This window comes from Rattus norvegicus, chromosome 8 (assembly GCF_036323735.1).
Source record: "Rattus norvegicus strain BN/NHsdMcwi chromosome 8, GRCr8, whole genome shotgun sequence".
Taxonomy (NCBI): domain Eukaryota; kingdom Metazoa; phylum Chordata; class Mammalia; order Rodentia; family Muridae; genus Rattus; species Rattus norvegicus.
The window spans coordinates 129096518-129158598 of NC_086026.1; the positions used below are offsets into that span (position 1 = coordinate 129096518).

The 62081-nt window shown below is 47.9% G+C and overlaps 1 protein-coding gene and 2 pseudogenes across 2 annotated transcripts; 1 reads left to right on the forward strand and 2 right to left on the reverse strand.

The window, feature by feature from the left end:
- Positions 1-4005: 4005 nt before the first annotated feature.
- On the reverse strand, positions 4006-5361 carry LOC134480249 (small ribosomal subunit protein uS19-like; annotated as a pseudogene).
- Positions 5362-20955: 15594 nt separating this feature from the next.
- On the reverse strand, positions 20956-21678 carry Ftl1-ps5 (ferritin light chain 1, pseudogene 5; annotated as a pseudogene).
- A 6344-nt stretch (positions 21679-28022) lies between these two features.
- Entpd3 (ectonucleoside triphosphate diphosphohydrolase 3) lies at positions 28023-59011 on the forward strand. Of its 2 annotated transcripts, none has more exons than XM_006244097.4 (11): positions 28023-28209; positions 28914-28965; positions 32737-32864; positions 44837-44954; positions 46419-46569; positions 48717-48876; positions 49704-49937; positions 52165-52437; positions 52617-52727; positions 53685-53822; positions 57513-59007. In XM_006244097.4, the coding sequence occupies exons 2-11, from the start codon at positions 28926-28928 to the stop codon at positions 57747-57749; spliced, it is 1590 nt and encodes a 529-aa protein (XP_006244159.1). In that variant the 5' UTR covers positions 28023-28209; positions 28914-28925; the 3' UTR covers positions 57750-59007. The 2 variants fall into 2 exon arrangements, with proteins under 2 accessions (XP_006244159.1, NP_835207.1); NM_178106.3 differs by having other exon boundaries at positions 28192-28393; positions 57513-59011.
- Positions 59012-62081: the final 3070 nt, after the last annotated feature.

Genomic DNA, 62081 nt, shown 5'->3' on the forward strand with positions numbered 1-62081 from the left:
CAGACACATGAGACCCTGCTCAAGAAAACACAGCATCCTCGCCGCCCCCTCCCCTACCAGTCTTTTTGCCGCTATCACAGTCAAGAGATGGAGGCACAGGCGATGCTCGTAACTCTTATGTCTTCGTGAGCACAGCGAACTCTTTCTTGTCATCCTCAGAGCCAAATGACCGTGTGAGAAAACCCAGGCCCACAGATGCTCTGAACAACAGACCCACTTCAGGCCTTGCTTAACGACAGTATCTGTTGGTGTATAACTCATTAATCCTCCCAACGATGACAACTTGGAAATCATCCAGCTACGGACCCCTACGCTCTAGCAAACAAACAGCCATCTCACCAGATCTTGACCAGATTCCATGAGAGACAGTGATTACAATTGGATATCAAAGTACTATTGCATTCCGTGGATATGCCAAAATCCTTGGCTTCAGGGTGCATGTGTGTGCATACATGTGCGTGCGTGCATGTGTGTGTGTATGTATGTGTATGTGTGTGTGTGTGTGTGTGTGTGTGTGTGTATGCGGGTGCACAAGTGTGCACCCAATTTCGAGCTCGAGTGTGCATGCAAGCAGGTGCACTCAAAATTCAAAGGTTAGAGAAGGCCGCAGGGGTCTTCCTGTCTCTACTTGCCATAATGCATGTGTCCAAGCAAGACTTTTAGGTGGACTGTATGGATTTGAACTCAGGTCCTCATGGTTGTACAGGTCCACTGAACAACCTGTTAAGTCTTCCCTAGAACCTTGGTGATCTTTTCTGGCCAAATAATAGCAATAAATTCGAGCCATGTTATCAGCAGGACGTAGAGATGGTTAGAAATAGACAGGGGATAAGCCTTGGGCACTGTGTCTGGCCGCTGGAGAGAGCCACATCTACCAGGAAATCATTTCTTCCTAAAACGGGAGCACATCTGATGAAATTAGGACAATTACAGCTGTTAATCAGGGGGACTGAGGCACGGAACCGAGTAACACAGGGCTGAGACATCCCGGCTTGCTCTGTCAGTCATCTCTCCAGACGCTCACGCAGTTGAGCAGTTCTTGAACGGCGCTGGTCCTAATCTGATGGTGCTCTCTCTATTTTAAGATGGCTTTGCTGTGGGGAACTGCAGCTCCCTTGACTCCTTTGATGAGGCTTTGAGGATCCAGCCTCTACTCGGCTCCCACTTTGCTACTGTAGTCTAAATTTCAGGACACTGAGCTCTTGGGATCCTGTCCAATGCCTGCAGTTGGGTTTGGCCGAAGGAAAGCACCAGCAAGGAGAGAGGAGAGCCAGGCTGCAGTATGGCTCCCTCCCTGTCTGTGGACATCACTCTTCTGCAGGCATCTCCTCGTCAGACCGGAGCTGTGAAGACATCTTTGCTGACCTTGCTTACCGATTCTGGCCACTGTGCTTCCTCACTCATTCCTGCCTGTTAGTAGTGACGGTGCTGACAAAGTCCACCCTAGGAATGTCCGCAGAGGCTCCTGAGTTAAAGCCTCGGTTCCCAGCTTGGCACTACTGGGACGTGGCAGGACCTTTAAGAGGTGGAGCCTAATGGAAGTTATTACAGCACTTGGTGTGGCCTCAAGGGAAATAACATGGGTCCTCTCTGTCTCTTTCTCTCTTTCTCTCTCTCTCTCTCTCTCTCTCTCTCTCTCTCTCTCTCCTTCTCTGAATTTCCCACCTTGTCAGAGCTAACTGACCATGGACTGAACCCTCTAAAATGTAAGCCAGAATAAACCTGTCCTCTTCCTCTTTTAAGCTAATTTACTGGTGCTATAGTGTAACCTCCTCTCATCAGCCTTTTGGATTTTTCTGTACCTTTGCTCACATCTTTGTAAAAAGAGTCTTATTACCAAATTATCCAATCTGAGAGTTACCGTACCAATTCTCCAATATTTTTAAAGGTTTATTTTATGTATATGAGTACATCGTACAATGTAGCTGTCCTCAGACACACCAGAAGAGGGCATCAGATCCCATTACAGATGGTTGTGAGCCACCATGTGGTTGCTGGGAATTGAATTCAGAACCTCTGGAAGAGCAATCAGTGCTCTTAACCACTGAGCCATCTCTCCAGCCCCCAATTCTCCAAATATTAAAGCATTAATAAAACATAAAAGTTGTTTGTCAGGAGAAGCACATTCCCTGGAAGGATGGCTCAGCTGTTAGCTCTGGCTGCTCTTCCACAGGATAAGGAAATCAATGTTCAATCCCAGCACCCACACAGCAGTTCACGACTGTCTGTAACTCCAGCTCTGGGTCTGACGCCCTGTTTTGGTTTTCCCAGGTACCCCATGCACACACGCAGGCAAAAACTTGTACAGAAGACAATACCTATATATTTTATTTATCAGGCATGTGAATCTACAACAATTACTTTGAAAATCTTGAGGAACCACATCACTTGTGAGGGCAACATGGAAACAAGACACAACCGGAGTCAGAAGGACACTCTAAGGTTTGTGGAGGCACTTGGAGCTAAATGATCAGATAGACCCGGAGACTATTATGTTGTCCTGTGGACTAGAATCAGTGGGCACCCTCCTGCTCCTTTATGAGCCTGCATGACAGATACCCAACGTGATCAATGAGACTGGGGAGAGTGATTGATGGACTCTACTTAGGAATGTGGATGACCCCTAGACCCCGATAAATTTAATCTAGTGGTGGATTAAAAGAATAGTAATACATTATGGGTTTATTCCACAAACAGAAAGATGAAGTACAAAGATATCCGTTACTTAATTCAGCGCATTAAGACATTAAAGAAAAGAGAAATACATTCTTATCTCCCTAGATGCTGGGGAAACATGGGCTGAACTCAGCACCCTTTCCTTCGTGAAGCTAACAGTACTGCTCCTCTCCTAGCAAAAGAGAGATTAGGGGAACTTCCCTAGTCCTCATGATAAATGACTTCTAGAGCCAACAAAAAGAGGGGCCAGATGTGGTGGTTCACGCCTCTAGTCCCAGGAGCCCAGAGGCAGAAGCAGGCCATCCCTGACTTCAAGAGCAGCTGCTCACTCCACTGGATGAGAAGAAAACCACTACCACAATTTTGAGCCAAATCTGAAGCAGGCTTTAGTTAAATGCTGGCCAGGATGATGGAGGGTGATCAGGGCCATTCTGAGGTGACAAGGCATGTTTTCCAGAGGCTTTAAAAGGCAAAGGCATAAAGTTTGTATTTCCACCAGGTGCAATCAGGGGCAAGCGTGTATCTTGCCACACCTCCCACCTATGGGTGATCAAGTACCCCCCCCCCCCGTGCAGTTGAGTCTAAAACACGTGGCTTGTTAACTTACATAAACAAAATCCTCTAGAAAAATATCTGTCCTTGGGCGAGGGGTTCATGGGCTATAGGCATTTATGTTTTGTGGATCTCTTAGGCACAGTAATTAAAGCTTGGTCTATAAAGGTTAAAATTAAGCCTGGTCTACAAAGTCTCAAGGAAAAGGAGTGAGGCCTGGTGTGGATCACGGAGAAGCATAGCCTTATCATTTTGAACTGTTAGCTGAAATTTTAGTGGATAGTATTCCATGACCGAAACCTTTTACAGTGCTAGAGAAATGGCTCAGTGGTTAAATGTGTGTACTGCTCTTGCAGAAAACCCAGGTTCAATTCCCAGCACCCATGTTGGGGTGCTCACAACCATCTGTGACTCCAGCTCTAGGGGATCTGATGTCCTTTTCTGACTTGCTGGTGCCTGCACATGTGGCAGATATACAAGTGTGCGCATGCACACACACAAACACGCACAGATAAAAATAAATCTTTTTAAAAGGTGTGGTAGTGCACACCTTTACCACACCTTTAATCTCAGAGGGAAAGGTAAGCAGATCTCTGCAAGTTCAAGACCACCCTGGTCTACATAACTAGTTCTAGGCCATTCAGGGCTACACCATGAGACTCTTGAAACAAAAACGGAGAGAGAGAGAGAGAGAGAGAGAGAGAGAGAGAGAGAGAGAGAGAGAGAGAGAGAGAGTTTTTAAATCTGAAAGAATATCAGCAAAAATCGTTTCTCCTAGTCCCTCGTGCACCCACAAGCTGCTCTCCCAGGAGACAAACAGCAGTATTAGATCAAGCAGGTGACATTTTCTGAGCTAGTTCATGCACTCCCACGTTTATCGACATGAGGGTTGTTTTCTCCTGTGGTGGTAGTCTGTACTGGTTCCCCTCCTAGGCAAACACTGCTCTGTAGAGAATCCCGCAGGATACTGCGAGGTTATAATGCCAGGAGGCTGAGGCAGGAGAAGCCCAAGGCCAGTCTGGGCTACAAAAAGACATGGGCGGAGGGTTGATTCTCTTTCTTTTCTTCCTGGCCTGAAGCCAGTGCGTTAGACTGTAGCTCAGTGTGTTCAGGAATGCCAAGAGACATTCTTTCAAAACTTTACCTGTAACATTATCGCTGTTAGTAACATTTAAATACACTATTTAGTGTTCATGGGACTTGTTGTTTGTTTGTTTGTTTATTTGTTTTTTAAAATAACCAGTTTTTATTGGCCTCCGCTACTTGAGGGATGAATCCGTAGGAGAGTGTGGCGCCAATACCCGGCCGGCGGTGCTTCACGAGCTTGTGGGTGATGGAGAACTCGCCCAAGTAGTGGCAGATCATCTCTGGTTTGATCTCCACGTGGTTGAAGGTCTTGCCGTTGTACACATCCACCATGCTGCACACCATCTCAGGCAGAATGATCACGTCCCTCACGTGGGTCTTCACCACCTCGGGCTTCTCCATGGGTGGCACGTCCTTGGCCTTAATTTGAGCATTGAGTGCTGCTTCCACTGCAGACCACGGTTCAGGCGCCGCCTCTGGAGGGCGCTGTTCAACTGCATCAGCTGCTCACAGGACATGGCCAGCAATTGGTCGAGGTCCACGTAGGTGAACTTGAGGGAAGCTTCGCTTCCTCTTCTGCTCCACTTCGGCCATCTTGGCGGCTGGTCAGAAAAGGAAGTGTTGTCAACGTCTCTCATGGGACTGTTTACGTGGATCGGGTATTCAAAAATTTGAATGGTAAGGCCATACTATTACTTGGGAGGCTAAGGCAGGAGGGCGACAAATTCAAGGCTTGGGTGGGCTGCAGAGTTAGGGTAGGGATGGAGCCATTTCTCAAAGTAAAAAGTAAAAAGAGGGCTGGGGTGTGGCTTGGTGCCACAACTTTTGCTGGCATGAAGAAGGCCAATTCTCAGTACTGAAAAAAACAAGCAAGCAAAAAACAAAAACAAAACAAAACAGAAAAAAACAAAAAACCCTATGGCTTTGCTCAAAGAGAGGACAGAGGGTTTGCCCACAGCTTCTGGAAGGTAATCAACCTATTTCACATGTCACAGAGGGGCCTCCGTTTGAGGTGGAAGCATTCTAGATGCTATGACAAGGCCACCCATCCCCAACAGGCTGAAGTTGGGATGTTCACGCCAGCAAAACAGACAAAGTGAGCAGAGGGGCATAAGCCAGTCCCACTGACCTGTGGGCCTTCAGGGCTTCTCCCATCTCACCGTAGGAGAAAGGAGATGACAGATGTGTGACAGCACATCTGTCTTTCTGTGGCTTCTGGGAAATCAGAGCTCAAGTTCTGAACAAGAAAGATTAATTACAAATGTGTGTCCAGCTCCAGGATTTATGACTTAGTCAAATTATTAGGTTAGCTGACATCACGAAAATTAAATATCATCTTGCCAAGTGGGGTGTGGTGGTGCTTGCCTGCGATCCCAAGCAGTGGGGAGGTTGAGGCAAGAGGAGTCAGCTCATGGCCATCCTGGGCTTGAGATGCCTTTGCGAGGAGGCCAGTGCTGACACGTGGTGTTAGAGGTTCGATGAGCATAGGGCACTGAACTGCTTCTCTCTGTGTGTATCAAATTGCATGACCTTCATAGAGGTTGAAGGTCGAGGCTCCCTTTGACCCACGTGCAGTGAATCAGGGCAGCTTTGAGGGGCTGACTTCTAGCCCTGGATTCTTCCCCTCTGCAGTCTTTTCAGCCCTTCCACTCTCGGAGTGGATCCCGAGTCCTGGGGAGAGTTAGCTGCACTGGATCAAACTGACCGTGCCTAATGACAGATCAGGCCGCCCCCACGCTGCACCTTGTCTTCTGCGTTATCTGTAATTAGCCTTTGGGTAAATAGCAGAGTTTCTATGAGCTTCGTGTGTGACAAGAGTCTGTGGTCAAGTTTAAGGTCACATCAGGCTCGACTGTATCTTGCCCCTCTTAAAAAACAAGCAAACCAATATCTGGATTCTGAAACAGAAGTTACAAAAACCGAAGTCTCTTGATTGGTAACATATTGACCTGACTCTCCTTTTTCAGACACAGCTGCGGGAGACAACCTATGGTGTCAGGAAGTGGGAATCTACGAACTTCCCACAACTTACCTTACGGTGCTTAATCTCCTAATTTCTTAGGCCAGGCAGACCTGTCCACCCGCAGCTGTTCCTTCTGCCTCAGCTCCTCCCACACTAATGTTTAGCTTGCTAAGAACAATTCAAACAATTTGTCTTTGGGAGAGCACACACAAGGAAGATGACTGTATACGCTGCCCTCAGAGACAGGAGCCAAGAGGGAGGCAGTGGGAAACAGAACACGACTCTGATTAAAAATTGGAATAATAGGTTAGTACAGGGAGGTGATTTTAAAACCAACTGTAGGGACTGGAGAGGTGGCTCAGTGGTTAAGAGCACTGGCTGCTCTTCCAAAGGAGCTGGCTTGGATTCCCAGCTCCCACATGGCAGCTCACAAGCTGTAACTCCTGTTTCAGGGGATCCAGTGCCCTCACATAGACACACACGCAGGCAAGACACCAGTGTCCATAAAATAAAAGTTAATTTTGAAAAATATAAAAAATTGTGGGTAGGCAGTGGTGGTATACAGCTTTGATCTCAGCGCATGGGAGGCAGAAGCAGGTAGATCTCTGGTGGATGGCTTTTTCTAATTAACAGAAACAAAAAACAAAATGAAACAAAAAACCAATTGTATTTACAGGTTTTGGACCTGCCCACCCCTCCCCGCTCGTTTCCAGAAGGTTCTACCTTGGATCTTCTCGGCTGTTTCTTTAGTTTGGCCTCTCATTTCTCCATGGAGTGTCCTTAGTGCTGTCTGTTTATGGATCTTAGAGACTGTTAATTCCCAGTGGCCCTAGCAGAGAGTTCCAGCCTTTCACACCTGGCGACCCATCACCCTCCCTGTCTTCACCTTGGCAACACATTTTACTTTCTTGATTCCGAGGCCGTGGCGGGTGCTGCTCACTGGTGCCCGGTGTTTTCTGTGGCTTCCTTATTTCCTTGTGCCGCTTTCCTGTTTTATTTGCTTAAATTCTCAAGGTCCTTTTCAAATGACTCAATACATCGGCTTCATTTTTGATCGTTCCAGGCATACAAACGCATCAAGTGTCCTTGGGTTTTGTCCCACTCTGCTTTCCTAGGCTAATTGCTTGAATCTCCCCAAAGTGATTCACCCCTGCCTCAAAGCCCTGTTTGTTTGTTTTGGGGGTTTTTGTTTTTGTTTTTGTTTTTTTGGCATTCAACTTTTTTCAATATCATACACGATACATGTTTGTTAAATGTACCCAGTTCTTTCCTATTAGGATGTAAACTGAGACAGGATTTACCAACCCCACTCCCACCCCTGGCTTTTTCCTCTTTGTTTTTTGTTTTGAGCAGTCTCATGTAGCCCAGGTTTGCCTCAAACTCACTATGTAGCCAAGGATGACTGTGAATTCCTCATTCTCTTGCCTCGACATCTGAAGCGCTAGATTACAGGTGTGTTGCACCGTGGCTAACCCCTGCCGTTTCTTCTTGGGAGAGCGATCTCAGAGGAATCGAATGAACAGATGGAAATTGCTTGCTCCAGTATTAGGGCAGAAAGTGTATCCTAAGCTTATCTTCCGGGTTTACAGAGAAACTCATATACAAGCTTAGGGAACGTGAACCGGTTCAGTCCTGCACTCGGGAAAGCATTTTAAAGCATCGAGCCAAAAGACAACTGGGATTTCCAGAGATTTGAAAATAAATAATTTTTATAATATTATAATTACAAAATATTGACATTATGTTATTAGAGCACCGAGTTGCAACAGTGAGCATCTGTGGGCGTGTTTAATCAACCTCCAGCTTGTTTCTCTCCACAAAGGGACTCCACTGAACCCAGAACTAACTGATTCGTCTAGACCAGCTGGCCAATGAGCTCCGTGGATCCTCCAGGCTCCTCCTCCCCAGCCCTGGGAGTTTGGTGTTTGCTGCCCTGCCTACGTTTTTTTCTGTAGGTTTGGGAGTCCTAACTCAGGCCTCCATGCTTGCAAAGCAAGTGCTTTGCCCCCCGAGGAGAGACACTCCCCCCCCCCCCTTTTTGAGACAGGTTTTCTCTGTGTAGCTCTGGCTGTCCTGGAACTCAGAGGTCCGCCTGCCTCTGCCTCTCAAGTAAGTCAGCACCGCCCATCTGAGTTTATCACATCCAATCCAAACTTTCTGATTACTCCGATCCTGAGAGTTTTCTGCTTCGGCTTCTTTGAAAATGTCTTCCTTCTGTTTTCTTAGCTTATTTCTAGGACGTGTCAACAGGCACTGTTCTTCTGGAGTCCATTCATCAATTTTCTTATCGTTTCTCCCATGTCCGCATTTGCATGTGTCTGTAACACAGACACCCGGCCTAGTCCTCCCGGCAGTCGCAACCCACCACAGTGAGGCATTTCCTGTATCATCATTGTGTCTATCTCAGAGTCTCTCCTTTACCCTCAGTGCACACACTGGCTTCAGGTCTGTCTGAGGAGCCTGGGGATGGGCTTAGAGCTCGGAGGTGGGCTCAGAGTTCGAGGATGGGTTCAGTGATCATTGATGGGCTCAGAGACCGAGGATGGCCCAGAATTTGAGCGTTCCTTCTGCTGTACAAGTGGTCTTCATTATCCTAGATTTTTCTGTTCACTTTTTTGGTGTTGCTGATGTTTTTATCGTCTCTTTCTAGCTCTCTTGATTTTTCACCATAGACATCTAGTTGGTGGTGTTTTTCTCCTCAGCCTCAGCTCCTGGTTCATGTTTAAGATGAATCATTCAGCTGGAATAGATGTCTTTAGTCACTACCAGGCAACAGATGACTTGTCCAAGCCAGATGCTCAGAATCCAGGCTGTTTCTAGGAAACCTTCACAACATGCGTCTGTAATGGATGCAGTCAGGTCTTCAGACACTGCTTTATCTGCAAAATAGCATCTACTCCATTGTGACCCTGGATCAAGGCACTGTGCACCTTAGGGAGAGACGCAGTGGACCAGCTCTTCAAGTTCTCAAGCTTTTTAAAACAAGAAGAAAGCACAGCATAAGGGTAAGACTCCTGGGGCTGGAGAAATGGCTCAGTGGTTAAGATGGCTGCTCTTCCATCGGTCCTGAGTTCAATTCCCAACAACCACATGGTGGCTCACAACCCTCTGTAATGGGACCGGATGCCTTCTTCTGGTGTGTGTCTGAAGACACAATGTGCTCATGATAAATAAATAAATAAATCTTTTTTTAAAAAAAGAATAAGACTCCTTTCCCACCTTAGTCTTTGTTGAAGAACTGTGCACAGGCAGACATACATGCTTGCGCCTGCTGAGAAGCCAAACCTTCCAGAACACACTGAGGTCCAAACAATGCTGACATAGCTCCCCTAAGAAATCAAGGGTGAGAGGAGAGCCTGGCCTCGGGGCCCAGTCCTAGTGCATGTGTCAGAAGACAGCCTGGACTCCTTAAGGTGGCCCTGGACCAGGGTGAGCCACATGTGGTGGCAGCAACCAGTCCCAACTGTAGTGACTTACTCTGTAGTAGTGACAGGTGTGAAGAAATCTACACCGAGAAGATACCTGGCTATCCCTACTGTGTGCTGTTCCTATCCTACTGTGCACTGGCAGCCCCTGCTGGTGAAGTAGGACATTTAAGCAGGTCCATTTGAATTTGCTGTGGTCCATTGCTGGATCAAGTCCCTTTCCTTTCCCTGAGGGAGCACTTACCAGGGCAGGTATCTTGGGGAAAGGGGCACTTGCAGGAGGTGCCATCTCTTTTCAGTGGCCCTGGTAAAGGGATATAGGCAGGGTGTGTCCTGTGTTCCCTCCCGGGTGTCAGCAGCTCATTCTATGAGTTAGCACAGTGCTTGATCTCAGGCAGACACCCAAAGGGCTTGCTGCCCTGCATGATGTAAACAAACAAACAAACAAACAAAAAATCAACACTTCTTCCTCCAAATGGAATAAGAAATCATTTATTCCAAGTCAAATGTGATGACCTGGGATGTGGATTCAGTGTGTCTTGTATGGCACATTCTGCCTGGGGAGCAGCTGTTTTCATAGCCACTAAATAAAAGCATGTTATCAATCAAGGCATTTATCAAACTCAAGGGTTTGGGGGTTCAGGTAGGTGTGTTACACAGTAAAGTAGAGAAACCAACCTGTGCTCCAGGTTTCACATGCTAACCAGCGACATCTTCGTCCTTATGCGGCAGAAGTCAGAGGTTTGCCAAGGGCCTTCTGTGTGACGTCTTTATTTCGTGGTCAACAGGATGTTATCAGACAGAGTGGGGGACAGTTAGGAGACTAGACAGCTGAGATAAGCTTTTGATCTTTGATCTATCACATTCCAACTCTCCGCCATCATGGAAGTTCTCATCAAGCCGTACGTATGTCGACTCATCAAACCCAGGGAACCTCCAGCCAGGGCTTCCCTTCACATCTGCAGAGGCCCATCAAAGTCACCATGACCAGAAGGACTGGAGGAGAGCTGGAGAGATGGCTCAGCGGTTAAGAGCACTGACTGCTCTTCCCGAGGTCCTGAGTTCAATTCCCAGCAACCACATGGTGGCTCACAACTGTCAGTAATGGGATCTGATGTCCTCCTCTGGTGTGTGTCTGAAGACAGCGACAGTGTATCATATACATGAAATAAATAAATCTTAAGTAAAAAGGAGGGATGGCTGTGTGGTCTGGGCCAGGCATCTTGGAGCAATTGCCAAGTCCTTGAAATACCTCTGTAGGTGGACAGTCTCTGGACACACAACTTATTTTCAATCCTTTTGAAGAAATATTTATAAAGTGAATAATAGAAACACAGGTAGATGACAGGCATCCCGGGAGAATCAGGGCAAACAACATTAGCAAGTGGCCGTTGTAAGATATAAAACCAGGGTCAGCAAAATGGTTCAGCAGGTGAGTAGCCCTTGCCACCAAGGCCGATGACCTGAATTTCCTTCCCAGGACCCACATACTGGCATGCTGTCCTCTGGCTCCCATACACATGCTATGACACAAAAGCACACACACCAAATAAACACATTTAATAAAAAACATTTTGATTTCTAAAAAATAAATATGATATGAGAAAAATTGCACCCTCTGTGATGTTTTGTATATGCTCGGCCCAGGGCGTGGCACTATTTGGAAGTGTGGTTTTGTTGGGGTAGGTGTGTCACTGTGGGTGTGGGCTTTAAGACCCTCCTCCTGGCTGTCTGGAAGCCAGTCTTCCGCTAGCAGCCTTCAGATGAAGCTGTAGAACTCTCAGCTCCTCCTGTGCCATGCCTTCCTGGCTGGTTGCTCCCATGCTCCTGCCTTGATGATAATAGACTGAACATCTGAACCTAAAAGCCAGCCCCAATTAAATTCTGTCCTTAAAAGACTTGCCTTGGTTATGGTGTCTGTTCACAGCAGTAAAACCCTAAGACACCCTCCTCATTTCGATGTGATCATATGTCATTCTGTATTTGTCGTAAGAATAAATGGGAAGGGACTAGAGCAAGGCTTAGTAGTTAGGAGCGCTGGTTGTTTTCGAAGAGGACCCAGTATCAGTTTGCAGCACCCAGATGGTGGCTCCCCACTCTCTGTAACTCTAACTCCAGGGGATCTGATACTGTCTTTTCAACGATTAAGGTATGTATACACTTGGTGCACATAAACTCATGCACGCGAATGTGTGCGTGTATACTGTGGAGAAGGGGGACTCTTACATGCTGTGGATGAGAACTGAAGTTGTTCCAACCCCTGCAGAGAACAGCGCTCAGATTTCTATTGACTGAAAGTAAGATGACCATGCAGTCCAGCTATCACACTTCTGGGTGTATAGCTGAGAGAAATGATATTAATAGCTTATCAAAAGCAGCCAATGTACAGGTGTTTGTTACTGCACCATTCGCAGCAGCTAGGATGGGGAGCCAACCTGAAGGTCTATCAATGGGTCACTGGATGTAGCAGGCACTGCAGTATATCTACAAAAAGGAATACTATGCTGTCATAAAAAAAGACAGTTGTCCTGCCACAATGGCAGGAGCCAGAAGGGACTATGTGACATAAATCAGACGCAGAAAGACAAATCCTCATGGTCCATCTCCCCCATGAAGGCTAAAATAGATGACTGTGGTGCGTACTTGTGGATATTAGAGGCTGGGAAGGCACAATGGAGGCTACCTGAGGAGTGCTCTATAGCTCATGGCCACTGTCACACACAGGAAGCTCTTACACAGTCTGAATAACTAGGAAGGAGTAAGAGCTCCCAGCGCCAGTGAGGAGGGGTCATTGATGAACGCATCAGCCTGACTCCATCGGTCCGTGATGTGTGTGTTCCGTACTGCGATAGCACAACCCACACAATCATACAAAACCCACACAACCGTACAGTTTCCCTTGCTTCTTCTGGAATCAGTGGATGCCTCTCCCTTCCCTATCTGAACTTAGAAAAGCAAGGTAAGTTTCAGATTTCACAGTAAAATCGGCTTGGAGAGAGAAAAGTCAGATTCCATTAACTTCATTACTGCCTCTGCCTGTTTTTCAAATTCCCATTATCCACAGTCTGATTTATTTTTGGTATTGGGTTCATGCTAATATCTGCAGCTGTCAGTATAATTACCAATGTCATCTTACCCTGATGGTTTCAGAACTTGATGCTTCTATATTTAAAAACAGCCATAATCCCTCATTAAAAAAAAAACCCTAAAACTTAAGCTAAAAGTATGTTAGGAGGCTGTTGATCACATCTTTTGACTCTAAAGAAGTTTTAAAATGGCATCATCCAAGGGGTGCACTTGGCTCTGCCTTGTTCTCTCTCTATAAAAGTTAGACAAAGGAAGTTTTAGGTGGGAGAATACAAGCAAAGCCTTGAGGTGCCCCACAGGTCACCTTCCTGTGTGTTCTCTCTCCTTCATGTAATCAGTTGGCTTTTACTGCGGACCCCGGAGAGCTGGATTTCTCTGTCACCTTGGCTCGTTATAACCAATCCCATCTGAGCAAGGTGGACACAGTGAACTCGTCTGTCATCTTAGCACTGCAGACCCACGGCAGAAGAATCAAGACTTTGAGGTTAGACAGCTAGAGCCTGTCTCCGAAAGCAAAGAGAACAGCGTTTGCCGGTGCTGAGTGTTCCTCAGATTGCTGCTGACCTGTTACTGGCCTTCTAAGTCAGAGTTTCTCTGTGTAGCCCTGGCCAGCCTTGGGTTTGCACTGTAGACCAGGCTGGCGCCTACTTCTGGGATGCTACGATTAAAGGTGCATCTCCTTGCCTTGTTCAAACATCTTTAAAACAAACAAACAATAGTGTGGGTAGGGGTGGGGGGCCAGGGGGTGGAACAAGTACCCTCAGGCCAATCTGATGAAAGCAATTCCACAGTTGAGGGTTCCTTCTTCTAAGTGACTCTAAATTGTGTCAAGTTGACAAAAGGAACCTGTGGAAATGAGCATGCACACACACATACACACTCACACACACACACTCATACACTCATACACACACATATACACACACTCACACACATACACTCACACATACACACACACTCACACACTCACACACACATATACTCACACACACACCATACCACACATACATACTTGCCGTACACACACACACACACACACACACACACACCACTCACACACACCACATACATGCACACCACCCACATATACGACACCCTCACAACATACATGCACATCACATACATGTACCAAACATACCACATTCATGAGAGAGAGAGAGAGAGAGAGAGAGAGAGAGAGAGAGAGAGAGAGCGCAGAAGTGATGTAACAGGACAGGACGAGGAGCCTGAGAAACATCAGCGTTTTTTCTTTTGCCCACAGCAGCACTTTTGGAAACTATAATGAAAGGGGAGAGAGAAACAAAAGGGAAGGCTAGGCGTCTCCTGCCTGCCAGGGGTCAAGAGTGCCAATTCTCATTCTCCTTCTGATGTTTCCACCCAGGGCAGCCGCTCAGTGCTGTGAGGTGAGCCAGGAGGCAACCTCCACCCCCCACCCCCCATGTTGTAAGACTGCAGTGCTACGGCTGTGGTCCTTGCCCTCTGAGAGAGGCTGTTGCACAGCCAGTGCTGTCCTAACAACATCTTAAGCTACTAAAGAACAGAGGTTATTAAAGTTCCCGCAGGCATTGTTATGTTTCCATTCCTGCAACAAAGATACGGCCAATTAGCTCACAATGTTGCCTTACCCCAAACCTTGAGATTGGGTCTCTGCAGAGTGCGGGTGACTCAGCATGTCCATTCACAGTTCCTAGTGCTTATGTATGGCTTTGTATGCAGGATGTCATGCAGAAGGCTAAACAAGACTGGCAGTAGCCAAGCACGCACCAACCTGTGCATGCCCATTCCCTGAAGTGCATGGCCACAGTCAAGCACACGCACTATGCCATCACAGTTTTGGGGCGTTTAGGCTGGGCACAGCTTATTGATAGTAACTCACACACAGATCATAGAGAGAATGTTCTAGAGTGGTGGCAATGTAACTCCAATGTATCTCATGAACCAGGTAGTGTTTCACATTACAAATTTGATCAAACTGAATCCTCACTTCCAGTCTTTTGTTTTTGTTTGTTTGTGTATATAATATACATCTCAACAGACTCTACTCTCCTCCCTCCCAGTCTAGAAGTCACTGGGCAGATAATGGGATTAGACTGCCAAAATGTACCCCCATAGACACAGCTAAAGAGAAAATCATTGAACTGGAAGATTGAGAGGAGAAAGTTATTGGCAAAGACTATCCTTGACCAAAATAGAGTCGGCCTCCTCCAAGAACCTCCCAGCCAGGGGGCCACTTATGTAAAACTAGGGTCCCAACATAAACCACTCTGTCTTGGCCTACTCAGCTAAATCCTAGGAAGTATTCTGTTAAATCATCATCAATTTTATTATTATTGCTGTTGGTGGTGGTGGTGGTGGTGGTGGTGGTGGTGGTGGTGGTAGTAGTAGTAGTAGTAGTAGTAGTAGTAGTAGTAGTAGTAGTAGTATATACATGATTTTTTGTGCCTGGAGCCCAAGGAGACCAGAGAAAGCATCAGATCTCCTAGGAGTAGAGATAAGAGTGTTTTGAGCTGCCATGTGGTTGCTGGGAATTGAACTCAGGACCCACTGTTCTTCCCCATTGAGTCATCTCTCCAGGCTCCCAGCCTCAACTCTTGATATCTGATCCGATTCCTCATCTTCATCTTCCACATTAAGGCCTCCCTTTAGCATAGCAAGCTTTTAATGAGAAGATGAATAAATTTTATCATTTATCAGTGACAGAAGAAAATTTACATTGTAGTAAAATGGGCTTGCTTCTTTTGGAACATAACACAATCTGATGATAAAACAATGTGATATTTACATGCTGAGGAATAATGGTAGAAAAATATCAAAAGCCACAGTTTCTGTAAAGAAACCACCAAGTTTCTCTAAGAGCAGAAAGCTTTACATGGGCAGTAAAAACTCTGTGATTGATAACATGGAATAATAAAAAAATGTGAATCCAGGGTTGGGGATTTAGTTCAGTGGTAGAGCGCTTGCCTAGCGAGCGCAAGGCCCTGGGTTCGGTCCCCAGCTCCGAAAAAAAAGAAAAAAGAAAAAAAAAATGTGAATCCAAGGACCCAGATTCAATTCCCAGCACCCACATGGCAGCTCATGAGGTGTTTCCCCCGCTTTACAGGGTGTGACAGCATGCACCTGGAATGTGTGTTTTGTGTTCAGAATCAGGGTTGCAGTGACGCCGCGTGACACAACACAGGCAGAGGCTTTCGGCAACGCTGGATTCCTCATTTATTTGGTCTCTTATTCACATCTGTACTTTTTTTTTTTTTATAATATTTATTTATTACATATAAGTACACTGTCAGTCTCTTCAGACACACCAGAAGAGGGCATCAGATCTCATCACAGATGGTTGTGAGCCACCATGTGGTTGCTGGGATTTGAACTCAGGACCTCTGGAAGAGCAGTCGGTGCTCTTAACCACTGAGCCATCTCTCCAGCCCACATCTGTACTTTCAAAAAGCTTTTACTGTTGCCGATTTTCCTGACGTCTACGTTCAGTCATGTGACCCCACATAGGGCCAAGACCCCCAGTTTGAGGAGTTCCATGCTAGTTTATGCAGCTCAATGTGAGCACGAGGGGGCCAGAAGTATTTTAAGCTCTCTCTTCTCCACCCGTCTTTCTGCAGACACCCATTAGCCATCTAACCACAAAGCAACTGGCAAGGAAGATTGGGTGACACTTCTGTGGTCAGAGCCGGGAAGAGAAGGGTGGAGATTACGGGAGACAGAGAGAGGCAGAGTTTATGTTCAATAGAGAACTAGTTAGCTTCAGACTTCCGTGGAAACCTCTGTAAGGGATTATCTAGATTATCTGTGTTCACATTTGTGGGGGTGTTTCTTGATGTTAATTGACATAGAAGGATCCTCCCACAGTGGGCAGAGCCACTCCTGGACAGGCAGCCCTCTGGGTTGTACTGGGGAGCTGTCTGAAGGCTAGACAAAGGGAGCAAGCCCACCAGCAGCATCCTCCCTGGTGTCTGCTTCGGTTCCTGCTTGAGCTCCTGCTCTGGAGTCCCTCTCCTGGGAGCAGGGTGGAGTTGGGGGGAGTTGCTGGGGAGGGGGACATGATCTGTAAACTGAAATAAATCCTTTTGTCCCGGAAGTTGCTTTCGATCGTGGTTTTTTTTTTTTTTTTTTTTTTTTTCCTTTTTCTTTTTTTCGGAGCTGGGGACCGAACCCAGGGCCTTGCGTTTGCTAGGCAAGCGCTCTACCGCTGAGCTAAATCCCCAACCCCTCGATCGTGGTTTTTATCACGGACCCAGACACCAGACTAGGACAAGACTTTAAAAGGGCAGAGGACACTAGAGAGACTAGGAGGACACAGGTGCTATGAAGTGGGTAATGGGAAAGATAGTGGGGGGAGACTTACCTGGGGGGAGGGAGAGGAACACAGAAAGAGGGAGGGATAAATAACACTAAGGATATTTACTTTATATTTACTTAAAGTTACATATATATACATATAAAATATATATAAAATTACACACACACACACACACACACACATATATATATATATATTAAAATTATGCCACTTTAGGTGATAATACCCTCCTCCCCCACAAGCCCCTTAGACTATCTAACAAAAACCCCAGTGCCAGGCATGACACCCTTCTTAGGAGTTGTTGGTCAGGGTTGTCCCAGAGACCTCAAACAAAATGGGTTATTGCCCACACCCTCAGTGCGCCCCATGAAAACGGAGGCAATACTAATGCTGAAAACACCATACGCTTTAGATGGAAAACACAAGCCCAAAACAAACAGAAGACAACAATATAAAATGAAATGAAAATAAAAATAAAAATAAAAACATTCTTTACAAAAAGCAGGAGCATTGCTTAGTGACAATAAACGTCCACTGGAAACACAATGTGTGTGTGTGTGTGTGTGTGTGTGTGTGTGTGTGTGTGTGTGTGTGTGTCTAGGTTAAAGCCTGTAAAGAAATCACCACTGAGGTTACAGGGAGTAAACAGTCGTAGTTGACTACCTAGAACATGCTGGATGCTCATTAAATATGAAAGCCCACAGTCCAAAGGGATGTCTGGAGATGTTGGCAGTCTTCAGTGTTTGTCTAGAGGATGGAAATCTCTCTGAAAAACTATGCCCATTAACCATTCATTACCCTCCGGTTACAAACTAACTGTTTCTTTTCCTTCGGAACAAGGGGCTAGGCAACAAAAAATTTAAACCGGAAAGAAAGCAACAATTTGAATAAGAACAAAGTTGGCCTCTGATCACAAAGGCCCCACGGAGAGAGGAACACTGGTGATAAAGGACCCAGGTGATGTTGAGATGGTGGTTGGGATCCAGACAAGAAAGTTATGAACAGAATGTGGTTCCCAACCTGCCAGGAGAGCTAAGTCCAGGCCAGCCAAATCCTGAAGTAAACTTGGCACAGTCCAGCCAGCAGTGCAGGGTTTCAAGGCTCAAATCGGGTGCTTAAAATCATAGAGGATGATGAGCACGGGTGTGCAGAAGTGGGAACCTCTGATTATAAAGTTAAGGGCACCGCAAGGCTTTACTGGGGCAGCTCCTGCCCTCCACGGCCCCACAAAGCCAGAGCCCACGGTTTATAAAAGGGCTCCACAGTGTGCTCATCTGTGACCTCTGTGGACCTTTGTTTAGCAGAGAGGATCCTGCGACCCCAAGGACTCCCACTCAAATTCAAAGATGGAAACCGAAAACTAATTATTTTGGAAATAATACCATGGAGCTGGAGAGATGATTTTGGTGGCTAAGAACACTTGCCTGTTTGGATCCCGGACCCACTGACAGCTCACAACCATTTGTAACTCCAGTTCCTGGTTCTGCCATCCTCCTCGGTGGAGAGGAGGGGTCAGAGGTCAGCAGGTACAGCATCCCTGACTGTAGGGAGTGGAGAAAGGTTATCTGACTTAACCTCAGGCTGAAGGTTTGCTCTCCCACTGTGCATGGGAGCTGCCCACTGAGCCAAAGAAAACTGATGGAGTGGATGGCTCTGTGGCACAGAGGAAGAGCTTAGTTTGAGACTCCATTTTGTGAGTAGCCCATGAGGTGCCCAAAAGAAGTCAGATCTGCAAGGATAAGGGGAAGCCTGAGCTAGAAGGGTCCATGTGAGAAGAAATGGAGTGGGACTGGGGAGGATCTCTAAAGACAGAACGAGGGAAGGGAACAAAAGGCCAAAGAGTCAGGATGGAGCCTGGTAACACTCCCAGACGAGAAACCCAGGCAGCCCAAAGCGGAAGAATACAGACGCTTCCCCCACGGAGGCTCACGGTAGGCCTGATGCCTACACCTGCTCCAAGGCAAGGCCACTCGATTCTCATGATCAGCTGCCTTAGGCTGGCACACCCCTGCTGGGTTTTATGACAGGGCCATGTCACTTTATTTCCATGCTTTCCCTTCTCAGAGTCCTCTCCACCGTACAGCCAGCGGCCCCCTCTCTTCCTCCACCACAGTCCCTCCCCTCTGCTCATCTTTTCTTCCTCTTCCTTTTTTTTTTTTTTTTTTTTTTTTTTTGAGACAGGGTTTCTCTGTGTAGTCCTGGCTGTCCTGGAACTAACTCTGTAGACCGGGCTATCCTGGAACTCGGAGATCCGCCTGCCTCAGCCTCTTGAATGCTGGGATGGAAGGTGTGAACCCTCACAGCTGGTATTTCCTGCTTCCTATAAATAAATATTCCATTAACCTACTTCTCACTTCCCTTGGGGCCTCTGTCTTAGTCGGGGGTTGGGGGGGGGGGTGATAGATGTGAAGAGACACCATGACCAAGGCAACTCTTATAAAGGACAACATTTAATTGGGGTTGGCTTACAGTTTCAGTGGTTCAGTCCATTATCATGGTGAGAATCATGGCAGCGTGCTGGTAGGCACGTTGCTGACAGAGCCTTAAGTTCTACATCTTGATCTGAAGGCAGCCAGGAGGAGACTATGCATGTTTAATACTGGGCGTAGCTTAAGCTTTAAACCCTAAAGCCCGCCCCTACAGGGATGCACTTCCTCTAACAAGGCCACGCCTCCTCCAGTAAGGCCACACCTCCTAAACTGTCGCTCCCTATGTCAAAGCATACAAACAGGGAATGGGGACAAACCTGTTCAAACCACCAGCTTCCTTTTCCCCTCCCCCGAGTCCCCTTACAGCACACATAGCTATCCGCATATAATTTTAAATCAGGGTTCCGATATGGAAGGATACATGCAGTATTTGTCTCTCTGAGACTGGCTTGTTACAGTTAACGCGGCGTCTCCAGTACGGTGCACGTCCTTGCAGATGACATAATCCCATTCGACAGCGCATTTGCAACTTCTTTACCTGTTCAGCTTCTGATGGAGTTTCCTGGCTCCAGAGAGAGTACAGCTAGGCACAGGGATGTGGGAGAGCATGTGTGCTGCTGACTCAGAGCCCTGTGTATGTACCCAGGCGTGCTCTGGCTGAGCCACATGGTCCTTCAGTTGTTAACTTTTTAAGGAACTTCCACACTGATCTTTAAGGTGACTGGACAAATTTGCATCCTTACCACTGGTGTATCAGGATTCCTGTTTCCTCACCAGCATGTGTGGTCAGTCTTATTTTCTGATTTGTTTGTTTGTTTTACTTATGTGTGTGGGTGTGTGTGAGTGTGTGGGTGTGCCCACTGAGGCTAAAAAGGGAATGGGATCCTCCCGGAGCTGGAGTTACATTGTTACCTGCTGGATGTGGTGCTGGGAACAGAACTTGGGTCCTCTGCAAAAGTGGCAAACCCTCTTAAGTACTGAACCATCTCTGCTCTCTGACTTCTTTTTTAAGATTTACTTATTTATTTTATGTATGTAAGTACACAGTAGCTGTCTTCAGACACACCAGAAGAGGGCATCGGATCCCATTACAGTAGTTGGTATTGAACTCAGGGCCTCTGGAAGAACAGTCAGTGTTCTTAACCGCTGAGCCATCTCTGTAGTTCCTGGACTCTGATTCCTAGTAATTATCATTATGTCCGGGGGTGTGAGATGGGATCATGGCAGCCTTAATTTGCTTTTTTTTTTTTTTTTTTTTTTTTTTTTTTGCTGTTTCAAAAAGCTTTATTTTTTCTTGGCCCAAGACTTGGAGAGGCTCCAGGGCAGTTACAAAGCTGCCTAGTGGCTTTAGAGGTTCATTCGGGTGGAGGTGCTGAGGTGGTTGGTGGGGAGCAGAGTAGGGAGCCCGTTGGAAGGCGCAGAGGCCTCCTAGTCGTGCTTGAGAGTGAGGCACTCAAAGAGATACTCGCCCAGGGATGCCTGGGCCACGCCAGTCTGCGCTGGTAGTGGCCCTGCCACCCTACGGAGGTTGGTCAGGTGGTTGCCCATCTTCTTGATGAGCTTCACCTCCTTATCCAGAAAGTGGCTTTCCAACAAGTCACAGAGGTGAGGGTCTGTGTGGGCAGAACCCAGGGCATGCAGATCCAAGAGGGCCTGGTTCAGGTTCTTCTCCAGGGCCAAGGCAGCTTCCATGGCCTCCAGGGTTTTACCCCACTCATCTTGAGATGGCTTCTGCACATCCTGGAAGAGTGCAAGGCCCCCCCGCGTTCGTTCTGCAACTTGAGGAGACACTCGGCGCCCTCGCACTTCTCCTCGGCCAATTCACAGAAGAAGTGGCCTACGCCCTCCAAAGCCACGTCATCCCGATCAAAAAAGAAGCCCAGAGACAGTTAGGTCAACCGCAGGTGCAGGTTGACCAGGCGGTTCACGGCAGCTTCCACTTCGGTGGAATAATTCTGACGAATCTGAGAGGTCATGGCTGATCCGGAGTATGGGGCTAACGGAGAAGACGGTGCTGGCTGGTCCTAGGAGCCAAAGGCGGCAAGGAGATGGTCCTGGAGGCCGAGACTGCAGAGACTTGCAAGGCGGCTGGAAGTTAATAAAGTGGGAGTCCCCGGGTCTGTTCCATCCAAACTCTGTTGAAGCAAGATACAGATCCTCGGGATCTCCAAAGAGCTGCTCCAATTTGCATTTTCTTGTTGGTCAAGAATGCTGACCACCTATTAGCCCAAATGCTCGAATTACCCTAGATGCCTAGAACAAATGAAACTCAAGACGGATGATCAAAATGTGAATGCTTCACTCCTTCTTTAAAAGGGGAACAAGAATACCCTTGGCAGGGAATACAGAGGCAAAGATTAAAACAGACACAGAAGGAACACCCATTCAGAGCCTGCCCCACATGTGGCCCATACATATACAGTCATCCAATTAGACAAGATGGATGAAGCAAAAGAAGTTCAGGCCGACAGGAGCCGGATGTAGATCGCTCCTGAGTGACACAGCCAGAATACAGCAAACACAGAGGCGAATGCCAGCAGCAAACCACTGAACTGAGAATAGGACCCCCGTTGAAGGAATCAGAGAAAGAACTCGAAGAGCTTGAAGGGGCTCGAGACCCCATATGTACAACAATGCCAAGCAACCAGAGCTTCCAGGGACTAAGCCACTACCTAAAGACTATACATGGACTGACCCTGGACTCTGACCTCATAGGTAGCAATGAATATCCTAGTAAGAGCACCAGTGGAAGGGGAAGCCCTGGGTCCTGCTAAGACTGAACCCCCAGTGAACTAGATTGTTGGGGGGAGGATGGGGAGGGGAGCACCCATAAAGAAGGGGAGGGGAGAGGGGGGAGGGGATGTTTGCCCGGAAACCGGGAAAGGGAATAACACTTGAAATGTATACAAGAAATACTCAAGTTAATAAAAAATAAATAAATAAAAATAAAAAAAAGAATGCTGACCACCGTTTCTTGTATTTATTGGCCATTTGCATTTCTCCTTCCGAGATCTACGTATTCAGTTTTTAGTGCCCGCAGTGACCTGGTGGCTGGACTCTTCCGTGTTTGGACTTTGTGAGTCTTTCTATATCCTGGCGTCTAGTCCCCATCTGGTGTGCTATTGGCAAAGGCCTCTCACTCTGCAGCGGCCACTGCACACTGCTGATTGTCTCCTTTGCTGTGCAGAAGCTTTTAAATTTTGTATGACCTCTCCTGTCAATTCTCAGGATCATTTCTGCTGCCAGTGGAGACGTCAGAAAATCCTCACCTGTGCCCATAACTTGGGGTGCTTTACCCACCTCCCTCTATAGATTTCAGTTCCAGGCCTAAACTTGAGTCCTCTGGTCCATTTTGAAGGGACACAGATCTAGGTTAGTTCTTCTATGTGCAGAATTCCAGTTCCCAGCGACACTTTCTCCCACGCATGTTTCTGACAGCTTCGCCAAAGTTAGACGATAGCACCTGACTACACAGCCTTCTGAAACACTGCTAAAAAGGAATTTTATTCCAGGCCTAGGGGCACATGCCTTAGCCAGCACTCCTGAGGCCTGTTGATCTCTGTCAGTTCAAGAGCAGCCTGACTATATAGGGAGTTCCCGGACAGCCAGCATTGACTTTAAAAAAAAAAAATAAATAAATAAATAAATAAATAGGGGCTGGAGAGATGGCTCAGCGGTTAAGAGCACTGGCTGCTCTTCCAGAGGTCCTGAGTTCAAGTCCCAGCAACCACATGGTGGCTCACAGCCATCTGTAATGGGATCCAATGCCCTCTTCTGGTGTGTCTGAAGACAGTGATGGTGTACTCATACGTATAAAATAAATAAGTCTAAAAAATAATCACAAACAAAAGAAATTTTCTCCAAAGATGTTAAGATTTTAAGCTGGGGGAGGTGGCTCACTGCTATAATCTCAAGAGGAGGGAGGGAGGTTTACACGAGAGCCGCTGTAAGGTTGAGGCCAGCCTGTGCTAAACAGTGAGTGAAAATCTGTGTCAAAGAATGAAGACAGGGGCTGGAGAGTTGGCTCAGAGGTTAAGAGCACTGACTGCTCTTCCAAAGGTCCTGAGTTCAATTCCCAGCAACCACATGGTGGCTCACAACCATCTATAATGAGATCTGGGGTCATCTTCTGGCCTGCAGGCACACATGCAGACAGAAAGTGTATGGATGTACATAATAAATAAATAAATATTTAAAAAAAAAAGAATGAAGACAAACAAAGACCCATACACTCGCACACACAGACGCACACATACACACATGCACACACACACACACACACTCACTCTCACTAACACACACGCAATCACATACACTCACACAGTACACACTCTCACACTCACACTCACTCATACACACACACACATACATATATATACTTAGCACACTCATACATGATAAAGTTTTCATTGGAAAACTGGAATTGAGCCTCTTTTCCAAACATACCAGTCATTTACACTTCTTCTGAAACTTGTCTATTGCAAGTCATTTATTTTTCTATTTTTGATATTCCTATTATTCTACAGTCCAATGGGATTTAACTCTACCATTGTGTGAGCTCTTGGCTAGGACATTGTTTTTGTTTATTTTGTGTGTGTGTGTGTGTGTGTGTGTGTGTGTGTGTGTGTGTGTGTTGGGGGTAATGCTCACCACAGCAAATGTGTGGAGGGCAAGGACACTGTGCAGGACTGATCCTTTCTGTCCACCATGTGAGTCCTGGGGAGGAATTCAGGTCGTCAGACTTATCACCCTTACCCCACCATACACACCCCTGCCCCCTCTCCCATCTCCCCCCGCCCCCCGGATGCTGGGAGAGACGCATCCTCACCAGTGATAAGGGTTCTGTATTTCTATAGTACACTGCATTCTTCTCTTATGTTTCAACTTCTGACCCATCTAAAAATCTATTTTGAGACACAGTGAACGCTAGGATCCATTCCCGGTGAGCCAGCAGTTTCAGCATCAGCCTCTCCTTTGGCATAGTCTAAACTCCACAATTAGTCTGCTTGGGCTCCTCAGACGGCGTAATAGACTCCTGTACCCAATCCTGTGTAATTGCTGAAGCTTTCTAACATGCCTTGATAGCAGGGAAGACACCCGGGCCACTCTGCGATCAGCGCTCTGAAGGCTTATGTCCATGCGTGCTTGTGTTCCAGAGCTGAGGGTGATGGATGCAGTGTGCATCTGTGCCTTCCAATATGTGTGCTTTCAGGGGGACGGTGAAGCGCCTCTGAGTTACTGGACTAGTCTGGGAGCTGCAGAGATGTTTGTTCAGTGTGAACCAGAGCTGAGCTTGCAGGGAACTAAAGGGAGAACTGAAGACGCTCACAAAGGAGGCTGACACTCAGAGTCCCGTAGACTGAGGCGAGCAAGAAGGAAAGGAGGCTCAGATAGACCTCGGTTATTTTTAGATACATTTAGGTGCCCTGGCCCAAGAATGTTTCTTGGTTCCCAGCAGCTCTCCAGAGTTGCTACTGTCAGATGTATGCCTTAGAGCAGATCTCTGGTGGTGTGCCAGCGGCAGTCAGTGGACTTCTGTACCCTTGGATGCATAGGGACCCAGGTTTTTAGCACGTGTTATGTTCCAGTGCTCCATAGTGTTCAAAGAAAATAAATCTCATAGTGTAGACAGCACCCCTTCCCCCAGAGCAGATCATATACCAGTCCTTCAGCAGGGACCGTCTCCATCCAACACTGCTTCTTGTGAACACACACACACACTCATACATACACTCAGACACACTCACTCACACACATATACACTCACACACTCATACATAACTCGCTTACACACCCATACACATACTCAGACACACTCAGACACTCACACATATGTATACTCACACACGCACTCACACATACACATATATAACTCACTTACACACTCACACATACACTCCCACACATACACTCCCACTCAGACATACTCAGACACACACAGACATTCACACACTCACATACACACATATATAGCTCACTTACACACTCACATACACATGCATAACTCACTTACACACTCACACATATACTCCCACAGATACACATACATAACTCACACACTCACACACATACACTCACATACTCACTTACATACTCAGCCACGCACACACATACACTTACACACTCACACATGCACACACATACATATATATACAGTCACACACACACACACACACACACACACACACACACACACACCATTGCTACAGGGCCGTGGCTTGGGCTTTTCCCTCTAGGCTCAGAGGTTTTCAAGTAGGAATTCCTCTTTTAAAGCCCTCTCATCCTTCCTACAGGGGCTTCAGCCCTACTTGCACAGGAGCAAACCAGTGGATCTTTAGAAGGCAGCCTTTGCCCTCAGCCCTTCCTTCCAGACCTACTGAGCCACAGGCAGATGGTCCAAGACCTCAGTCCTCCTTAGTTTTGATTGTCAATTTGACATAACTTAGAGTCATTTTAGAAGAAAGCCTCAATTGAGGAATTGCTTAGGTCAGGTTGTCCTGTGGATATCTTTACTGGGGATTGTCTTGATGTTAGAGGGCCCGGCCCACTGTGGGTGGCACCATTCCCTGAGTAGGCTGCCCTGGATTGTATAAGAAAGCTGAGGAAGTCCAGTAGACTTCCTTCATGGTTTCTGTCTGCAGTCCTGCTTGAGTTCCTACCTGGCTTCCCTCATCGATGATCTGTGACCTGGAAGTATAGTCAAATAAGCCCTTTCCTATCCTAAGTTGGTTTTGGTCAGAGTGTTATTCAAGCAACAGGAAATACAACAGGACAGCCTCTCACTTGGGCTTCTAGCTTTGGGCCCTCAGAGGAGCTAAGAGGTGGCACCAGAAGTGGGCTCCCAGGTCCTCTGGGTCTCTGCAGTCCCCAGGCTGCCCTTCTTTGTCATCTGTCCTATTGGGCTTCTTCCAAGCTGTTTTCATTCTGACTGTTGACTCAGTGACGTTCAGAATGAAGAACACCACCTCTCTGTCCCCATTAAGTAGGTCCCTGGGAATCACACCACAGATTGGCTTGAGAGCATGTCTGCACTGTCCTGTGTTCCCCAGCATGCACCCACGTGACCGGGCCCCACCTGCCTACTCACCATACCCAGTTCTAGGTGTTCTGCATGGCACACCCGTGTCCCAGGGAGATTAAGCGGTCTGCACAGAATCATGTAGGCTCTCAGAGTGGCTCTTGGTTCTGTTTTTCCCTCCAAAAATGTTTGAGGGGGAAACTAGGAAAATAAAGTTACCTTGTAGCATGTGCGGTGGCCCAAGAGTGACCCCAGTACTAGAAGGCTATGGCAGGAACAAGTACAGGGCCAGCCTGGGCTACATAGGCAAACCTTGTCTCAAAACAACATATGAAATAGGGTACTAGGCTCCATTCTCCTTTCAGCCTTCCAGCACTGACAACAGAGGCTCACAATTGCCTGTGACTCCAGTTTCAGAGGATCTGAAGCCCCATGGGTGCCCATACACACATGGTACACACACACACACACACACACACACACACACACACACACACACCACATAATACATAATAAGCATAGGTAATACTATATAATAAACAATATATAAGCATAATAATACATCTTTTCTTTTTAAAAGGTTATTTGTCTTGACAGGTGGAAGACAGGCAGGCTGGGTGTCTTAGGGCTTCACTGCTGTGAAGAGACATGAGGACCACGGAAGACTCTTATAAACGAAAACATTTCATTGAGGCTGGCTTACAGTTTCACAGGTTCTGTCTCTTACTATCATGGTGAGAAGCATGGCAGTGTGCAGGCAGACATGGTGCTGGAGGAGCCAAAAGTTCTACATCTTGATCATAAGGCAGTAGGAGACTGGAGTTATTTCACACTGGGCGTGGTATAAGCATTTAAAAGCTCAAAGCCCCGCCTCCACAGTGACACACTTCCTCCACCAAGGCCACGCCTCCTAATAGTGCCACTTCCTGTGGCCAAGCATTCAAACACGTGAATTTATGGGGTCCGAACTTATTCAAACTACCACACAGGGGGTGCCTCTTGGGACTGGAGGCAAGGTCACATCGCCTCCTCTTCTGCCTTGGGTTCAGGGGACTGCGCAGGGAGTTAGAAGATAAAAGTGTGAGAAGCTATCTGGCTGGGTCCTGGTGGGACACTGAGATAACTAACCCTGTCAGCTTGACAGCATCTACAATCACCTAGGAGACACACTTCTGAGAACGTCTGAGACTAGGGGTCTAGGCTCGGTTAATTGAGGCGGAAAGACTCATCTTAAACGAGGGTGGTACCAGTGTGTCAGGCTGGGGTCTCAGGTACTGACTGCTGACGGTGTGGCCGCTGTCCAAACTCCTGCCAACGTGCCTTCCCGGCCATCAAGGACAGTACCTACAACCGTGAGTCACCTTCAGGTCCCTTTTGTAGGTAGTTTGTCATAGCAACGAGGGAATTAACTAATACAAGGCCAGAAAGGATTGGCTACCCCCCACGTGGCAATGATTTCCCCCTCCATCCTCTTGCAGGGCAGGCTGGGGTGAAGTGGAAGGGAGGAGCCTGGGAAGGTGAAAGAGGTCCTGGCCTCCGCGCCGAGGCGGCCCCAGCAGGCTGCGCCACCCACGCCACCTCGCTCCGCCTCTTAGGCTCCCGCGCCTCCCGCACCCCAGAGGCGCCTCCGCTTTTCAGCGATCCGCAGCGAGCGCAGCGCGCAGGTAAGGTCTGGACCGGCGCGCAGGAGTGGGATGGAGCAGGCTGCGGGAGGCTTGAAGCAGGGAGAGAAGGACCCGGCACAGCTTCCCACAGAGGACCGCAGGCTGGAGCCGAAACCCGGGGAGCTGGGCACTGTCATCTGACAGGCACAGGACACCGCGTCACGAAACGCCCCAAGACCTGCAGGTGCTGGGGACGGGCCAACTCCTAGATCCCCACCCTAATCCCCAGGACCTGACAGCTGTCTGCCGGTGTTCGGCTCCGGGAGCTGGAGACACCCCTCGGGTCTTTAAGGGTGACTGCATGCTGGCAGCCACCAGCACACACCAATGCGAACCGGCTTTGCTGGTGTGCTTTGAAGTACAGCCCAGCCCCAGCCTTGTGTATATTCCTAAGAGGGGGTTCGCTCTGCCCCGGTGCTGTTCACAGGTGGAGAGACCCAAAGGAGAAAAGAAGAAGAAACACACGCACGGTTTTGTGGTTTTATTTTCAAAATTGCTCTCTAGTTGTAGTTTTAACCAATCCATTCTTCCAGCTTTACGTTTGGGGAGGGGATGCTGAGGTTGGAGCTCCAACTTCCATCAGTCTCTGAAGTTCTGGTTTGACCGCACTGTTTCTAAAAAGGCTTCGATTTAGATGACGGTGTGCTCAGTATTAATACGTGCAAACTTAGCCACACGTTCATTCTGTATTCTTACCCCTACAGCTCGGACTGAAGATGTTTACGGTGATGACCCGCCAGCCCTGTGAACAGGCAGGTAAGTGTCCCTCACTGGATGGCTAGCATGGTTTTGTCAGATCCGGGGAGAATCCCAGCGTTGGTTAGTAGCTCTCCATCGTATCGCTGTGAATTGGCTGTTTATCATTTATCCCGGACGCCGTGGCTCACCTAGGTTTCACCCTTGGCATTCTTCAGATAAAAGTAATGCTTCTCCACAAGGCCGCAGGAAACAAGGGCTGACACGAATGCTTGGCTTAAATGGTTTTTCCTGTTTGTATAATCCATTATTTTGGCTCTTGTGGTTTCCTTACCTAGCTATGTGTAAGGTTTGTGTTATGTATTGTTGACGTGGGGATGAATCCTGATAGAGTTGGAGTGTCCTGAGTACTATGATAGGTTGCACAGGAACACCTCTCCCCCTCCCCCTCTCCTTCCTCTCCCCCTTTTTCTCTCCCCCTCTTCCTCTCCCTCTGTCTCTGTATTTCCTTCTCCCTCTGTCTCTGTATCTCCCTCTCATCTATCAGTCTGTCTCTGTCTCTCTGTGTCTGTCTGTCTCTCCCTCCCCCTCCCCTTCCTTTCCCCCTCCTCCTTCCCCTCCCCTTCCTCCTCTCCCATCCCCTCCTGTTCTTTCTTCCTCTCCCTCTGTCTCTATCTCCCTCTCCCCTCTTCCTCTCATCTGCCAGTCTGTTTCTCTGTCTCTGACTATCTCTCTCCCCTCCCCCAACTTTCCCACACACTTTCAAGCATGCCCAGCTTGGTTGCCTGGCTTCCCGGCTCCCCAGCAGTTTCCCCCCTCCCCCATCTATTTCTGTGGAGGTGGGAGGCATCCACTCAGCTAACCTCACCTCCTCTCCAGGCTCGGGTAGGCGCCTGCAATTAACAGTGTTTGCCCAGCCCTTCCACATCTCTTTCACAGCACTAGGCTGTGTGTCTTCATGAATGAGACCCAGCCTGGTCTGTCACTTTGTAATGAGCTTTTTTTGCTGGGTTAAGTGTTTGCTGAAGGTAATCACAGCTTTTCACTTGGAAAGTGCTGAAGCTGGAGGATCCTGGAAGCCAGCCCCTGGCTGTGGTCAAGATACTGCTTACATTCCACACACCCCTCCCCTTGAAGAGGTTCCTTAACTATGCCCTAAACTGCTGACTCTTGGCTTCCAAAAGGGCATGACTTGAGGGCAAAAGACCAATTTATACTTATATGAATATTTTTGGAAAGAGCAACTAGGACTATGGTTTCTATTGCATTGCACGTTTCCCCCAAAATGCATTGGAATTTTAACAGACACCGTAACATTCCACGTACAAGCTAATCAGTTACATTCTTTCCTTGGGTAGATTAAACTTGGCAGGTTAACACTATCAGGTCTTGTTGGGGGTTGGGGGGTCCCTTAAGCCTCTGAGATTGCCACTGATGTGGTTTGAAAACAACTGTGAGCTCATCTCTGCAGATTCACTGCTTCCTGGCTGGCTGGGGACTTTGTATTCAGAAGCACAGAGAAGCGGGGTTGGGGATTTAGCTCAGTGGTAGAGCGCTTGCCTAGCAAGCACAAGGCCCTGGGTTCGGTTCCCAGCTCAAAAAAAAAAAAAAAAAAAAGAAGCACAGAGAAGTGATCCAGGGCCCCTTCTGATGCTCCGAGGGTCAATGCCACAGGATTAGGCTCTCCTCCAGGTCTATATGGCCGCTTGAACTTTCGAGATGAGTCACCTCACATGAACGGGTTAAGTGAAGTGGGATGGGTTTCCAGAAGTGCAGTTTGGGGTCAGGCAGTAAGCTTTGAGTTTTGGTAAATATTGACAAACCATCTTCCAGTCTTCCGTGGATGCCTTACCTGTTCACACTCCCCCACCCCCACCCCCACCCCGACAAGGGAGGAGAAGGTGGTGTTAGGTAGTCACCTTTGCCATCAGGAAGTGTCTGTCATTTGTCCTCATTAACAGGCAGAAGGAATTGGCTCTTCTGGACAACCCACCCCACTTTCCGCTGACCACTTTTCATGCAATGAGCAAGGCGATGCAATTGGATATGGGCCTGTGTCTAATTTGATTACGGTGGTGGTGCATGAGGCCTTTGTTTTCTTCCAGGAAAAAAAAAATGTAGAAATAAAGAGGAAGTAAATCACAGGCCTTAGAGTAATAAGAGGGAATGTTCTGGAATAGGGCTGAATGCACTCATGGCTTTGGAAGGGATGGGGTTGTAGAAATGAGATGAAGGACCTCATCCCGAATCCACAGGGCCACCGCCGTGAGGGACTAAATGTTTGAAATACGACCGAAGAGTTGAGTGTTTATTTCAAATAGTTTGCACTTAAACAGCCAATTTTAAGAGAAATATTGATATCTCCTTATCTTCTGTTATGATATCACGTTTCAGCCACTAAGTACTTTTTTGTATTTATGCCTTAGAAGTTCTACCAAGAGAATTATTTAGATAAGGTTTGTTTGTTAGTCTGTTTTTGTTTTTTTTAATACACAGGGTGTCTTAGTTAGGGTTTCTTTTCCTGCACAAACATCATGACCAACAAGCAAGGTGGGGAGGAGAGGGTTTATTCAGCTTATACACTGCTGTTCATCACCAAAGGAAGTCAGGACTGGAACTCAAGCAGGTCAGGAAGCAGGAGCTGCTACAGAGGGCATCGAGGGATATTGCTTACTGGCTTGCTTTCCCTGGCTTGCTCAGCCTGCTTTCTTATAGAACCCAGGACCACCAGCCCAGGGATGGCACCACTCACAGTGGGCTGGGTCCTCCCCCTTCATCACTAATTGAGAAAGCACCTTACAGCTGGGTCTCATGGAGGCATTTCCTCAAGGGAGGCTCCTATCTCTGTGATAACTCTAGCTTATTCAAATGGACACAAAAAACCATCCAGTACACAGGTTCTCGTGTAACCCAGGCTGACTTTGGACTTTCTCTGTGGCAGAGGCTAGACTTGAATCCCAGATCCCTCTGCCTCCGAGCTCTCCACTTTTGGAGTGCTATAACCGTAGGTCGGTAGTATCAAGCCCAACCGACTTCAATGTTTTAATTAACTAGCTTTTATATTTGTAAAACTACAGGTGATTAATAGAAGGAAAATTGATAGGCCTTAAGTTATACTCCCAATCTCACCTTCTGAAAGCTGGGGATTATGTCTTAATGTTTTGTATGGAATTCTTTCATTTATTTGAGACAGGGCTTCATGACGGAACCCTAGTAAGCCTAGTGGCCTACACTGAACTATGTAGACCAGGCTGGCCTTGAGCTCACAGAGATCCACTTGCCTCTGCCTACCAAGTGCTGGGCACCACCAGGCCCAGCACAAATACAATTATCAAGAATTACAAGATTCAAAAGGGGAGTTGTACCAAAGAAGCTGTTTTGCTTTTTGCTTTTCAAGTTTGCCCCCCAAAGGATTTTAAAGGACTGTGGAGTTTTGACAAATTCGGGCGCTGTCACCCCCCCATAATCCTGTTAACATGGGGAGCACACCAATCACTACAGAAGATGCCCACCTCTCCCTCCCCATGAACTCCCTCCCCATACCTTCAGGGGTTCATTCTTCCCATTTGTGCTGATTACCGGCTTTATAAACAGCATGGTTTCCACTCGCTGAGAACTACGGTCCTAACTTCTTTCACCGAAATTAAGGAAAAGATTGTATCATGCTTTCGTAGAAAACCCAGGTTTTCAATGTGCACTTAAAATTCCATTTTGCATTTACATATTTACTTTCGGGGATGAGTGTGTGTGTGTGCGTGCGCGCGTGTGCATGTGTGCGTGGAGGTCAAAGAACAACTTTTGGATCTCGCTGTGCTTGGCTCCTCACTGCAGGCTTCAGGGCCCTCTCGAGGACTCCAGCCATCGTCACCTTGGTGGTCCTGCTTGTGAGCATCGTGGTACTTGTGACACTTACACTCATCCAGATCCACCACCCACAGGTTCTCTCTCCAGGGCTGAAGGTAAGCCAGAATGTGGTCAGCGTCGGCCATCCTAAACCCCACAACTTAGGGGAGGAACTCTTCCTGCCTCTGCTGGAGAGAGCAGTGTGAGACCCAAAGGGCAGTCTGGGGCTGCTGTGTTTGTGACGTTCGAGGTACAGGTTGAGTAGTGGTACCTTGTCCAGGGCCTGGGTGGCCTTGTTTCACTTCTGACTATAGGATACACTATAGAATGTGCACCCAAGAATTGTGGGTCTTGTTCACTTCCCACTCTGGCCAGTTTATAAGTTCCTGGAAACTGCAGTCTGACTGAGTGAACAGTGGGAGACACGTCTTCCTGGTTTTAAGAGTGTTGAGAAATCTGCTTGAGCCATATTTGTGGTCTAAGGTCTTCTCTCAGGTCTGGGCCATATGTGTGATACCTCCAACCCCCTGCAAAACCACTGAGGACTTAGTATGTAGGTCCAGAGACCTCTCTGACTTCAGCCCCGAGTAGCCTTGTGCTTGCCTGCTGGCCTTCACTCTGAGAGACGATGGTAGAGTAGGGAGTGGGCCTCGAAAGAAAATGATGGTCACGGAGCCCTTCAGTCATTTTGGAAATCAGTCAACAAACATTTTATAAAATACCCTAAACGGTGGTATTTTAGGCGCTGGCAGCCACTCAGAGCCTCCGCTCTGTTGTCACTGGGCGTGGGGCTCATTAAACATGTATGAAGTCTCGTTAGCCGGAGGGGGCTCCATTAGGAGCCCAGTCCTCTGCGTTATGTGACTCTCCCTTGACCTCACATTTTCTCTTCATCTTCCTGCCACCAGCAACTGCTCAAGGGTTGTGTTTGGAGTAGACATTTTCAGAAAACAAGGAAGTAACACTACCTCAGGTCCCATGGCTTTGTCTGGTATTCTGAAGGGTTGACGTAAGACCTTTTCATTCTGATGTCTTGGTTGTTTTTGAGTTAGGGTCTCGTTACACGATAGCTCTGGCTATCCTGGAATGCGCTCTTGACTAGTCTTGCCTTGAACTCAGAGATCCATCTGCCTCTGCCTCCCTAATGCTGGGGTTAACGATGTGGAATATTTTACTTAAGAGTCTCAGCGGCTAGACGGATAGCTCAGTGGTAAAGAGGGCTCGCTGCTCTTGCAAAGGACCTGAGTTCAGTTCCCAGGGCCCACGCTGGGCCACCTGCAACCTCTTATAGCTTCAGCTCTAAAAGATCTGCTGTCCTCTTTGGGCCTGCAAGGGTACCTGCACTCACACGCCCCTCTACCTCATACATGTACGTGCAATAAAAATAAAATAAAACACTTTTTTAAAACTCAGTCCTTATGAAGAATGTAAAGGAAAAAACTATTTAACCTAAGCTATAGTCCAATGGTGAGCTATACTGCCCAAGGCATCAGCTGAGGTGAGAGAAGCTGTTTTTCTGTGGTTCTGACTCTGCCTTATTCTCCAAACTGAATAACCTGGACTTCAGTTAAGATCGTCTTCACACTTCACATGCTCTGCGTGGTTCAGTGAGCGCTGCCCCCACACACTGCTGTTTTTTTTTTTTTTTTTTTTTTTTTTTTTTTTTTTTTTTTTGGTTCTTTTTTTCGGAGCTGGGGACCAAACCCAGGGCCTTGCGCTTCCTAGGTAAGCGCTCTACCAGTGAGCTAAATCCCCAGCCCCGTCTCTTTTTTTTTTTTTTTTCCCCGGAGCTGGGGACCGAACCCAGGGCCTTGCACTTGCTAGGCAAGTGCTCTACCACTGAGCTAAATCCCCAACCCGCTGTTTGTCTCTCTTAACCTTTATGTCAACTGCAGAGATGGCAGAGCCACCACTGGTGACCCCTGTTTTGCAGGCAAAGCGACAGACATTTGTCTATCGAGTCGCAAGACTAAAACTAAGATCAGTCCTTGCTTCTCCCAGCCAGGCTCTCTTCCCTCCTCCAGCTTCTCCTGACCCTGAGTTCTAAACGGAGGCTCAGGAAGGAGAGCTCGGCCTCAGGTGAGAGCTGTCCTAGATTGCTTTCTATTGCTATAATAAAGAAACAGGGGCTGGAGAGATGGCTCAGCGGTTAAGAGCACCCGACTGCTCTTCCAGAGGTCATGAGTTCAATTCCCAGCAACCACATGGTGGCTCACAACCATCTGTAAAGAGATCCGATGCCCTCTTCTGGTGTATCTGAAGACAGCTACAGTGTACTTATATAAATAAATGAATAAATCTTTAAAAAAAAAAAAAGAAACAATGACCGAGAGCTGCTTGGAGGGGGGTGGTATTTCAGCTTACAGTCTATCCTGAAGGGAAATCAGTCCTGGAGCTCAAGATGGGACCCTGGAGACAGGAACTGAAGCAGAAGCCATGGGAGACGCTGATTATTAGCTTCCTCCTCATGGCTTGCTCCCCGCGGCTTCCTCCAGATGACTTGCTCAGTTTGTAGAGTATCCTTATCCACCCCAGGAACACTTGCCTATGAGTAGCACCGCCCACAGTGGGATAGGCCCTCAGACATTAGTCTACAACCAAGAAAATGCTCATTAGACATGCCTACAGGCTAGTCTGATGGAGGCAGGTCCTCCATTGAGGTTTCCTCTTCCCAGAGGAGTCTGGGAAGTTTGAGTCAAGTTGACAAGAAGACAATGAATCCAACCAGGACTGAGCACAGGAAGCAAGGGATGAGAGAGGCACTGATTCAGGAAGCCTTGTAGAACTCCGGGATGGGAGGGAAAACTGAGACCACCTTAGAGCCTGTAAATAGAACCGCACACCTGGGCCCCACATTTCAAAAGGACCAGCTCTAACTGGGCTTCGAGTTTGTCTCTATAAATGAGGGGACAGGCCTACCCTGAGCCTACAGCCCCCCTTCTAGAGCATGCTGTGGTTCTGATCCTCAGAAGTCAGGGTCTCAGAGGGTGGATCTCACCACTGGCCTGAGGGGCGGGCACAAGGTAGCTGCTTGCAGGAGTTGGAGCTGAAATGTCCAGTCCGCTAGTGGCGCGCACCACTGTGACGTCACGGCGCAGTATTCATCGCGCATGCGTTTGTGGCAATACTGGTGCCAGCAAAGGCGTTGGGCTGCCAGCCAAGTAAGAGGACAGAGAGACGCGTGCTAGCATTAATAGATGACCATGTGGCTGGCTTGTGTATTTTCATACTGTGCTTTATTATTATGGGGTGTGTCATTACTATTTACTAAACAGCTGGCAAGATTGCGTACACCTGTAATCCTAACACCCAGAAGCCAGAGGGACAGAAACAGAAAGAAAGGATTTTCAATCCATTTGGAAATAGATGCTGGCCCTAGCCACAGTTGCAGGGCACAGGAAGTGGCCTGATTCTGACGGTCATTTTGCTTGAGTGGAATGAAATGTGAGCACACGGATGCTCTGGGCAGTAGAGGCTGGGACAAATGACTGACAACCGGCCATGGGAGTTCCACACACAGCATTGCTTGGGGTTAAGAGCTCCGTGTTTTGGTTTTCTGCGGTATGCCAGGGGCGGGGTATGGAGCTGCAGGAGTGCAGCTCGGTGACTGAGAGCCTTTTAGCCACGGTAATATTTATGTTCTCATGCCGCAAGCCCTATTCTGCTTGTGTGCATGGGTAATGAGGCACCAGCTTCCCCTGCGCCTACAGTGTTGATTACTCTCCCCCTACCTTGAAAGGGTAGACACCTGCTCTTAAATCCAGCCGCGACTTGCCTGACCTTGACTGATGCAAGCTTAAGAGTAGAGCCATTAAGAAAACCTCCATCGTGGGTCAGAAATGTCCCCAGTTCCTTGTATTACTGGTCTGACCTGCTCCACAGCCTGGAGAGTAAACATGATGTCGTCACTTTCTTTCTCCACTCAAGCTCCCACCTGCTCTTTTACCACAAATTCCAAAATCTCTCTCTGAGGGTTTTCCCTCTCTCCCCAATCATGACCACCTATGTTTGAGGCTTCTCCACCTGTTCCCAATATCCCGGTGCCGTTTCTCCTTATAGCCGCTGGTTGTCACCATTGCAGATGGTCCTGTAAGGGTTCAGGGATGGGCTTTCCCTCTGTGAGCTACTCAGGCCTGTTGGGTAGAAGACCACAGGTGTCTTCGTTCCTGTGCCCATCCTCTACTGATGTCCCCTGAAGTACAGTCACTGAGTCTGGCTGTGCGAAGGTCATTCCTGTTAGCACTCATGGAGTCTTGTTCAGTCGCCTAGATGAGGGTACCTTGTGGCCCATGCTATGCTAATCTTGAGGCAGCAAGAAGTGGATGACTGATTCCTCCCAATTAGAAGGAAGTCCCTGATTGCTTCCTAATACAAGCTGGTCCACTTTCCAGCCAGTTTTGCATGCTCTGTGGGTATAGTTTGAGGAGATCTTTTGTTCAAGCAAAGGCAGCGTATATCTCACAATCTTAGGCCTGTTACTCTGCAGTGCCCCATCAGACCTGGTTTCCTAAGACTCTGGGAAAACCTGAAGACTCTGAGAATAGACAGGTCTGAGAGTCAATGAGGCCTAGTCTCAGGGCTGTTCTCCTGTGTCTAATAAGATGGCCATCACACCAGCCTTATGAAGGCAATACAACTTGTTAAAGCACCAGGTAGAGTTAGTTCCCGGCGTGCACCTGCCCAGAAGTCTGTGAGTGCTAGGAAAAAATCTAAGATGACTGACCTATGACCTGTCACCTGTCACCTGCACTTTTGCTTTTGGCAGATCACGCAGTATTCGAGTGTTGGACCACAGGCTTGTGTGGAAGACTGTTCCAGTCAGGCAGTGGTGGCACACACTTTTAATCCCAGCACTCAGGAGGCAGAGGCAGGCAGATCTCTGAGTTCCAGAACAGCCAGGGCTACATGGGAAAAGGAGGAGGAGGAGGAGGAGGAGGAAGAGGAAGAGGGGGAGGAGGAAGAGGAGGAGGAGGAGGAGGAAGAGGAGGAGGAGGAAGAGGAGGAGGAGGGGGAGGGGGAAGAGGAGGAGGAGGAAGAGGAGGAGGAGGAAGAGGAGGAAGAGGAGGAAGAGGAGGAGGAAGAGGAGGAGGAGGAGGGAGAGGAGGAAGAGGAGGAGGAAGAGGAGGAGGAGGAAGAGGGAGAGGAGGAGGAGGAGGAAGAGGAGGAGGAGGAGGAAGAGGAGGAGGAGGAGGGAGAGGGAGAGGGAGAGGAGGAGGAGAGGAGGAAGACCTATTCCTTTTTTTTTTTTTTTAAGTCAGTGTCTCTCTGTGTAGTTTGGGCTGGTCTGGAACTCACAATGGTCAGCCAGCCCCTGCCTCCTGAGTGTTGGGGTTAAGGGCATCTACTGCTATGTCCAGTGGAACATACCACATACACCATCAGAACCACATTCAAACCATGCTTCATTTTGACCTCACACTGAACAGAGGGTTGCCAATAACTGGCTTTGGCATCCATGTGGTGGGTAAATTGTTGGGGGTCGGTGCTTAGAGGTACTGACAGTGGGGATGTGGGGTGTGGTGGGTCCAGATACCTACAGGAGCTGCTGATGAAGGCAGCTAGCAATTAGAGAAGTTACTCAGCAGACTTTTCTCTGAGGGAAGAAAGCTTGATTTACTGGGGCCAGCACTCCCTGTGGCCATCAGGAAAAACTATAAACTCTTTTAACTCTTTGGGGCTGGAGAGAAAGAGAAGGAAAGAGAGAAAATTCACATACACACATACATGCACACACACACACACACATACACACACTGAGTGGATAAAGCAAAAGGCGGAGTACAATAACTTAATACACATAAATATATACATACATATATACATATATACAGAACTATAGATAGACATATACACATTTCACATATAGAATGGTTAGAGCAAAGCAACAACAAGCAGGCTCCAAGCATTTATATATATACATATGTACATACATACACACAATTGAGGGATGGAGCAAGCTTCAGCATATAGCCAGACACACGTGCACATACACCACACACACACACACACACACACACACACACACACACACAGAATTGATGGGTAGAAGTTGATGGAATAGTGTTCCAGCCCCCCCCCCCCTTTATTCTTTCTTCCATAGCTTCCACAGCTAGCAAAATGTTCCAAGCAGTATGAAATTACAATGTGATTATGTTTTGGTTTTCTTCTAGTGAATGATTACAAAAAAACAATGTGTTCTCCAATACCTTTACAAAAAAATAACATTACGTAGTACAGGTAAAGAAAACAAATTATTCCCCAAAACCCACGTACGGTTGCAGCTAAGCAACTTGTCAGAGATTAACGAAATGTAAGCAGGCAGGGTGCTTTTCTCAGCCAGCTTCTCTTCCTGGCAGGCAGCAAATTTATGGTTGCAGAGGAAGGAGTAATTATTTTATTATTTATCTTTAAAACTAATCTCGTAAGAATCTTAAAAGAATCACGAACCTAAACTTTCATGTAAAAAAAAAAAAAAAAAAAAAACCAGTCATATCTACCTTAAGTCCTCAGAATGCTGGGGTTGGGGATTTAGCTCAGCGGTAGAGCGCTTGCCTAGCAACCGCAAGGCCCTGGGTTCGGTCCCCAGCTCCGAAAAAAAAAAAAAAAAAAAAAAAAAAAGAAGTCCTCAGAATGCATATCCGCTCGTCAGCAATTCTTATTAAATCATGTCAGGAGGCTGAGGGCAGAAATGGGTACAAGAAACCAATCCTCACCAGTCCAACCTCAGTGAGAGTCACGTCAGCCAGGGCTGCCTCTGTTCTTGTTCCCTGGCTTAACTAATAAGAGTGTGCCTTTTCGAACATCAAATTGTTCCCTGAGAGTTTCTAATCAGAGCCAGGAGCAAAATCATCTCGACCTGCCTTCACTAAAAGTTTCATTTTTCCAAATGCTTTCTAAGGGCAGCGGTCACTGCTGACAATCTACATCTCTAAGTTCTCCCCTGGGGTGGTGATGGAATGGCTAATCTGCCCCAGTGGTTATGTCTGTAAGAGACTGGGCATTAGTGCCGTGAGCACCAGAGACACTGTCCAGGGAGGGAGTGTGCACCCCTTAGAGTTTTCACACACTTCTTTTTCTTTAAAGATTTATTTATCTATTTTATGTGTATGAGTGCACTGTAGCTGTCTTCAGACATACCAGAAGAGGGCGTCGGATCCTGTTACAAATGGTTGTCAGACAGCACGTGGTTGCTGGGAATTGATCTCAGGACCTTTGGGAGAGCAGTCAATGCTCTCAACCGAGGAGCCATCTCTCCGGCCCCTTTCCTACGATTCTTAGATTAGGAGGAATGTGAGAGCAGCAAGCAGAGCGGAACTCCATAACAGCACGAAGTCCTCAGGACACAGTCCCCGGGGCCGTGCCACGCTGAGGCTCACCCGTGTGGCCGTGGTAACCTATAGGCTGGATTCTGTGAGTTCCGAAGCCACTTGCCACTCCTTCTGTATGGCCCTCGGTGGAGAGTGACAGTGAGTAACCATCACCTGCCTAGCTGAGGTGGAAGTTTCACTCTGTCCCTCTCCACCACATCCACAGTGCGCCCAGTGATTTAAGCAAATAATCTTCAAATGTGGGTTAAATAGATTCTTCCACTTTGCACGTGACAGTGGGCATCTGGGGAGACGTTTCAGCGGTTAAAGCGATCCTTGCATGAGAGTGTGAGGAGAAGGCGCCACGGCACCTGTCTGGTTCTACCTCTGGGAGGTGGAGATGGCCAGCTAGCCTGGCATTGGCGAGTGCCCGGCACGCGAAAGCCTTTGTCCCCCCCACTGAACTAGGTAGAGTGGCTGGAGAGGGGCTCAGTGGTGAGGAGCACTGACTGTTCTTCCGAGGGGTTCAGTTCAGTTCCTGACACATGGCAGCTCACAGCCATTGCAACTCCCCTCTCAGAGGATCTGCTGCCTTTCTCTGGCCTCCAAGGGCACCAGGCGCCGTACGTACATGGCACACAGACATACATGTAGGCAAACTACCTGTACACACAAAATAAAAATAGATCGTTTTTTAAAGGATAAAGAATAATGAAGGAAGAAACCCAGTGTCAGCCTCTGGTGTGCTCACCGTGGACACACATACTTGTACACACATGCATGCACACACACACACACACACACACACGCAGCATGGACACACATACACATGGACACAAATTCACGAACACCACATATGTCAGTAGAGGTGGGTTAGCAACAGAGTTGCAGGTCCAGCCACTGTTCAAAGCTCAGTACTAATTGGCATTACAAGGAATGGCTACTCTGCCTTCTTTCTGACCTCACCCTGGTACCCTGGGGATTCACACTCTAAGAAAGCTTGCTCCCTTTGTGAGGTTTCAAGTGTGTGTGTGTGTGTGTGTGTGTGTGTGTGTGTGTGTGTGTGTGTGTGTGTGTTAGTGGCAGGACCAGTGACAGCTGTGGCGGTCAGCTCCTCAGTAGGGAGGAGGGAAAAAACAGGCTGATCCTCCCTGGCCTCTTCAGGGCCTGGCTTCAGTTTCCACCTGCACTTTAATCTCACTGGGAGTCTCTGCCCGGGACAGCTCTGAACAATGGCAGCCTTGTCTGCCACAGGGGTCAGGTCTGCATCCCTATCAGGTTCATCAAGCTCAAGGGCTGGGATTAAGGAGCTGTCCAAGAGCCAACGCTACTGGTTTTCTCGTTCAATAGAGTGGAGAAGCTGTGATCCGGGAGCCGGGCAGGCGACTGCTCCAGAGAGGAGAGATCTGGAACTTTCCTACAGGCCTAGAACCAGAGAAGTGCTAAAGTGAATATTCCGAATTTCACAAAAGACATAATGGAGTTGTTACTGGAAGAGAGGCTTTTATGAAAATTTGTTTAGGAAAGAGCATTAAACGCACGTAAATCCTGTGTACATATGTGCAGTGTAACCGCAACCTGATTTAGAAACATGACTGGAGCTGGGGAGATGGCTCAGTGCTTAAGAGCACTGGCAGCTCTTGCAGAGGTCCTGAGTTCAATTCCCAGCATCCACATGGCGGCTCACACTGTAACTCCACTCCTGGTCTCCGTGGGCACCAGGTGTGCATGTGGTGCACTTACATACGTGCAGGTAAACACACATGAGATAAAAATAATGTCTTTTAAAACACACAACTGTCGCCAGGCATGGTGGCACCCCCTGTAATCCTAGCACATGGGAGACTGAGGAGGAGGGTCAAGAATTTGACCAGCCTGGGTGATGTAGTAGGATCTGCCTGTGCATAAATATATACATGCACACCTACGTGAACCTATGGAGCCCATATAGAGCAGGCTATCCGACATTAAATGTCATGAGGTGAAGACAATAGTTATACCTGAGCCACTGGTTCACCTTTCCTATCTCGCTCTCTCTTTATAACCCCGTTAATTTTATTGCTTGGCTTTTGTACCTGTGATATAAAGGCCCTCCATGTTAGACTAATACACATATACACACACTCAAATGTATTCACACATATAAAACATGTTTATACACATAAATATGAATGATATGGGAGGTGCTACATATAATGTTTGTGTGTACATATATGAATGATGTGGGAGGTGCTATATATATATATGTTTGTGTATACATATACACATATGTATATGAATGATGTGGGGAGGTGCACATACCCTGTGCACATGAGGAGTTCAGAGGACAGCTTTTTTTTTTTTTTTAAGATTTTTATTTATTTATTTTATATATGTGAGTACACTGTAGCTGTCTTCAGACACACCAGAAGAGGGCATCAGATCCCATTACAGACGGTTGTGAGCCACCATGTGGTTGCTGGGATTTGAACTCAGGACCAGAGGACAGCTTTGCAGAGTCAGTTCTCTCCTTCTGCCTTAACATGGGTTCCAGGGATCAATCAGGCCGTCAGGTTTGTCCAGAGAGAACTTTACCCATTAAGCTATCCGTAACTCCCCTTTTGGGACAAGTCTCACTCTGTGGCCAGGCTAACCTAGAGTGCAGCAATCCCACCTCAGACTCCCATGCATGACAAGCATGGCGGGCCCCACCCTTGGCTGAGAGCGACCTTTTTATTTTCTCGTGTGTTTATTCTTCAGAGACAGGGTCTCATGTAGCCGAGATTGGCCTCATACTTGCCATGTAGACCTTGAGCTCCTGACCTTCCTGCCTCAACTTCCCCAGTTGCTGAGATCATAGACTGACACTACCCCTGGAGTCCCCTGGAGTCCCCTGGAGCCCAGCTGACTCTGGCCTTGGGTCAGCATCCCTAATTCCTCTCCTAACATGAATTCTGTGATCATCCACTTTGGTCCAGGGATGCACTCGTTGCTGCCTAACCCCTGTTGGGCTGACCAGTCCACAACCCTAGCTCCTCCCAGCAGCTCCTGGCTGGGTACTTGTTCACTTATGAAGTACCGCAGGGGTGCAGCTGATCACCCTTTTGCCTTAACCGTGAACATTTACAAGGCTCTTCCTTGTGAGACGTTCCTATGATGTCTTCCCACAGCCTCTTTTGGTTGTTTATCCCCCACAGTAAGCCTGGGCATTCACAGAGACCTCACTGTTATCCCTGGCCTCTGAGGTCTCCATGAAGGGGGGAGAGGAATGAAGGGGGAGGGGATGAAGGGGGGAGGGGAACAAAGGGGGAGGGGAATCTGGGTGTTCACATGCTGGTTACCAGCTCCTTCACATTCGGTTCTCAAAGTCATCTGCATATTAGAATTTCCTGGGCAGGGAGTGCTGTATCTATTCTTAGAGATTCAGACTTCACTGGTCTGGTGTGGAGCCTCAGCACTGAGTATTTTAAGCTCCCTCCCTCATACGTGACCAAGATTGAGAGCCCGCCCACCTCCTCTCATCCCCTCTTCAGAGTCCAGGGAGCTACAGCTAGTTTGGGGACAAATAGTTCTCTCTTCTTCTTCTTTTTTTTTTTCTTTTTTTTTTGGAGCTGGGGACCGAACCCAGGGCCTTGCGGTTGCTAGGCAAGCGCTCTACTACTGAGCTAAATCCCCAACCCCTAGTTCTCTCTTCTTGATCTGTCTCTACCTAAATGAAACATGCGCGTTATGATAACCAAGGTTCTCCCTACTGCTATTTTGCTAAACGAACATAGTGTCTGTCTTAGCGTTGGTTTTACTGCTGTGAAAGGACACCATGACCAAGGCAACTCTTATAAGGACATTTAATTGGGGCTGGCTTACAGGTTCAGAGTTTCAGACCATTACAAAGACAGGAACATGGCAGCATCCAGGCAGGCATGGTGCAGGAGGAGCTGAGAGTTCTACATCTTCATCTGAAGGCTGCTAGCAGAATACTGACTTCAGGTAGCTAGGAGGAGGGTCTTAGAGCCCACACCCATAGTGACACACCCACTCCAACAAGACAACATCTACTCCAACAAGGCCACACCTTTAATAGTGGGCCAAGCATATACTAACCATCACATTCCACTCCATATACAAACTACAACAGTGTCAAACTGCCTTCTAAAACATCTCTACTCATAGATCAGCGAGTCCCCAATCCTCATCCCAGTCCTTATCCAGGAAGCTTCTCTTTCGTAGTGGACAGCTATTAATACAGAAATCCACAGTTGGTCAGAGTGCACAGGATGAGAAGCCGTGGAGGACTCACCCCCTTCCCACATAGCTCAGGAAACAGTGCAGAAGGGGCTGGAAAGATTGTAGGAGCTGGAGACTGGAGCCGTGTCCCCTGGACACATTGGAGCCATTGCACGAGTGAGCTCACATCAGAGGCATTGCACGAGTGAGCTCACATTGGAGCCATTGCACGAGTGAGCTCACAGTAGCTGTGGTCTCTAGCACATGGTGTATGCAAGGTCCACACAGTCACCATTCCAGCATAGATGGAGGAAAGTTAGAGGCCTGTATACCTGCACACATGCCGATGATACTGGACGGAGTGGCCTATGAAAAGAAAGCATGAAGTTGGCGGGGTGGAGGAATGGGGTCATGATAAGGAAGGGTTGGAGAAGGAATTGGGAGTTGATATGACCAAAATAATAGTCCACATGTGTGAAATGTATGAAGAATAAATAAAAGTGACATCCAAGTAATCCACAGTGAGATGAACGCCCAGAAGGGTCCAGCCTGCTGCCCACTCTTCCTTTTCCCTTCAGTATGGAATCGTGTTGGATGCCGGCTCTTCCAGAACCACTGTCTATGTGTATCAGTGGCCAGCAGAGAAGGAGAATAACACAGGAGTGGTCAGCCAAACCTTCAGATGTAGTGTGAAAGGTAAAGGAGGCAGGAGGCCTGGGCCGGGGGCAGGAGGCCTGGGCCGGGGGGCAGCAGGAGGCCTGGGCTGGGGGCAGGAGACTGAAGTACCGTGTGGCTGTCCATCTGTGGAGGCAGCTCTGTCCACTCCCTCTCATTCCGGCCCTCTGCCTTGGGGGATGTCTGGGCAGTGAATGGTGGAGATTTCCTTCTTCAGTGGTCTCCTAGGTGATGGTGGGAAACAGGAGTCACCCCTCCACACAGTGAGAGCAAAGAGTCAATATTTTCTTGAACAAATTCTCCAACATCCCAGTTTGTACAGGATGATGTGATAAAGCCAGGTAGTTCATGCTTATAGGGTAGGCAGTCTTGTAGGAGAGGAACACACACACATGTGCATACACAGACAGATAGATGGACAGGCAGACAGACACACAGCCATTTATGGTGGCTTTCCCGTAGCATCCAGAGCTTCAGGCACTTACACGGAGAGGCAGAGACCGTCCAGGAGACGCTGGTAAATGAAAACCCTGAGGGTCTAGGCCTCTGGGATGAGCTTGGGTTCACCAACCCTTGTGGCTGGCCACCATTCTGAGAAAACAGAAAACCGAATTAGTGCCAGAGGAGGAGCCACGTGTCCTCGAGGGTGTGACACTAAGCCAAACCCTCGCTCTGTAATTTCGGCTGGAGTCTGTGGTCTCTGCTCCCTCAGAGTATTTGTGGATTCCTGAGGTGACACCCTTCCCAGGAAAGATGGTGTTCTGAGGGTTCCATGAATCCATATTGTACCTGAGTCACAGATGGCGTCCAGGATGCCAACAGCCCCTTCCACTGACAGACAGCTAGCATGTGAGGTTGCAAAGTGTGCCCAGGTGTGCCAATGGCAGCCAGACCAACCTGGCTATCAGTCCTCAGGCACTACCCTCCAACTTGGGTTTGGGTTTTAATCTTTCTATTTCCTCCTCCTCCTCCTCCTCCTCTTCCTCCTCCTCCTCCTCCTCCTCCCCCTCTCCTCCTCCTCCTCCTCCCCCTCTCCTCCTCCTCCTCCCCCTCCTCCTCTTCTTCCTCCTCCTCCTCCTTTTCCTCTTCCTCTTCCTCCTCCTTCTCTTCCTCCTCTTTCCCTCCTCCTTCCCCTCCCCTTTCCCCTTGTCCTTCTTTCTCCTTCCTCCTCCTCCTTCCCCCCCCCTTCTCTCCCTCAATAGGATCTCTTTATAGGATTTCTTGCTGACCCAGAGCTTAGCCAGGGAGCCCCAGGGACCCTTCCCGTCTCTGCCTCCCGAAAGCCGGGATTCCAAGAATACAAGAATGTACCATTGCACCCAGCTTTTTGAATGAGTTCTGAAGATCATTAACACATGTCATATAAACAAATGGTGAACACCTTATCAACAGAGCCATCTCCCACCCCTGACTTTGTATTTAAAAGTCTTTTTATTGTTGTTTGTTCCAAGGAGTGCTAGTGAGTTCTGACTGTTTGCTCTTCAGGCTCGGGAATCTCCAGCTATGAGAATAACCCCCAAGATGCCCCCAAAGCCTTTGAGGACTGCATGCTAAAGGTCAAGGAACAGGTCCCAAAGCATCTCCACGAATCCACCCGAGTTTACCTGGGGGCCACAGCTGGGATGCGCTTGCTGAGGTAAGGGCTAAGGGCACAGAGGAACCCATGTGACCGACTGAAACAGCCAAGAGCATCATTTTGTTTGGGGGAGCAAACCCAAGAGAAGAAAGCCTATACTCTATGCAAGTTTAGGTTGTGAGAGCTGGGAAATTTTTAGCCAGTATTTTAACACCATGAAAGACATACTTCTAAAATTGGGTTCCTTCTCCATGGTGATTTTACCAAGAAATGGAGAAAAGCTCTGACATGACTTCTGATCGCTGGGTATCCTGTGCTTCCTTGGAGGGCAGTTATTGTTTTTGGCACCAGTAAACAGTCAACTAAAGTCTGTGGTAAGTTCAGGCCTTAGTCGCGGAGTCCCTGCCCCTCTGCAGAATGTTTCAGAAATGTTTCAGAAACCTTTGTAAAATGATACAATGTCTGCTCCTCACCCTAGTCAAAGCTTCTGGAGTTTTTAATGGAACAAACATCTCACTCCATCCACTCTGTTCCTGCTGAATTAGTAGACATGACGTTGATCCCGGGGACATTTAGGAAAAAAATACAAACCAAACTAAAACCGCATTTTTTATGTCTTTGGTCTCCTCCCTAAGGCCCCCACCCCCACCCGGAGCTGAGGACCCAATGCAGGGCCTTGTGCTTGCTAGGCAAATGCTCTACCACTGAGCTAAATCCCCAACCCCATGTCTTTGTTTTGTTAAGCAGAGTTTCACCCTATCTATTATTGCCTAGGCTAGCCTGCAACTCACTATGTAGGCCAGGCTGCCCTTGAATTCGAAGTCATCCTCCTGCCTCTACAGATTATAGGGGACACACACCATGCTAAGTTCAACCTCTTTTCTTGTTGTTATTTTTGTTGTTTCCTTGTGATGGGCATTAAACCTGGGCCTTGCCTGCTCGTCAAGTACATGCCCAGAGCCTTCTCTGGCTTTTCATTGTAGTGGTGTGTTGACTTTGAAATAGAATTTTAAAAATCATTTCCGGGAGGAAAAACAGAAATGTAAATCTGTCCACAGTACAGGCTGCTGGGTGTTGGAAGGAACTCTGCTCCTGATCCCAGCAGGAGAAAACAGAAAGACCAGGCGTGTTAACACCATCATGGAAAGAACCCCAGAGCTGGATGGAGCCTTTCCTGGTGTTTCTTTATCCTTACGGTTGCCTGGGGCAACCAGGACCTTTCCTCCTTCCCTCACTAAGCAAGCAGGCACTGGGCTTCCTTTTCCCACTAACAAAGGGATCTGTCTGTCTGTCTGTCTGTCTATCTATCTATCTATCTATCTATCTATCTATCTATCTATCTATCTTTTCCGAGACAGGGTTTTTCTATAGCCCTGGCTGTCCCCGGGACATACTCTATAGGTCAGGCTGGACCAGAATTCACAGAAATCCAACCATCTCTGCCTCCAGTTCTGGGATTAAAGGTGTGCACCACCTCCACCCAGCAATGTGATCTTTATCTAGAGCGGTGGCTCTCAATTCCTAATGCTGCTCAACCTTTGATACAGTTCCTCACGCTGCAGTGACCCCTGGACCATAAATTTATTTTCATTGCTGCTTCATAACTGTAATTTTGCTACTGTTATGAATCGTAATATAAATATCTATGTTTTCCGATGGTCTTAGGTGACCCCTGTGAATGGGTTGTTCAACCCTGGTAGAGGTCAAGACCTTCAGGCTGAGAACTGCTGGTCTGTAGGGTAACATGACAGATAGGAGCTTTGGTGACACCATGCCTGGGTGGCATGGTGATGCTATGCGATCAGGCTCTGAGGGTCAGATAAATGCTGGGGTTTGGCTGTCCAGGGACATGAGGACCCACATGTCCCTTCTTAGTGCAACTCTCTCAAGGAATTAGAGGTTGAGCCCTCCCTCTTCCCGTCCCCTCCTAAGCTCATATGTTTGACCAAATGAGGTTCCTCTCTGTGATGCCGCAGAGGCTGTAGGGTGCTGCTGGGCCCTCTCCAGTCTTGTGTTCTCCACCGACCTGAGCTAGAGCAATACAGATAAGAAGTCCGATTACCCACCTCCTGGAGAATGGACCAGCCTGGGGTTGGGAACAGTGATGGCGAACGGGGAAGCAAGGGTGTTTCCTCACTAAGGGGGTTGATGGGCAGGCGGCCGCCACACCTCTGTGCTCAGCCTCTTGTGTTCTGTGCCTTGCATAGGTTGCAAAATGAGACAGCAGCTCATGAAGTCCTTGAGAGCATCCAAAGCTACTTCAAGTCCCAGCCTTTTGATTTTAGGGGTGCTCAAATCATTTCTGGGCAAGAGGAAGGGGTGTATGGATGGATTACAGCCAACTATATAATGGGAAATTTCCTGGAGGTGTGTGGAAAGAAATGCATGGTTTCTAATCTCACCATTTATCTGGTCCCCGTGGGTGACAGCAGAGGTAGAGGTCCATGCTCAGGGGGAAGCACTTGGGGACAGCAGCCGAGGAAGGGCATTGACATCCTGGACCACGTTGCTCATTCGTAAGAAATTTGGGGAGGATCTAAATTAAACACCAGGCTCCGGGATGTTTAGAAGGGCGGCTTAAAGATGGCCCTTCCAAGAGGCTCCGTGACTTTCCTGGAAATTACAGAGCCCTCAATGCTTGTCCAGAGCCCCCAGAGAGAAGGCATCTTCTTCACATTGCGTCCAAAGTCTCCTTGCAGTCCGGTCCCTGCGGAGGACACTGAGACCACATCCCAGACTAGACCTTTGATCCCCAACGAGTATATTTTCTTTTCAGATTAATTGGCATGATTAATATTTGAGTAATCTCACAGGAAACTCCACCTGTCTAGCCTCCCCTGACCTTCGAGGCCTTAGACTCAGTTACCAAGGGTTACATTTTCCTGCAGGGAGCTACTAGCAGGGCACCACACAACCCAGGCTCTCTCATTTTTTTCTCATCTCCCTACCTGTCCCACTCCTCGCACATGAGCTACATACATTTGTTTTACCCCTCGGATCATTTTATAATCCCTAAAATAAGAGTGAACTAACGCCGAGTGCAGCCACATCCCCCTTGCCTAGCAGGAGCAGCCCCGAGTGCAGCCGGGTCCCCCTGCCTAGCAGTAGCGGCTGGACCTTGGGTGGAGAGCCCCAGCAAGCAGAGAAGATGGTGTCTTTGGCTTTTCTTCTCACTTCCTTTCCCTGCTGTGCAGAAGAACCTGTGGCACATGTGGGTGCACCCGCACGGAGTAGACACCACAGGAGCCCTGGATTTGGGCGGCGCCTCCACCCAGATATCCTTTGTGTCGGAAGAGAAGATGGAGCCGAACGCCAGCGACACAGTGCAGGTGTCCTTGTACGGCTACACGTACACTCTCTACACGCACAGTTTCCAGTGCTACGGCCGGAACGAAGCAGAGAAGAAGTTCCTGGCGATGCTTCTGCAGGTACCGGGGTGGGAGGGCCTACGCCAGGGAGGAGGAGGAGGTCTGCCTTGAGCGTCCTTCCCCACTCCAGTCTGCAAAGTGGATAGAAATAACACCAGAGTCCCATGCAAACCTGGGGTCTCCTTCTAGCCCTCTCTTCCTGTCTCCCTTTCCTCTTCCACTTCCAGCAAATGGAAGTAAGAGAAACTAGGGAGGATCTGGCTGCAGTGATAACTTGGTGGGGAAAATGTCTGCTGCTCAAACTTAAGGGTGTGAGTTCGAGTCCCTAGACAGGCATGGCTAGGTGTATTGGTGCACGCCTTTAATCCGTGAGTTTGAGGTTAGCCTGGTCTACATAGTGAACTCCAAGTCAGGCAGTCAAGGCTATATAATGAGAAAAGGCCTAGCATGGGGATGTAAGTGCAAGGGTGGAGGCAGGCAGAACCCTGGGGCTGCCCAGCCAATCTGTCCTACATGGACGATTCCAGGCCAGTGAGAGAACGTGTCTCAAAAAACAAAGTGTGGCTGGGCCTGGTGTTGCATCGAATACCTTTGGTCCCACACTTGGCAGGCAGAGGTAGGCAGATCTCTGTGAGTTTGAAGCCAGCTTGGCCAGTCTACAAATACCAGGATAGTCAGTGCTACACAGAGAAACCCTGTCTCAAAAAAATTAAAAAAAATAGAAAGAAAAAAGAAAGGAGGGCTGGGGATTTGGCTCAGTGGTAGAGCGCTTGCCTAGCAAGCGCAAGGCCCTGGGTTCGGTTCCCAGCTCCAAAAAAAAAAAAAAGAAAAGGAAGAGAAGGAGAAACATTTGTTGATCTTTTAGAAGACAAGGGTTCAGTTCCCAGCACCCACATGGTGGCTCACAACAACCTATAACTCCAGTTCCAGGGAATCTAATACCCTTTTCTGGCTGCTGAGAGCACCCAAATGCTCATACGTGCATGTGTGCACATGCACACTCACACATATGCGTGCACACACACACAGAGACACACACACAGACATGCACACTCACACACACACACAGACATACAGACACAGAGACATGCACACACACAGACACACACAGACATGCACACACACACAGAGACACACACACAGAGACATGTACACACACTGCACAGACACACACACATAGACATGCACACACACAAACCACACAGACACACAAACATGCATACACACACATACACACACAGACATGCACACTCAGACACACACACACAGACACACACACACAGACATGCACATACACATACACAGAGACACACACACAGACATGCACACACACAAACCACACAGACACACAAACATGCACACACACATACACACAGAGACATGCACACTCACACACAGACACACACACAGACATGCACACACAGACATGCACACTCTCACACACACACAGACATGCACACTCATACACGCAAAGACACACACACACATGCATACACAGAAATAAAATAAATATTTAAAAAGGCTAGGTGGAGGGATTGGGGATTTAGCTCAGTGGTAGAGCGCTTGCCTAGCAAGCACAAGGCCCTGGGTTCGGTCCCCAGCTCCAAAAAAAAAAAAAAAGGGTAGGTGGAGTAGCACATACTTTTTTTTTTTTTTTTTTTTTTGGTTCTTTTTTTTCCGGAGCTGGGGACCAAACCCAGGGCCTTGCGCTTCCTAGGCAAGCGCTCTACCACTGAGCTAAATCCCCAACCCCAGCACATACTTTTGATCCCAGCATTTATGACGCAGAGGCAAGTAGGATCTCTATGAATGTGAGGCCAGTCCTGGTCTACATAGTGATTTAAAAGCAAGCCATGGCTACACAGTGAGATCCAGGAACCTGACATTGACCTCTGACCTCCACAGGTGTATACACACATTCACCTGCTCATACACACACACACACACACACACACACACACACATCCTCATGCTTAAGTAACAAGCACTTTACCAACTGAGCTATCTCCCCACCCCTCCCAAATTATTTTAAAATAATGTTTTATGATTTTTATTATCAGTGTTTGATTTGTCCGCCTCTTTTATCATGTATATTCCAAGTCGCCTGAAACGTTCTTGGCAGGGCTGTGTGGAGTGTAAACCCCTTAGGATCCCTGTTCTCTCTGCAGGGCAGCAGGGCACAGCAGGGTGGTGGCTCTCAGCCTCTCCCTTGGCATCACAGGGTAGTGGTGGGGAGAATCTTCCAGAAGGAAAGTGCCCCATCTCACACCTCCCTGTCTGCCTCCAGAGCCCTTCTACAGATGCCAACATCAGCAACCCCTGCTACCCTCACGGTTACAGCACCACCTTCACAATGGGCCACGTGTTTGGCAGCCTGTGCACGGAGAAGCAGAGGCCGAAGAGCTACAACCCCAGTGATACCATCACCTTCACAGGAACTGGTGACCCACAGCTGTGCAGGGAGAAGGTGGCTTCTGTGTTTGACTTCAGTGCTTGCCAAGAGCAAGATGCCTGCTCCTTTGATGGCATTTACCAGCCCAAGGTTCAAGGGCCATTTGTGGTAAGAGTCAAGAGTCAAGACCCATTGGCAGGTGGGGGCTATAGGTGGGGCTCTGCACTCCCAGGGGTGCCTCTCTCCCACCCTGTTCCCATCCTCTATCCTGCTTCTCGCTATTCCCTGCCCAGGTAGCTCCGTAGTACACTCCTTTGGAGAACTCACTGTCTCTGTCCTGCTCACAGGCATTTGCAGGATTCTATTACACAGCCAGTGCCCTAAACCTCTCTGGAAGCTTCTCCCTTACCTCCTTCAATGACAGCAGCTGGGACTTCTGCAGACACACTTGGAGCGAGGTCAGTATTAGAAAAGAGAGGGTGAGCATCAGGACAGACCAAACAACAGTGCTTAGTCCGTGTGTGTGTGTGTGTGTGTGTGTGTGTGTGTGTGTGTGCATGCATGTGTGTGTCAGCATGTATGAGCATATATATTCATATATTTGTATCTCTGTGTGTAAGTGCATATGAGCATGTATGTATTTATATATTTATATCTGTATGTATGTGTATTTGTGTGTCTACTGGCTCTAGAGGCAGTGGGACCTGAGAGAATGGAGCCAATCAATCAGACAGACTGAAGTCTCATGTGATAGCCAACTTTATTCAGAGCATCGGACAATTCAGACTCGCAAGAGTCATATGAGTAAAGTGTGCAGTCACAAGGACAAGCCTCCCATTCCATAGAGGCTATAAACAAAAAACCTGGCCAGTTGTAAGAAAAAATCCGAAGCAAAGTCATTCCTATCTGTTATCTGGGAGTAGCACAGGACCACTCTGAGAACGGTGCTGCCTTTCTTGTCTTGTTTTCTTGGTGTCTTCTCACAAGCACTCAGAATTCTCCCCACACGACTCTGTTCTTGACCATATTCCAACATGCATGTGTGAATGTATATGCAATGCATAGGTGAGCATGTATGTACACATGAGTGTATATACGTACGTATGTATATGTGCATGTTGCGTGTTCAAGGTTAGCATGGGCTAGGTGAGACCCCAACTGAAGTGAACATGAAAGAGAAAAGGCTCGGTGGGTTGAAGCAGCACGTGGTGTAGATGACCTTGTGACCTTCTGGATTCTGACGCAACACTGGGTAGGAGTCTCAGCTGTTGTGCAATTTCATTAATGTCGTTTTCGTCTTGAAGTTGTGAGTGACTGGTTTTGAAACACCGCTGTCGCCCTTGGGCTCTCCCACACGCACATTTTGAGATTCTCCTGCCTGCTCCCCCTCTCAGGTGTCTTTGTCCCCTTTTCAGCTCCCGTCCCTGCTCCCCAGATTTGATGAGACGTATGCCCGGTCCTACTGCTTCTCAGCCCACTACATCTACCACTTGCTCATAAATGGATACAAATTCACTGAGGCAACTTGGCCTCAGATACGGTTTGAAAAAGAAGTAAGTCCAAACACAAAGAGTCTTCTCTTCTTCCTTTCCATAGAAAGGATTGTGGAAGAGAGGTCAAAGGTTGAAAGATGCTCTAATCTTGCTGGGCACCTGTTAGTGCCTCAAGAGAAGAGGTGACAGAATTTAAAGCAGTTGTTCCCAGAGTGCTGCAGATAAGAAGACTGGAATTGAATAGATGGACGGTGAGGTTCCTGAGGGTGGGGCTGTCTGGGCTTGCTAGATGCTGGCCTTCAGCTCAGGACTAGAGAGCCCAGTCAGTGCCAAAGAACTTTTTGGTGAGAACATGAAATACAAAACGTGTCTGAGATTTTTCATCCCCCCAAAACTGCAAGGTGAGCCTACACTTTTCTTCTCTTTTCTTTCTCTTTCTCTTTCTTTTCTTTTCTTTCTTTCTTTTTTTTTTTTTTTTGAGACAGGTTGTCATTATGTAGATCAGGCTGGTCTGGAACTTACTGTGTAGCCCTGGTTGTCCTGAACCCCATTGTGTAGCCCAGGCTGGCCTGGACTTAATTGTGTAGCCCAGGCTGGCCCAGAGCTCACTATGTGAGTACAGGGATTAGAGATCCACCCACCCACCACCACTCATGGCTTATAATTTATAAAGAATAATTAGGTACTCCCCGTGTTATACAAAAGACAATGTGAGATGCAGCCTTGAAGGTGTGGGGGGGTCATATTAGCACCTTCTTATTATGTAAGAATTTTCTCTTTGAAGGAGCCCAAGGTCACCATGTTTACAGACAAAATATAAAGATGGGGAGGGGCCTCTTGTTTGAGCAATAGATAGAGGATGGCAATAGATGATAGACAGACAGATGATATAGATGGATGGATGGATAGATAGATGATAGATGAAGATAGACAACTGGAAAGAGAACAGACAGACAAATAAATTAGATACATGGGTAGGTAGATGGTAGCTAGACAGACAGACAGACAGGCAGGCATTGCCTAGTGACTAAAGTGTTAAGGGAGCAGAAGGACAGCTGTTTCAGGCAGGACATCACCTTGGGAATCTGTCTGGCCTGTACTGTGTTCCTCGGTTCCGAGAGGATGTTCTCCGGTCAGGAATAGCTTCAGTAAAGCCTGCAGGATGTCTGGAGCCATTCTGTTCAACTCCAGCCTTGGCAAAATTGAGTTAATCCAATCAATATCCTGAATTAAGCTTGGGGCTGTCTATTTTGATGTAAGTAGAATTGAGTCATCTAAGGGGGCGGTGCTCTCTGGGAGTGCAGACCGTTGGCCTGTGTGCTGAGCCCTGCTCTGCAAGAGCGGTCGTTTGCCGAGCGCGTCGGAAGAATGAAGACCGTCTGCACTGAGAATCAGTCTGTGAGGAGACATCTTTGGTTTGCATTTCCTTCCGGGAGCTGGCCAGATGGCTTAGCTGACAAAAGCCCGAAGAGCCAGATGACAAGAGTCCCTCCCCAAACCCACAATGGAGAAAGACAGTTGACTTCTGTAAGCTGTCTTTGGACCACCACATAGGTGCTAAATAATGGAGATTGTTGGAGTAGGATATTAGAAGTCCAGACTTGTCAACAATGCCATTGGTCACAAGGCTTCGCCTGGGAAATGGCTCCATTTGTAAAATGTGTGTCTAGCATATACTCGACCCCAGGCAGAACCCTACTTCCCCAGCACCCCAAAAAAACAGGGAGTCCTGAGCTGAGTCTCACAGTGCACACCCCTGTAATTGATCCTAGCACTCGGGTGGTAGGAGATGAGGAGTCTAAGGTCACCCAGGTGTGCTGTGTGTTTAGGCCAGCCTGGGAGATGAAACTCCCGGTTCCATTAGGAAGAGTCTGGTGAGATTAGATTTGTAAGCCATGCTGCCTCTCTGGCCATCACTTGGGGAAGTTGTAGCTAGAGAAGGGGAGTAGGAGTGGGAGAGTGTGTGTGTGTGTGTGGGGGGGGTGTGTTGGAAAGGGATTCTGTGGAATACTGAATATCTGTAAATCCTGTGAGGAAATGGGCCTCCTGTGCTAGCCAGGTCTGGTGGCAAACACCTATAATCCCAGTACTCAGGAGGTAGAAGCAGGAAAATTGGGAGTTCAAGGCCATCCTCTGCTACTAGTAAATTTATGACCAGCCTGGGATGTATGAGGTCCTGTCTCATAATAATATACAAATTAATAGGCACATTTAAATGAATAAGCAAAATTAAACAAGCAACTGATGTGATTCATTTGTAAGAGAAATGTTTATGTTTTTAAGAGTTAGGATACTGACAGACTGAAAGTTAAAACAATAGTTTTCTTGTATCAGGCAAAGGGTCAGTTAATGGCTCAGTGGAGAGAGGCCCTTGCCTCCAGGCCTGACTCTCTGAGTTCCACTGTAGGATCCACAGTGGGAAGAAAGAACCTATACTCCTGAAAGAAGTTGTCTAATGATCTGTGTATGTATGCTGTGGGCACACAAACATACACTCAAACACACACACACACTTACACAAATACACACATAAAAACATCCACCCCACATACATACATACAAACACACAAACACACACTAAACACACACACACAAATACACATAAAAACATCTACCCCACATACATACATACAAACACACAAACACACATACACACTCATATAAACACACACACACATAAACATACCCACAAACACCAACCCACACCCATACACACAAATACAAAAACACTCCCCAAACACACTCACACACACACAAACACTAACACCCACCCCCACAAACACTAACACCCACCCCCACAAACACCCCCCCCACATACGTAAAAGTGCAATCTGAATAAATATCAAGCAAATGCTAACCGAGGTGCTAATATTTGCTATCTGGCTAAGCTATCTTGAAGAGCATTATTTGAAATTTAGAGTTGCAGATCCTAAGTTTGGTTCCCAGTAAAGACTGCAAACTCAAACCTCAGAGATGCCTAAGAAAACAGCCTCAAAACTCGATAATCAAAGAGCAGACTGAAGGCCAGGCATGCTGGCACACACCTTTAATCCTAGCCAGGGGCAGTTGGGTCTCTGAGTTCAAGGCCAGTCTGGCCTTCATAGTGAGTTCCAGGCTAGGATTTACTTAATGACATCTTGTTTTAAAGGGGTGGGGGGAGGAAGGAAGGAAAAAAGTGGAGATGCACCTATCAGAAGAGAGCTTCCCACTAGGGCTGGCCCCCTATTCCTAGGAACCAGTCTTGGGTTGGATAAAAACCTTAAAAAAAAAAAAAATAACCTATTCTATATAAATACACTGTAGCTGTCTTCAGACACACCAGAAGAGGGCGTCAGATCCCATCACAGATGGCTGTGAGCCACCCTGTGGTTGCTGGGATTTGAACTCAGGACCTCTAGAAGAGCAGCTAATGCTCTTAACCGCTGAGTGATCTCTTCAGCCTGGGTCAATGCCTTCTAACCCTTTCTTTAACCACAAACAGGCAGGTTCCCTGCACAACAGGAATGTTTTCACTGCTGGGACTGCATTGTTTTAACCCTCCACTTCAACGGGCTTGTAGGGAACTCAGTTTCTCATTGTCTGTAGTACTGAAGGTGGAACCCCAATTCTTTGTGGCTGTGTTATAGTGTCAGAACATATGTCTTAGATCATAGTTCTTTTCCGGGGTGTCCTTGTGGGGCTGACGGTGGTATGGGATGGGACTAGCCTGTAGTTCTACCTGAGAACTGAGCCGTCCGCTCTCCTCCACAGGTGGGGAATAGCAGCATCGCCTGGTCCCTAGGCTACATGCTCAGCTTGACCAACCAGATCCCAGCTGGAAGTCCGCTGATCCAACTACCCATACAGCCGCCGGTGTTTATGGGAGTCCTGGCCTTCTTCACGGCTATCGCCTTGCTGTGCCTGGCATTTCTTTTCTATCTATGTTCAGCATTTAGGACAAAGGAGCGCTCTGAGAATGCCTTTGACCAAGCAGTGGATTCTGATTGAATCTTCCAAGCAGCACCTGGGGCCTGAGGCTGCCATAACCCACCAGAGTGACACCAGGCAGGGAGTGAAGTGGCTGCCACCAGGACCTGTCCCGTGGTTAAATGCCAAGATCACGTGCCTCTCAGCCACTGGTTCCTGCTGGAGCACCTCCTGGGAGTCCCTCAGCCACCCAGTGGGTGTTGCCTCTGCACCCTTCGTACCCGCTTGCTGATCCATTGGAAATCAAGGAGACACTGGCAGTTGGTGTCAAGGGCTTCACCCTGTCTCCTCCAGAGGATGTTGAGAGTATAATTTAATTCGGAAGGATTGACCCAGGCTGGGTTTCCATTTTCTCTCCCTCCGTATTCCTCCTAGCAAGCTGCCCAGGAAGGCTCTGACTCAGACACTTCACCCTGTAGGTTTGACCTGTAGTTCCTTTGCAAGGCCTTCCAGTCTTTTAGTTGAGTGGGGCCCTATCTCAAGCCACTGATACTTTCTCTTAGCAATCTGGTAAGCACTAAGCTCCCTGACTGGTAGCTTGTAGCACTTAGCAGGGAAGATGATACCTTTTGAGACAGAGTTTCATGTAGCCCATTCACTATGTAGCCAAGACCACTCACTAAGTAGCTCTTTTCCTGAGGGCTGCGATTATGGGTTGTGAGGTCCTGGGGGTGGAACCCCAGGGCTTCATGTATGCTAGGCAATTATTCGACCAGCCTGAGTCACATGCCCAGCCTAAGAAGACTCACAGCCCCAAGGACAGACGGCCTCTGTCATGTAGGCAGAACCTGAAGCACAAAGCCACACAGGAGTCCCTAAGCTATTAGCTATTCTTATTTTGGAATGCCCACTTGGAGCTCTGGTCATGACTTTGCTACTTGGAGTATGTCATCCTTGTGTAACTGCCTCCCCGCTGTTCCCTCTTGTAAATCGCACCCAGTGGACTGCACCAAGGTGGGAGGTTGGGGGTGGATCCCATTGACCTGACAAAGCTCCTGCCCAAGGTGCCTTTGGGCTATAACCATGTCGGCGTGTGCTTTCTTCCCACTGCTCCCACAGGTATCCAGGATCCTGTCCAAAAAACATCCCTACGTTTCTTCCTGCATAACTGCTTCCCAGCTTGACTTTGGGGAAAGAAAAGGCAGTCTTGGGAATGTTTGCTTCCAAAGTGGGATGGGAAAGGTCTTCAAACCCAGTAGCTACAAGCGACAAATCAATGCTGTGCCTCAAGGCTGGTCGTTGGCTCCATATGGAATAAACTATTATTTTTATTTTGCAATATGTATCTGTTAACTTGAATTCAATGTCCTTTCTCCTAAGGACAGAGGGTGGTATTTTTTAGAAGGAGGAGTCTCACTGTGTAGCTTATAGCTCTGTCTCTGCCTCCACAGGACTGGGATCCCAGGTTTTATTTATTTATGACTGACATGAATTTTGGGTCCCAAACTCAGGTCTTCAGCCTTGCATGCCTTTTACTGACTGACTGGGCCATAGCCCTAGCCTTTGTTTTGGTTTTGAGACAGGGTCTTGACACAGACTCACTGAGATGCATAAATCAGAAATAAAAATAGGGGTTGGAGAGATGGATCGTCAGGTAAGAGCAATGACTGCCCTTCTATGGGACCTGGGCTCAGGTCCCCACACCAGTGTGGCAGCTCATAGCCATCTGTGGCTCTGGGGGATCTGATTCTCTCTTCTAGCCTTCTCCGGCACTGAATGCACGTGCTACACAGACAGACATGCAAGCAAAAGGTCCATACACATAAAAGCTAATGAATAAATTTTAAATAAAAGTTAAATAGGGCTGGAGAGATGGCTCAGTGGTTAAGAGCACTGACTGCTCTTCCAGAGGTCCTGAGTTCAAATCCCAGCAACCACATGGTGGCTCACAACCATCTGTAATAGGATCCGATGCCCTCTTCTGGTGTGTCTGAAGACAGCAACAGTGTACTTATATACATAAAATAAATAAAATGTTTTTAAAAAAGTTAAATAAATCTTTTTTTTAAAAAAGTCAAATATCTTGATTTTACATGCCAGTCTCTGACTCCTAGAAGCCCCACAGCTCCTTCACTTAAAAACAAACAAGGACTGGATAAAACCAGAACCCTGTGCTTGCTTTAAAAAGCAACCCATGCTGAAGATGACAGTTAAATAACAAGCTCCTGGCTGGAAGGTTGCAGTCATTGGAAAGAAAGGCAGCTGCTTGCCTCTCCTCCTGCCAAGGCCACACCTTCTCTGACAGGTCTGTGTTTCTCACCCCTGTCATCCGTGAGCTCTTGGATTACAGACGGAGAGCTTGCTCTGGGTCCTTCCTATCTTATATACACTATAGATGTCACCCTGTTGGCTCCACACACTCGGAAAGCCACACTTTTTCATACCCACACACTGTCCCAGCTATCCCAACAGCTATCCCAACTCTAATGGCCCCTATGTCTGTGCTCCTCCTACGCATACTCAGACCATATGCCATACACACAGTCACACAGTCTCACACACACTCTCATAGTACATACACACACACACCACCCCAGACAAGGCATCTGGCTCTCCACTCCAGCTCAGACCTGTATGCACTGGTACAGCAGCTGAGGCTGGTCCTACTCCTCCCACCTAAGCCTCCTGAGTAGCTGGGATTGCAAGTGTTCCTCCCCTCCACCCCCCCACCCCACCCCCCCACCCCCCGGCAAACAGAGAAAGCTTTTAGATGCCATTTCACAGAGGAGAGGAGATAAGAGGTTAATTTAATCAGTATCACACTGCCAGAGAGGGGCAGAGCGAGGAGCTGAGTCAGCCCACTGTATTTCTAGCTGTCTCATTTCCCCACTTCCAGCTCTGGGATTACAAAATAATACTATCACACCTGGCTTTCTTTTTTTCTTTCCTTTCTCTTTCTTCCCTTCCTTCCTGCCTCCCTCCCTCCCTCCCTTCCTTCCTATTTTCCTAATGTGAGTTCTGGGAGTTGAACTAGGTTCTCACAACAAGCCCCTTACCAACGAGGCCACTTCCCAATCCTGGTTTTTGTTTGAGAAAGTTTTGCCATGATGCCCAACTGGTGCTTGCTATATATGCCAGGCTAATCTCAAATTCTCGGGACCTTCTCCTCCAGCCTGTCGCGTACTGGGACTGTAGCCGTGCACCACTGCGCGCAGTTTATACGCAATAGTTTTACTTTGTAAAAACCGAAATTGAGGTTTCATCTAAGGCTTCCTTTCCAAAAGATTTAACGACCTAATAATAAAATCAAGGAAATATAAAAGCCTCGTGTTTAAGAACGCATGAAAAAACTTTTTTTTCCTGAACCACGGTGACGGACTTTAAATGTATTCACTTCGGCGGTTCGGGTTTTGAACGTCGGTTCTCCTGTGCCCCAGGAAAACTCTTACTGCTGAGCCACGCTCCTGAGTCCAGTGCTTGTTTCCTGCTTCGTCCCTCAAACTCCAGGCAGTAGAGCTTCCTGGGACCCCGTTCTCCTAATAGAATACAGGTGCTGACTGCTCCGTCTCCGCGGACAGCGGGGTCCAAGCAGCTGCTTCCAACAGATAACAACTTAAAAACAAGCTTCTGAGAAGCACGTGTTGAGCCAGCACTTTCCAGCCCTGTCAGTCCTCCGGAGCGCCTCTTTCAGATTCCCACCCTCTGCACTGGCCTCCAGGCAGGACTGCCCACTGCGCCCCCCCCCGGGGGGGGAGCAGCACTGAGAGGACCTTGTGCATGTGTTGCGGCGGTGGGGGGAGGGTTTTCAGCAACGCTTGTCTGAAACATCTTTTCGCTCAGCTCTTTGCACCCGTCTGATAGAAAGCTCTTCCTTGGGATTTCTCACACGGTGCCTCTTCACTCTCCAGCTATCGCAGACTTCTCAGGATGAGTGATTTATTGTGAGGGAGTTGAGAGCTGGCTCAGTGGTTGAGTACTTGCTGCTCTCTTGCAGAGGATCCACATGGCTGCTCATAGTCCGTTTACTTCTGTTCCAGGGGATGTGATGCCCTCTCCTGGCCTCTGCCGGTACTGAGTTTGTTTGCACTTGGTGCTCAGAAGTACATTCAGGCAAACACCCAAACACATAAAATAAACAAAAATTGTCTGAAATGGGGCTCATTCGGAGCTGCAGAGGTGACTAGCAGTTGAGTGCTTTCTTACTGCCCTTGTAGAGAACCAGATTTCAGGTTCCAGCTCACAGTTATTCATAACTCTGGCGTTAGGGGATTGGTCGCTCTCTCTGGCCTCCAAGAGAACTACGCCCCCTGCCCCCTGCCCCCTCCAGCCACATTAGGAAAAAGGGCTTAATGTTGTAAAGTCCTGAACTTGGGTCCCCATCATACACGTGAAGAGTTCAGATCAATGGCCTGC

Bases quoted from the DNA above. Each gene is read 5' to 3' on its own strand.
- Entpd3 (XM_006244097.4), top strand. From the start codon at position 28,926: ATGTTTACGGTGATGACCCGCCAGCCCTGTGAACAGGCAG. The intron at 28,966-32,736 runs GTAAGTGTCCCT...TCCTCACTGCAG, and splicing joins CCAGCCCTGTGAACAGGCAG to GCTTCAGGGCCCTCTCGAGG. The intron at 52,728-53,684 runs GTCAGTATTAGA...TCCCCTTTTCAG, and splicing joins GCAGACACACTTGGAGCGAG to CTCCCGTCCCTGCTCCCCAG.